This window comes from Cryptomeria japonica, chromosome 1 (assembly GCF_030272615.1).
Source record: "Cryptomeria japonica chromosome 1, Sugi_1.0, whole genome shotgun sequence".
NCBI lineage: Eukaryota > Viridiplantae > Streptophyta > Pinopsida > Cupressales > Cupressaceae > Cryptomeria > Cryptomeria japonica.
Genome location: NC_081405.1, coordinates 80,174,487 through 80,246,575, shown reverse-complemented (window position 1 = coordinate 80,246,575; position 72,089 = coordinate 80,174,487). Strand labels below are relative to the sequence as shown.

At 38.4% G+C, this 72,089-nt stretch overlaps 1 protein-coding gene across 1 annotated transcript; it reads left to right on the top strand.

Moving 5' to 3' along the window:
• Nucleotides 1–12,933: 12,933 nt before the first annotated feature.
• Nucleotides 12,934–71,229, top strand: LOC131041913 (uncharacterized). The gene is made up of 10 exons (XM_057975163.2): nt 12,934–13,480; nt 15,588–15,668; nt 16,092–17,335; nt 54,545–54,633; nt 54,747–54,850; nt 55,046–55,148; nt 55,390–55,465; nt 55,589–55,703; nt 55,802–56,333; nt 70,064–71,229. The coding sequence occupies exons 1-10, from the start codon at nt 13,180–13,182 to the stop codon at nt 70,647–70,649; spliced, it is 3,231 nt and encodes a 1,076-aa protein (XP_057831146.1). The 5' UTR covers nt 12,934–13,179; the 3' UTR covers nt 70,650–71,229.
• Nucleotides 71,230–72,089: the final 860 nt, after the last annotated feature.

The window sequence follows — 72,089 nt, the reverse complement described above, 5'->3', positions numbered from 1 at the left end:
AAAGCTCATTATCTTTATAGATACAAAGAGACTCAATATACCCTAGATCATGAAAGTTGAAAATGCAAAGAGGGTTATTAGTGCAATGGACCTACATCGTGTAGCCCAAAAGGACTCAAACAAGTTGTACTTGGTTACATTGCTTAGTGAATGGGATGAAGAGGATAAATTCAAATCTTTTGACCATGAGGTGGTTCATGATGTCATTAATTCCTATGCAAACATTATGCTCGAGCAATTGCTTAAGGAGATTCTGCCCTGGAGACACATCAACTATAAAATTGAGTTGGAGTCATTTGCATGACCTCCAACTCATGCGCCTGACTGACTCTTAGGCCTCGAGAAGACAGAGTTGAAGAGAGAGTTAGTGGAGCTTACCAAGGTGGGATACCTTAGACCATCATGCTCACCCTATGCGGGCCCTGTACTATTCCATTGGAAGAAGGATGGTTCCCTTAGATTGTGCGTGGATTATAGAGCTCTTAATAAGCTCACAATTAATAACATATACCTATTGCCTTTGATTGAAAATAGTTTCAATTGGCTTTATGAGGCATACTATTTCACTAAGTTGGACTTACATCAAGGTTGCTATCGAATCCAAATCGCATCAGGAGGTAAGAGGAAAATGACCATCACCATTTGGTATGGCTCATTCAAGTTCCTGGTGATGTTGTTCAAACTTGTCAATGTGCCCATGCCATTCTGTAGGATCATGAATAACGTGTTCCACAATCTGCTTAATAGGTACATAGTCATCTATTTGAATGACTTACTCATCTTCAACAAATTGTTGGAGAAGTACAAGGCTCACCTGGTAGAGGTATTTGAGTTGCTAAGTTAGAACAATCTTTTTGTGATGAAAGAGAAATTTTCCTTCATGTAAACAAAAGTGCAATTCCTTGGTCGCGTTGTTGTCCATGACCTATTGAAACCCTGCCCAAACAAGTTGCATGCTATTGAAGAATGAGAGTTGCTTCAAAATATCCACAAGTTGCAACAATTTTTAGGATTGACCAAATTTTACTGGAAGTTCAACCCATATTACTCTAAAATTGCAACATCCTTGACCAATCATCTAAAGAATGACTGCAAATGGAAGTGGGGTATGAAACAACAAGATTCATTTGAGTAGCTCAAGCAAAAGCTAGTTACGGAGCTTGTGTTAGCTCTTTCAAAGTTAAAAAATCCTTTGAGGTTCAAACAAATGTGTCATATTTCATGATTGGAGATGTGTTGATGCAGAATGGGCACATAGTTGCATTCGAGTCCTGGAAAATCAATGTCTAGGAAAGGAATTACTTGGCCCATGAAGAGGAAATGACAACAATAGTTCATTGTTTGAGGGTGTGGCACCATTAACTATTGAGAGTCCCCTTTGGAGCCAAAATTGAGAATGTCAGTTCCACATACTTCGTGACACAAGAAAAGCTCACCCCCAAACATGCATGATGGTAGGACTATCTTGTAAAATTCAACTTCAAACTTGTCTATAATCCCAGATGCCACAATGTGGTGGCAGACCCACTAAGTCACAAGTCTCAACTGACCACAATTCAAGAGAAACCAACCATTGGAGCAAAGAGGTTGGGATAGATGAGAACATCCTCAATTGGATCAAAGAAGAAGTTGAGAAAGAATCAAAAGCACACCAAATCATCTGATAGGTAAAATATGATCACACTTGATGATTCCATTTGCAATGTGGGTTGTTGTGCTTCACTGATAACACACTTTATGTGCCAAGGTGGAATGATAGTTGCTAAAAGATAATTTGAGAATGTTACGAATCATCTTGGACGAGCCATCCCAGCCAGAAAATAACCCTAACCTTACTAAAAGATGCTTCTTCTAGCTGAATATGAGGGACGATGTAGATACCTCCATGTACATTTGTATTACATGTCAACAACACAAAATTGTAACTCAACTTCCAAGTGGCTTCCTGTAGACACCTAAATTTGGCTAATTAATTTAAACAAATTTAAACACCTTTCTTCCAATTAATCCCCCAATCCTATTCGTCTAATTAATTAATCCAATTCATTAATTCCCCAACCCATCTTCCTAATTAATTAATCTAATTAATTAATTATCCTTGTTGTCCATCCCTTTTGATTAATTACTTTAATTAATTAAATATCCCCTTTCCAAGCCCATGGATTAATTAATTAATTTGGTTCAAATCCCATTTGAGCACATGGCTCCTAACTTTTCTCCCTAACCTCTTTCCAATCCTATCCTAACCAACCCACTTCCCTAGCCTAGTCAACCCTCAAACCAACCTTATCCTATCCCTTATAACCTCTCACACATGTGTGGACATCCTAACCACTTTTTCCCCTTTTAAGGAAAATATCCTATTTTGGGTGGCTTTGCCCAAAATGAACACATGTCACTATTGGCATTTGATCATTTGAACTAAACCGGTAATGTGTGTTTGCTTGATGCAACCCGTAGATGTTTATTGTGCACAGAGATTAGATTTATGTATGATGACTATTTTATATGTTTTCATTGATGGCAACTATGTTTCTTTAAGTCATCTAAGTCCTACAGTTCAACCGACAAGGCTTAACCGGTTAGCAGAGACAGTTTCATCAGAACCAGTAATTAGGACTTCAACCGGTAAATGGCAGACAAAGTTACAATCCGACAACCAGTACGGGAAATTAATGAAGGATGAAGTGTTGTGGTTTTGCAGAAGCATTGAAGACTATTAGATGAAGACATGATCATGACCGCACAAGCAGATTAGCTCAGGTGAAAGATTTTTGATTAGTAGAACAGAGGAGTTGATAGAAACTTAACCGGTAGTGATGATAATCACTCAGATCGGTTAATCGGCACAAAATTTGATGTGTTAAGTCAATGCACGACTTGTGAAGGAGTGTATTGCATGTTTGCCCAGATTCATTAAACCTAGGGAATTGTTCCAAGGTTCTAGCCGATTTAATGATGTTTTTATAGTGTGTAGAATAGAAGAGAGTATGAGATTGAATTCATAAGAAATCGATTAGCGATCGTTGTATCTCTGATAGTGTGGTGATCAGAGAAGTTCTAAGATGAAGTCTATGTGATGTTGTAATGTTCTGAAGCAGATCATATTAGATACTGAAGGTTTTATACTGAGATCATTTTTACTTGTTGTCTCCCTAACAGTTGCAACAAAAAAATCCTCTTACAAGGTCATTCCTAACAGGTTGCAATCAGACCCTAACATGTCTGATCATTAAATCCTCTAACCAAGTGACACATTAACTTGTGTTTGCAAATCCTAGTAACTTGGGTAGCTCCTAACAGGGCTGAACCTCACAGGCCTTTTGGTAAAACTCTTAACCGAGCTTAGACACTTCTAACAGGATGTGCCCCTAACCGAGTGTTGTAGACCTTAACCGATCAAATCTCTTTACTACAGATAGTGGATCTTGTGGGTACTAATTCCCACCACGGTTTTTCCCATTACAAACTCTTATGTCATGTGGTTTATGCTTTAAGTGGTGATTGCATACTTGGTGTTATTTCTTACATGCCTATTGAGTTTTAAGTTGGTGAAATTAATAATCAGATTTGTATTATTTTTACTATCACTGATTCACCCCTCCCTCTCAGTGCCTTATAAGTTCATCAATTGGTATCAAAGCCTAACTTCCTTAAGGCTTAACCACTTAGAAGGGATCTCTAATCCTAAGGCAAATATGGGGGGAGGAATGAGCTATAGAGAGATGGCTAGAGAACTTGTTGAAACCAAGGAAGAACTTGAAACCCTAAGAGGCAAATACAAGACATCACTAGCTAAAAGGAAAGAACTAACCGAACAATTGTTGGATATCTCTGACAACAACTCTTCAGATGAGGCGAACATTAATGCACTGGTCGAAGAAGTAGACAAGGTGAATGTTGAAAAGACTAACCTAAGGAGAGAACTTGAAGCATTAATAATCCAGATGAGTGAGGAACTTGAAGCTAAAAGAAAGGTTGAGGATCAAATCCGAGATAAAGAGCATGAAATCTTTAAGATCAAGCAGGAGAATGCAACTTTGTATGAACATTGGCATGAGGAGAAAGAAGAAAAAGAAGTATTACAATTAGATCTTGAAATGACAATGTCTCTTAGAGAGACCCTCGTGAAAATAAATGAAGATCTTACAAAGGAACTTGCCAAGGCTAATGAGAAGCTTGATAAATTCAACAAGAGTTCCTCTATGCTAGATGAACATATCCAATCTCAGAGGATGAAAGGTGATGCATTTGGGTTAGGATACAATACATCGGAGAAGGGAGAACCTTCCAGTACCAAGAGCAACATGCATGAAGGTAAAACTTCTCCTAAGGCTAAGGAGCCTACTGGTAAGAAAGCTTACAAACCTGTTTGTTTTAATTGTCACAAACCAGGACACATTGCTAATGTTTGTAGAAGCAGATCTGATGCTAATACTGGTTATAGACCTAATTCTAGATATGTGCCTAGGAAATTTGAAGGTTACTGTTATACATGCAACATGTATGGGCATAGATCTATTGCATGTAGGTATGAAGCTAATTATCCAACACCTCGTATGAATCCAATAACTGATGGTGATCGGAGAAGGAATTTCATTGACTAGAGAAGCACTAATTGGCAAAGACCCTAAGCTAACCGGTATAGTCCTTATGATATGGAGAAGAGAGTCAATGTGATTTGTTCAATTTGCAACAATTTTGGACATTTGGCAATGAAATGCGTGAGAAGAATAGGTAGAGGCAATGCAGGACCTTGGAGAGCATATGGAATGACATGTTATAATTGCAACAAACCGAGACACATTGCCAAGTTTTGCAGAACACAGAAGAACCAACTAGTGAATCATCATGCAGACCGGAAAGGAAAGCAGAAAGTTAATATTGAAGAAACTAGAGTTGAGTTGAATAGAACCTGGAAGAAGAAGAGTGATGACAAACCATCTGAGGAATCATTTTCTTCACCTAATTTGGAGAATCCATCTCCGACAAACTAAGTTGTTTCTAAAACTTGGGGTGAGCTTATTGTCAAATCTTGAGTTGAACCCCTGGATGATGTACTATAAGTTAAATTTGCATATTCCGAAGCATTTTGATGTGTTTTTGGATCATAACCGGTAAATATTATTGAGTTTTTGCTACCGGTAATATGCTTTTGAGTATTTTAAGGTGTTTTAGGGTTTTGTCGGTAAATGCATTTAATGCGGTAGAGAAAGTGCAAATAAAAAGAATATTCTGAATTTCATTTGTCACTTTGAGATCTTGAGTACATTTGGCAAGTGAGCAGAGCAGAGAAATGTTTGTGCTAGTAGCATTCAAACCATTTACCAACAATCTGAAGCGATCAGAGTGAAGTTTGAATTGGTGATCGAGTATTGAAAGTTTTTTACGGTTGGAAACCCTAGTACCGAAGCAGAAGAGGTATTTATTTGAGAAATTCTACTCTTTGCTTGGTGATTTGCATATTTTAAATGGATACACTTCATCTTGTTGATGTAACTGAGAGGGAAAGACCATAATTTAAATGACATCCATACAAGTCGGAGGAAACTGACCCTGTCGGTGCCCTATTCGGTGTATCGAATGGTGTTTTGCATGTAGAAGATGTAAGATCCTTTAATCATTGCAAACTTGAAGATTTGGGAGTTGGAGTTATTCATGATCAATACAAATCTCTGTGTAATGAACAAGGAAGATTGAAAGAACAATTTAGAAGCGTAGCTGATAAAGGTTTTCATCATGCGATCAATTTCATTGATGATTTTGATGATGAGTTGATAAGATTTGTTTTGAGTCGCATCCATGATCAATTTATGTGGTTGGACAGACCACACAAAATCACTAAGGAAGCAATCCATGTTGTAACCGATTTCTGCTCAACCGGTGAGATACCATTACTTAGGTCTATACCGAAGAATGATGTTGAGAAGTTAACTGGATCAAGATGGGATAGAAGAGCCATAACTGTGAATGATATTAATGATCCCACAGTTAAATTTGCATCAATGGTAATTGGTTATATAATCTTCTATTCAAGCAGAATGAACAGTATATCGACATCAACAATTCACACTACATACCAGATGATTAAGGAAAATGTGGACTATGACTCGACTGAAGCTCCAAGGAAAAATTAGTGGCAAATTTGGAAGCAGTCATGAAGGACAAGAAGATTAGATTCAAGTTTGGACAACTTATCATGGGCTTATTCTTTTATTTCCAAAAAAACTTCCCTGGTATTGATGATGTACAATGGATAACTGGGACACATGCCCTATTGCAAATGAAGAACAACATTAAGATGTTGAATGACAAGTTTGATGATATTTCATGGGGATATTTTACGAAATTTCATAAGAAAATGCATGCTAGGGAACACATACTGACATAGGTAGTCAATCAGTATGAGGATTCTATCTATTTTATGGTAGACATAGATACATGCTTGATGGAAGCTATTATTCCCAGGACCACATGGGTAATGCCCAAGGGTTATGAAGTAGATAAAGATCTACTTGTTGCTTACGCTAATCATTTGTTATCTCAATCGGTCGATACCACTACTAAGAGGTTTGAAACTTACAAGGAGAAGTTGCTAAAAGTGCACTCTGCATTACAACAACTGATGATAGCAAAGAAAGTAAGGAAAGAGGTAGAGGCCTTTGCTGAATAGGCCAGATTCAGAAAAGAACAGATAGCTGCAGCAAGAGCCAAATATGAGGCTGAACAAGGTGGAAATTCTAGTGTACCAACAGGTACCTCCACCGGTAAAACTAGAGCAGCCAAAGTAGATGAAAAGAAGAAGGCAGAAGAACCTAAGGTGAAGCCTATTGAATCCCAAAGAGGGAAGCCTACAAAATGTCAATTTTGGAGGAAAGGTAAACTTGTTGAACCTCCTGTGTGTTCCCGCCCAAACCAAAAAAAGAAAGAAGGATCACAAACCTGTGACAGATGTAGAGACTACAAAATCAGAAGAAGATAAGAGAGCACTAAGGGCAAGTGCTAATAAGCAGAAGACTACTAGGAAAGGTAAAGCAACTAAGAGAATATTGACACTTGAAGATTCTTTTACAATAATGGCTAGGATTATTAAGGATTATGGTGTTTACAAAAGTTTAAACATACTGTTTACTCATTTGTCTGAAAGTCAACAAAGGGAGATTGAAGATGTGGTCATCTTTAGTATGAACAAGTTTAGTAGAGCGCTCATTGAATTACAAGGGCAAATTCTAGATTCTTTATATAATTTGATTGATGCAAGGTGGCAAGGGGAAATTAGCCTAGATAAAGAATTTATTGATTATACACTTAAAACACTTGCAACCGAAAGAAACTAAAGAGGAAATTGAATAGATAAAGGTTAATACAAAAGCATTGTTCAGATCAAAGAAAAGATTAACAAGAATGCTTGTTGGAGAGATCGTATCAGTTCAAAAGGAGACTGACATTTTGATGAAAAAGGCTTTAGGTCTCATCCTCGATGAAGAAGAGGAAAAAGATGAAGAAATTGAGGATAATACCCCTATAAAGCCAAAGTTAGAAGAACTTCCCGAAGGTGTAAAGATCACAGATTTTGAACCGGACAACAAGTATATGTATGATGACCCTGTTGATACTGAACCGATAGATATAACAGATGATGATACCGGTGATGTTGATAATGTTGCTAACATTGTTGACAATGTAGATGTTTTTGAAGTTGATGTACAGATGTTTGAAACTCAACAGGAATAAGAAGAAATCAAAGATGAAAAGAAAGTAGAAGACAAGTGCTCAACTGAGCAACCGGTGAATGCATAGTCAACAAAGACTTAGATTGCACTAGTCAATGTAAGTGCAGATGTAAATGTAAATGTTTATATTGAGGATAATCATAAGGATATAGTTGATAAGGAAGAGGAAGCACCAGTGAAAGAACAAACTATTGAAAATCCGTAATCGGTCAAAGACACCACTAATGAAGAGAAGACAAAAAAAGATAAGGAGGAAGAGAAAAAAATAGAGAAGGTGGAAGAGGAGAGGAGAACGAAAGAAATAAAGACAACTCCTGAGGTACCTCCTGAATCCAAACTGAAGAAAACAATAGTTGATGATGATGATGATGATGACTCTGTGAGAATAAAAGGTCCTATTAATATAGACAATTTGAGTTCTTCAGAGTTAATGGAGATTGCTACTGCAATACAATCTCATGCACAAAAGAAAAGATTGAAGGAACAACAAAGAGAAGAAAAGACTATGAGGATCGTTGTTAATATTTTGTCAAGTCTCCTACCGAAGACTGATATAGGACATTTTGCTACCCCTATTGCCAAACTTGGATAGTTAGTTGTTGATGCCGGTGAACAACTTAAAACCCTTGAAGAAGCTGCATACATTTCTGTTGAAAAGGATTACAAGAAGAAAATGGGAGAACAGTTAATGGTTGAGATAGATAAAGGCAAAGTAGCCCTAACGATGAATAAAGACTTGTTGAAGACCGGATTGGAAATCAGTTGTAATATTTAGGCTACTATCTCCCAATTTTCACTATTTTGTGCTGACTCGAGAAAGAAGGGAGCTGATATTGAGAAGGAGATACAAAAGTTAAGTGAAACATTCACACCGGTACATGACTCAGTAATCACTTTTGGTAAAAAGGTTGTTGATTTACAACACCAGTTAGAACTATATGAACATGAGCAAGTGAAACGGGTCAGATCACTGAAAGAACTCCAGACTCAACTACTTCCAAAAGTAGATATTCTTCAAAGAGCATTCAGAGAGTCAGAGGCAATTTTGGCTACTCTAGAGATGAGTATAGTTGATGATATGGAGGAGTTCGCAACACAGATAATGACACATGTTGAGACTACCGATGCTGTTAGAAATTTGGGATAATGATCTAAATAACACTTTTATCTCTATATATACATGCAGTTTTGATGACAATTTTTGATGTAATGTATGCATTTTACTTCTTTATTTGGCATTGTTGTCAAAGGGGGAGAAGAATTAGTTTAAGAGTCAGTCAAAATTTTGTATGTACTATTAAGGGGGAGTAATGATTTTGTTTTTATTACAACATGAAATTGCTAAGGGGGAGTATATGTCGTGAAGTCAAATTTTGTTTTGCACACTTGGTTGACAAAATTTTCCTAAGTGTTGCCATCAATGCCAAAGGGGGAGATTGTTGGCATTTGATCATTTGAACTAAACCGGTAATGTGTGTTTGCTTGATGCAACTAGTATATGTTTGTTGTGCACAGAGATTAGATTTATGTATGATGACTATTTTGTATGTTGTCATTGATGGCAACTATGTTTCTTTAAGTCATCTAAGTCCTACAGTTCAACCGACAAGGCTTAACTAGTTAGCAGAGACAATTTCATCAGAACCGGTAATTAGGACTTCAACCGGTAAATAGCAGACAGAGTTACAATTTGACAACCGGTACAGGAAATTAATGAAGGATGAAGTGTTGTAGACTATTAGATGAAGACATGATCATGACCGCACAAGCAAATTTGATCAAGTGAAAGAATTTTGATTAGTAGAACATAGGAGTTGATAGAAACTTAACCGATAGTGATGATAATCACTCAAATCAGTTAACCGACACAAAATTTGATGTGTTAAGTCGGTGCATGACTTATGTAAGGAGTGTATTGCATGTTTGTCCAGATTCATTAAACCTAGGAAATTGTTCTAAGGTTCTAGCCGACTTAATGATGTTTTTATAGTGCGTAGAATATAAGGGAGTATGAGCTTGAATCCGTAAGAAATCAATTAGCGATTATTGTATCTTTGATAGTGCGGTGATCAGAGAAGTTTTGAGATGAAGTCTATGTGATGTTGTAATGTTTTGAAGCGGATCTTATCAGACACTGAAGGTGTTATACCGAGATCATTTGTACTTCTTGTCTCCCTAACAGTTGCAACAAGAAAATCCTCTTACAAGGTCACTCCTAACAGGGTGCAGTCAGATCCTAACAAGTCTGTTCATTAAATCCTCTAACCAGGTGACACATTAACTTGTGTTTGCAAATCCCAGTAACATGGGTAGCTCCTAACATGGCTAGTCATCATAGGCCTTTTTGTAAAACTCTTAATCGGGCTTAGACACTTCTAATAGGGTGTGCCCCTAATCGAGTGTTGTAGACCTTAACCAGTCAGATCTCTTTACTGAAGATAGTGGATCTTGTGGGTACTAACTCCCACGGTGGTTTTTCCCATTTGGGTTTTCCACATATAAACTCTTGTGTCATGTGGTTTATGCTTTATGTTGTGATTGCATACTTGGTGTTATTTCTTACATGCCTATTGAGTTTTAAGTTGGTGTTCAAATTAATAATAAGATTTGTATTATTTTTACTATCACTGATTCACCCCCCCTCTCAGTGCCTTATAAGTTCATCAGTCACTCTTCCTATTTTTGGGTGGCTTTGCCCAAAATAGTCATGGACACATGTCATTCATTTTCTTTCTAGTTGAGCCACTTGTACTTGTCCATTTTGGAGGACAAGTGTCTCCTCTCCACCTATCCTTCCCTTCCTCATCTTGCCTATTTAATCCCCCTTATTTTAGACCAAATCATCCACCTTTTTTTAATCATACTATCATAATGCCGAAATAATCCCTCCTGGATCCACTTTTCATACATCATACCGTTACTCTGCTAGAATCATTACTCAACCATATCCATTATCATTTTTATCAAATCCATTTATCATTGCATCAATATCACGGAGCAATATCAAACATCCGAAGACATCATCGAGCATACATAAAAATCAAGGAACTATCAAATCTAAGCGGGGTTTTGGTTTGCATTTGCTATTTCATTTGAATTCCATTTTTATTTTTTTATTCTAATATTGAGGTGTATGATGTATTGTGTTTGTTTGGTTAATTAGCTTTCTTTTTAGCCCTTAGTTTAGCACACACATTTTTCATCGCACACCTCCTATAGCTACTCCCTGTTCCAATGCGTCCTTGGACAAATATTATTATGGATTTCATTACCTAGTGGCCTATAGTTGATGGGTTTTCAAACATTATGGTGGTGGTTGATTGCTTCTCTAAGTACATGATTTTTGTGCCCTACAAGCTACCATGCACTATTGAGGCCACAATAAAGCACTAGTTATAAATTCATAGTGAAATATTGGGGCATGCCCCTCAACATCATTTTTGACTATGACGTAGGTTTACATTTGATTTCTAGGTAAAGTTTTTTCAGCTCGTGGAAGCCAAGCTCCCGATGTCAACAAGTTACCATACCCACAAAGACTTTTTAGCTCACATCATTTCCTTCAAATCTTATCCAAAATGCCATTTCTCTAAAGATATGACATTCAGAAGAACCTTTATAAAGGGAAAATTTATTTAGATACATTTTGTAGTGTGGGGCATTAATTATTAGAAGGTATAATATGGGATAGAGCAAGTATTTATACTAGACATCGTTAGTTTGATGAGCATTTCATGAACTAAAAAAATCAACAATTTAATATAGTTCTAGATTTTCCTATCATAGGTTAATTTGCAAACCGAAAGAGGTTGCTTGATTATAAAGCAACAAACCAATAAGTGGCAAAGTTAAAAAAAATTAGCAGCCAAAGTATACAATCTTTTCCCCCTTGACACAAGTAACTCACAAAGAAAGATAATCTAATACCAACAATTCACAAGGGTAAATGTCCATAATAGGTTTTGAATTTCTTCTTTGCAATTCTATGTTTGAGAATAAATGTGTAGAGTTTGGAGGAAAAATATTAGAAAAATTGAGTAGATTAAAATATTTTAAAAGATGAGATGAATGAGGATTTGATATAGGTTTAATTTGAAAATAGTGCCCAAATTGTGATATAATAACAAATGTTACGTTAGAAAAGGTCATTATGTAATGCTATTTGCTAGCAAAAGGTAGTGCTACTCCAAAAGATTTCAACTGATGCAAATGTCCTAGTCCAAAGTGCACTGACAGAATGAACAATTCATAGGCTATTGTATTTATATGCATTTTAAGAAGTGATAGAGGGCGACGACAACATGGAATGTATAATTGTTAACAACAACCATGCATTAATGCAAACATCTCCTCAAAAGGCATAATGGAGCTGAGAACATAAATGCACAACACTTAAAGGATAATCAAGATATTTTCTCTCGATGCAGATTAAATGGGGAGCAATAATTCTCTCATTAAGAGATTAGATGCGAGAAGTGAGAGGCTTGTGAGTTGGTTGTATTGCAAATTTTCAAAATACATTTCGCACTCGGGATGTATGCAATTTGCCCATTGACATATCTTATATGAATGTATTTGAAAGGACAATTGTATTATCATCAAAAGTCGCTTACCAACAATCCAAATATTCTTTAATAGCTACTCCTGTCCAACATTCACAAACAAAAAGACAACGTGATATAAGTTTTCTAAGTAATTGTAGACTTGCAAGTCCACTTAAGAAACTTATTGGCTAATTAAAGACAATGTATTTTCAAGTGAAAAAAAAAGTGAAAATAAATGAAAAATAAAAATCGTTACTCTCTTTCTCCTCATAATGAATCATAATATTTGATCCGAAACTTCTAGATAAAGAGTTGGTAAAATTGATTTCAAAAACTATGCACATTTAAAATCATGAATTGTGAAAATCATATGACTACAATCTCCCCTATTGTGCTTGCGCCTCAACTACTTTGGTATCATTAGATGCTCTCCACCCATTATAAAAAAAATTAAATCAACCACGTGGGACACCCCAACGTGTCTAGCGACACCCCAACGTGTCTAGCGACACCCCAAAGTTTCTTTTTTAAAGTGGCCAATCATCGACGGCAAGCATTCAATGGCGGCCCCACCACAAATCATCCCAGCCGTCTCTACAGTTCGCTTACGTCAGCCTGTTAAACGCGCTAAACAGCACGCAAGTATATGCAAACGCGAGCACCACGTCCGTCGATTCATAGTTAGGTGCCTCACAGATGCAAGCCAGTTAACGTTGTCTGAGAAGAATTCTATGCACACGGAGTAAAACAGTGGTGGCCGCTAAAACCCTGAAGAGCGATAAAAACCCGAAGCTTTTAATGGCCGCTTAACGCATCGAAGTTCGCTTATCCAGCCGTCAAATGTACTGAAAAATTCTGCTCGGCACTTGTGGAAAGCGAAAAATAAAGAAGTCGCATCAAATATGGCGTATTCTCTGGCCACGGTTTCCCCTAATTCGTGGCAGTTGCAGCGGAAATCGGGATTGGCTCCTTTCGCTACTTTGCCGCATAGAAGCCCTGGATTTCTGTACAGTGGAATTAAGCGGGTGGGGCGCCCCATACGACCGTGCGCGATTTCTGGCAACAGTGAAGAAGAAGGAGAAGGAGGAGAACGAAAGAAGAAACCGCCTAACTTGTCATGGCTGGAGAAGGATTCAGCATCCTCCAATTCGTTTGCTGGCTGGGGCACTTCAGATCAAAAACCGCCGGGCAAAAAATTTACAGGTTAGCCCTTGTTTTTGTCTATTTTGGTCTAGATGTAACATAAATAATGAGTTATTTCATAATTCTTTCCCTCATCCTGATCTGAAACGTTGATGTGAAAAAATTCTATACAGATATTACTAGAAGCATTCCTAAATAATTTCATGGACCGTGGAAATATAATGTCTATTACAAGTAATGCGATTAGCTATTCTTTGTGTTTTTTTGTTTGGATATGAGATAGATGACGAGGTTAGAACACTTTTTGGCTTTAGATGTCCCTTCTGAGGGGTTGCTTTTCTGTCAAATTTTTTATGGATTAAATTTGGCTCTCATTTTTGCCATCCCGTAAGTCTGAGATTACGGCTTTTTTTTGGTTTAGATGCCATGGGCAAGGGATTTCTCTCTGTGAATCGTTTGGCACTGCCTGTTCATATGCTGGCTTTTCATCCTGGCCGCATTAACAGGGAGCAATGTTAATTCGCCTGAGACATGTGCCCGGCTTTCTCAACCTTGTTCATGTGTTTGCTTTTCATAGCCAAATTAATAACACGGGGAGCAATGCTAATTCGCTTGGGACTTATGCCTAGTTTTCTCTGTATGACCTGATGCCTTATCACAGGAGTGCTGCTAATTTGCGTGGGCTTGTACCCAGACTTGTCTGTGTAGCTCTTCTTATAACCCTCACATTAGGGGCAGCAATGGTATAGCACGTGGGTTGCCTCTGTATGATTCAATTTATCACTTACTCATTGTGAGCGGGAACAATGCTAGTGCTAATTTGCACCCAGACTCATCTATATAGCTTTCCTAATCACAGCCACATTAAGGGTGCAGCAGTGGTAAATTGCCTGGGCTACCTTTGTTGGGCTCACTTTCTCAGGGACACATTGTGATGGGGAGCAATGCTAGTGCTAATTCACCCACGCTTACAGCTAGACTTGTTTTAACATCCTCCTTATGACAGCCCCATTAAGGGGTTAGCAATGGTAAATCACATGGGTTGCCTCTGTATGAATCGCTTTATCATGGATGCTTTGTGATTCGGAGCAATGCTAGTGCTGTTTCACCTTTGCTTGTACACAGACTTATCTATATGGCCCTCCCTGTCACATCCATATGAAGTGGGCAGCCATGGTAAATCACCTGGGCTGCCTCCGTAATGCTCACTTTATCATAGACATATTGTAATGGGGACAATGCTAGTGCTGAAGTCACCTGGGCTTGCTCCCACACTCATCAGTATGGCTGCTTTAATAGGGCAGCAATTCATCTGGGCTTTACACCCAACCTTATCCATTTGGTTTGCCTTGTCACATCCACCTAAACTTGGTGAACATACTAATTTGCATGGGGCTTGCAACCAACTGCCTATTTGGTTCTTCTTATCGTGATTGTATCAATGTTGGGAGCTTACTAAGTCACTTTTTTTTTAATTTTCGCTTTCTTCACTTGAACCTGCTTATTTATATCTCATTGCCTTATTTGGTTCTTTTGCTTCATAAGAATGACATGGCAGATTTAATGCTTGTGGTCTCTTTGGTTGGTGTTTCTTTGCCCTAGGAATTTTTTTGCAACCAGCAAGAGCAAGTCACACATATGAAAGTTTTAATGCGTGGCATTATGTTTTTCAAATTAGTATTTTGGTGTCGGTTTTCACCTGAAGAGAAAAATGCCTAAAGCCCTTCTGTAACTTTATTTGTAATCTGTTACTTAAATCAAATCAATAGGCTACAGACATGTCTTGTAAGTGGAGTTCAGTTTAAGTAATAGCAGAGGTAATGAAGCTGGTGTGAAGGGTGCATGTGTGTTGCTTGACAGTCTCCATGGCTATAACCCTATAACAATTTTGGCACTATAGTTTTGAATTTTTTTTTAATGGTTTTGACATCCTCATATTTTTGTAAGAGTACATTTAACCATTTAGAGTACATTACAGAGAAGATCATGAGAACAATGAACTGAAACAATGATTGCGATCTTAGTTTTGACAGAGTACACCATGTTTTATGTGCGATTGGTCTCCACCTTGCCTTCTATTAATGAGTTTTAAAGAAGTGTAATGCTCTATGATGGGCAGTGTGCACAAAGGTGAGGTTGATTTGTTGTCTCTTTTGTGGAGTTGCAGGTTACTTGGCTGCAGGCGCCGCAGGACTTGTTCTTACAATTGGTTTTGCTTTTGCTTCACATTCTTTCTTCTCAAGAAGAGGTAATTTATAATTCTTAACCTTTGATTTAATGTGGTAATAAGTTTATTAAGACTCAGAAGCATGTTATCTCACTTCAGAGTTTAAATGGTCAAGCTAGTGAAATAATTTTTCATTGTGATCCTTCATTCTAAATTAGAATTGATTTCTTTTCTTTTGGTTTATGCACAAATCTTTGTAAGAGATTACAATACCTGCACTGGATGTATATCTATTTGTTGTGCTTTCTCTAGCAAATTGGATATGTTTGCCTGCTATTGAATGTCCATCTAGGCATATTATAATCTTTCTGAACACCATGCAATTTGCTTAGATGGGACAGCAACTTTTGATTCATACATTTTAGTTTATGATTTGTTGGTAAGAAATTGGTGTGTTGCCAAACATTTTTCACAGCTTAATGATGGAATTGTGAATTTATACAGCTCACAAGAACCAAATGATGGTGCCTCTTACTGTTACGCAAGAAACAATATTATCTTCTGATGATTTACACTCAGCAGTTGCTGATCATGACCGGGAACAGGGTAACCTGTTATCAGCTGATGCCTGGCAACAAAAGCAAAATGAGGAAACTGCAGGTAACTTGATAGCAGCTGATGCCCAGCAACAAAAGCAAAATGAGGAAACAGATGGGCGCACAGGAGATTCCAACAATGTGCAGGAAACTGCAGGTACAGACCAGTCTTGCCTCTCGCTTGAGGAAATAAATGGTTTGAGAACTGAAGTTGGAACTGATATAAGTCTTGCTCCTGTGACTAGTTCAACAATAAACGTTGAGCCAAAGGAACCTGAATTTGAGCCAGTGGATTTGGTACCTATTACCAATAGCAAAGATGTTTCATCTTGTCTACTGTCTGATTCCCCAGTAGTTGCCAAATGTGACTGTATAGATAACTTTGCAGCTGTGCCCCAGTCTGAACCAAATTTAGTAGTTACATCCGAGTCCACAAACAATGCACCTTCTCTTGTTGAATCTTATTCTGAAATCAAATCTGTGTACAAAACATCTGATAGTGATGCAGTTACTAGTTTGCTATATTCAGAAACTGGTGCCACAATTCAAATTGAGGATATGGACACCTCTGTTGTTTCACCTGTTACTGGACCAAACTTAATGTACTTGTATACTGATTCCCAGGGCGAGGAACCAAATTCAGAAGAGAGAGATGGTTCTATGGAAAGAAATCTAGATGTTTCAAGTGATTTTGATTACACTTTTCCTAGTGATAGTGCAATACCAGAACCCACAACTTCTACAGAACTTGGTATTTATCAAAACACTTCAGCTACTCCGTCTCATGTTCCAGAAACAGTGGAGATAAAACAATTTATTAATAATAATGAAACTCCCTTAGCATCTGAAACAGTACCAGTTATTGTGGTTACAGACTTTAGTGGATCTTTTTTAGTTCAAGAAACTAGTGCAAGTGGGCGTAATGAAAAAGATGAAGCTGTTGGTTTGGCTGACATAGAAAATATTGATTTCAATGCAACAAGAACCTCTACATTTCAACCTCTATCTTCAGAATCTGAATGTTCCTTTCCATCTCCGGGCATACCTGCTCCATCTCGTCCAGCCCTACATGTTGCTCCTGGTAAAGTGGTGGTTCCTCCAGTTGTTGACCATTTACAAGGACAAGCTTTTGCAGCTCTTCAAGCTCTAAAGGTAGTTTCCGCTTCCCAATTATTTTACCATTAACTATCTCTGAAGCTGATCAATAAACTATTATAAAAAATATATATTTTTGTAGAGATGGGTGAAATAGTTTCTTCTTACTAATTTTGTAAATAGACGTGTCATGTTGGGTTCCATGGATGATTATTTAAAAGCAACTTAGTAATCTTGTTTTCTAGTGACTCATTTTGCATACTATTGCCAAATCAAGATACAATGTGGGGATCTTTTATAATAAGGAAATTAGCACCATAACTTGTAAGTAGTAGCCTTGTAGTCTTTTTTCGCTTTTCTTTCCCAAGATTGTATGAGTGTCTTTCATTATATTGGAAGGTTAAATAAGGTTAGGAAATTGGGTAGCAATTGGAAGTATTCTAGGAAGCAATATTTTAAACAAAATTTGCTTGTAATTGAAATTACTAAACAATAGAAATTTATTGCAAATGTGTAGTATGCTAAGAGGGTGATCTTTGAGGGCAAGATGAATGTCTTGAACTCAAGTTCTTCATTTGAGTCTTCCTATTTTATATCTATACAATGTAGAAACTTAAAAATTGCAAAATAAGTAAATGGAGGGAGGGCTTTGAGATTCGAAGACTCTCACCCATGGGGGTGGTGTGTTTCTCTTAGAAGTGGAAATGAATTGTTGGTAAAGACAATTAGTGTGGGCAAAAAAAGATAAAATGGACTATTGCTTTGAAAAGATGGGGCAATGAACAAGCTAGAGGATGTTAAGATTTGAGGTAAATTTTTTCTGTTTAAATAGCCTTAAAAATGCAAAATTAGAATGTGTATAAAATATAAAAAATGCTGGTTTTTTGTAATTCTCAAAATTTGGTTGAAAAATATCACTTAAATAACCTTAAAATATCATGTGGATTAGTTGCACCTTGAGAAGCAATTGTTCCAATTGCATTAAGCCTAGGAACTGATGTGAAAATGTGTTATGCAAAAATCAATATGTGTTTGTAATATCTCTTGAACCACTTAGTTTTTTTCCCCAAGAATTCAAGGCACGAGAGGAGGGAGAGACATAAGGTAATCTTTTTTCTTCACATAAATTGAGTGGTGAGTGATATATTTTGCAAAAACCACTTGAGTTTTTTTGCCCAAAAAAGATTGAGGGAGACACATAAAGTTCTTTTTTTTCTTTACTTAAAATTGAGGTAGTGGTCAATACTTTTTTGTGAATTATGACCAACTAATCGAGGTTTAAGCTCTTTTGATAAAGGAGATTTTTCTAGCTGATCTCTTTTACTTTGCAAAAATTTGAGAGGTGATTGATATATTTCACAAATCACGACAAAAAAATAAAAATCAAGGCATAGGCTTTTTTGACAAAGGAGCTTTTTAAAGCTGGCCTTTCCTAAACATTTCCTTGTTGAGTAAGTTAACTCGTTTTGATAATATTGTATATCAGCAAAGAACTGTTATGTGCACTTGGTTCCCAAAATCTGATATTTTAATACTTGAGAGGTAACCTCTCATTATTGAGGGTAGGGTTTTGATTCTTGAATGCCTAATATGCAATAGCTAAATGGCACAATCCTCTTAGGAGTTGGTGTGACATGATTAAAAGAAGGAATCATTCCAAGAATCCAGTATCTCTTACTGCTTGTCGATATGATGATACTTTGAGGTTAGGTTATATATACACATTGGAGACTATTGAGGCATAAATTCTCAAGAATTAGTGTTACATGACAAAAATCAATTGGTATTGCATTGAAGACTTTTTATCTTTGAAAGGATGTGTAGCATACGATAATTGAAATTGGTGGGTGATGGGTATAGCTTTGGTGTTGCAAGAACCTAAGTCACAGGATACAGCGATTTTCATGGATGAGGTTCGAATTTAATCGAATTTCAAACTTCTAAAGAAAAATCGAATTTAATTGAATTTCCTCTATAAAGCACTGCTATCTGCCTCTAAACACAACTCAACTGGTCGTGGGTATTCTTTGTATATACTTTGTATCTATTCGGTCATGGGTGTCTGCAACTGCTGGGTTGCCCTCGGATTTTCTCCAACAAGGGTCGCTATTCTGATAATTTATTAGAAGTATACATATATTTAAAAATAAACAAAATTATAGAAGGCGAATTTTATCTGAATTTTTTTTCGAATTTTTCCCTTGTCGAATTTCATCCGAATTTCATGGCTGTCAAATTCGAATTTGAATTCGAACCTTGTGACTTAGGTGCCAAGAACTATCCCATCTCCTTAAGACTAAGGATGAGGCATGACTGGTAAATTCAATAGCTCAATGGTTGTTAGAGATGAGGTTCTTTAGGCAACCTTGGTTAATCAAAACATCCTAACCCTTGCCTTGCACCCATATTTACCAATGAAGTAGGCATTTTGCTTCATCTTTAGGATCAAATTCTCTTAGTGTAGCTTTTGTGGTGATGATGCAATCATTCAGATTGTATTAAGTAATTCCATCAAAATACTTGGCTTTGGTGTTGATGTTGTCAGGAACATACTAGATTTCTTAAGTTTACTTATGTAGTTAGTTTATTTTAATGTGCTTTTCTTGATTGTTTATAGAGGGATTTTGTTTATCCTAACAATTGAAATATATTTGTCTCCCTACTTTAATTAGGAAATTTGAAAAAGAAGCAACTGAGCAATGGGATTTAACCTTGTAATCTAGCTCATGGAAATTGATGTGATATGGGCAATAGGATCATTTTAGAAATGAGTGAGGTAGTGTTATTCTTGTCAAAATATAGTCTAGCATTCTTTTCATATTTATTTGAAGTTTTTGAATTATAGTACTCGGTTCGTATTTACGATGATTTCTCCAATAAGATATGATTTTGGTTGTTTTCAAAAGGTTATGACTATGAGTTTTTTTCATTGCTTTTCTCATTGTAATAGTTAAGATGTTTTTTATCCTTTCAACCTAGGGGGATATAATCGGGCCTGCTCTTAAAGATTGTAGGGTAGGTCTGGTGTGATAGAAGTTCATACCCCCCACAGATGACTTTTTGTGTGAATTTTTTTGTAGTTGATTTTTGCGACTATAAACATCACATGGTGCTTCCATCTTGGGACTTTTTGGGTGGTGTTTTTTTGAAAATGCAAAATTTATCAAGGATTCAATTTTTTTTTTGATTGAGAAAACTCAATCTAAGGGGGCTGGACTTGTATATTGATATTAAAAAAAGCTACATCAGTTACACCTGGAAATGCCAGCATAGACCTAAAAAGAGGCTAGACTTCATATTTTACACCGATTTACATATTGGATATGCTACGATCCCTACCAACCTGTATCCAGTCAACAGTACATGCTATTAACAAGCTCTACTATAAACTATTAACAATTCTTGTCCCTACATCCAAAATGGAACTTTGGCTGTTACAGCCTAACTAACTGACCTATAGAAAACCCAAGAAAGACAAATTTTTGTTCTTCAAACAGAAGCAGCTTACAAATTACCATCCCTCATAACCACCCTACCAGAAGGCTGCACATTCTCTAGTTGGTGCTTCTTACCGGTCTTCCATGGGCAATTTGGTCCACATTCGCTATGGTTTGTGGCAACTAACAATTGTTCAATGCTCTTGTCGGCCTTCAACTTTTTGTTGCCATTTTCAACTCACTCTTGTTCGTGCCCTCCAGGTTCTTCTCTTTGATGAATGCCTAGAGCCATCCCAACCCCTACTCCGGAGCTAAACCCATAATTCTCTTTAGAAATAAGACACCTTTTGCTGCTGTTGTTCTAAATTTTGGTAGCTTTGATGGATCCTTCAGGAAGATGAGTGGGAATTTGTCCACCTCATGGCCATGTCTTCGTATGACATAACCTCGGTAGAGGAATTCCAATCTTGACCTCTACATTATTCAAAACATCCTCCATCTCCCCTAAGAATTTCTTCCATATCTGTTTTTAACATAGGGCCATAGTCGTCTCCATAGACTCATTTGCATTGAGCACAAAGGCCAAGAACATGGCCGATATATAATAATTTACTTTGTATCTATGGGTTGTCTTAAGAAACTCCTCCCCCAAAATCATCTTAACAGCATGGATTACCAGCCCATGGCTCATTTTAAACGCACTATGCATCCTCTTCTCTAATAGCATGCCAAGGAACGCCATCTGCCTCTTGCCGCTAACAATTCTTACTGGTGTATCCATTGTGCCCAATTCGCCAGATGGCTTTGTGAAATGTGGCAAATGTTGGGACCCTTCAAATAGCAGCTGATAATAACTCCACATGCTTCCATCTCGAATCACACGATGCCTCCAATGCAACTTCATAAAGGCTTTTGTCATGTTGAAGGCAAAGCACTGTTTCCCACAATGTACTTTCCATCCTACATCTGCCATGCGATACGAATCTATCTCCATCCCAATGATTTCAATCATTAAACTAGTTGCCCCTGCACATCACTTACCTTTGAGGCTTTCTTTGCCAACTCATTTGCCAGCCCATTTACCTCCTCCTTGTACACGTGGCTTATTCTAAACTCCCTAAACTCATTCAGTAATTTCATGGTGGGCGGGAGTCACTTTTCCAATCTCCAATTTGGGTTCACCCTTGTTTGCTCGCATTGATGGAGAGGAGGGAATCCACCTCAAGGTGTATACTCCTCACTTTCTCCTCTCGAGCACATTGTAGACCTAGTAAAGCTGCTTGGAATTCGACTTCATTGTTCGTCCCTTTGCCGTATTTAGATTTTGTAGCTAAAATTCTGCCTTGATGATCCCTCAATACACAATCAGTGCCACACTCCCTTGGATTACCTTTGGAGGTCCTTGTTGTTACCTATTCACACATCACCCCATTCCAAATGGGGACCCCCTACATTTTTTATCCACGTGGTCTTTTGGTTGTGAGTTTTTGGGTAGACTGGCAGCAATTTTTCCATTTTCCTTAAGTCCCCAAGCGTTTTGGTAAATTTTGGCCAAGTCTTGAAGCAATCATTGTCTATTTTAGGGTTTCTATTCTACAAACTTAGAAAAGAAGTCAGTAACCTTGGGCAAAGTGAAATTTTGACTGTGTAGAAAAGAGAATCCTTCAAAGGGCCTACCAGTGAAATTTGAGCGTTTTTCAATAACTTACTATTTTTAGTTTTCACTGAGGCCCCGATTGGCCTAATTTTGAGTTTGGACAAACTTACTATTTTTAGCAGTATCTATTTTTAGATAGTTACACTGTGTCCTCATTTGCCCTAATTTTGTGTTTGGAAGAACTATTTTTAGAAGGTCTATCCTTGGCAACAGGTGAAGCATTGATTGCAGAATGGTCCTCAACATCCAGTTCTAAATTTGGAAAAGCAAATGAGCAATCAGGTGATGAAATTTTAGCTAAGTCTAGAAATCCTCCTTGGAAGCACTGGGCCCAACAAAATCTATTCTTGGGCACAAATCCCAAGACAAGGAGGAATTATCCTTTTGTGCAAGAATCTTTCTCCATGCTCCAAGTGTGCCTAGATTGACTCCTTGGGTGCAAATCCCAAGGAGAGGAGGAATTTTCCTCTTGTTCAAAAATCCTTCTTTGCTCCTCAAATGTGCTCGAGATGCCTCCTTGGGTGCAAATCCCGAGGAAGGGAGGAATTGTCCTTGAGTCCAAAAATCCTCCTCTCGCTCTCACATGTGCACAGGTCATGGAAATTCTGAATTTGACTAAGGCATTAAAGAATTCTGGTGCGCTAGGAGCCTCTGCATGGGTGCAAATTCCAAGGAGAGGAGGAATGTTCCTTCTATCCAAAACTCCTTCCCACCTCAAACACGCCAAGGATACCTCCTTGGGCACAAATCCCAAGGCAGGGAGGATAATCCTTGCGTGTAGAATTCCTCCTCTGGGTCCAAGATGTGCCCAAGCATGCCAGGAGTCTTGGAAAGTGTGAAAATGGCTAAGTATTGGGAAATTCTTCCTATCCCTCTAGAATGTGCCTAGGTTTGAAGGAAGTCTTGGAGATGATGAAAAATGGTTAAGTATTAAAAAATCCTCCTTCCTATCCAAAATGCGTCCAAGTTTCAGAGGGGCATTAAGAGTGGTTATGTGTTTAGAAATTCCTCCATCTCCAATACGTGCCCAATTTCATAATGGCAAGAAAGGATGAAATTTCACTATGGGAAAATTCCTTCTCCACGCTCCAAATACGACTAGCTCCAGGAAGGGAAGAAATGACAAAATTTGGTTAAGTGTTGATAGAATTTCTCCTTGCCATTCCAAATGTACCCAAGCTAGGAGAGTCTTTTGTCAAAATGGAATTGGCGCCAAAACCTCAAAAAATCCTCTTTCCTATCTAGTATTCACCCAGGATAGAGAAGCATGAAGAGCAAGTTTGAAATGGAATATTCTTCATTAATAAGGCGTAACTCAAGACATAATGGAAATTTCTATTTTTGAAGCCAAGTATGACGAGTGGGGTCCACCGGAATGACAAATCATCTCCCTCTCACAATGGAAACACGAAATGTGTTTGGGAAAGAATTGATGTAGTTGCTAAATTTAGCCTAGTGCTAACTTGGCAACTTGATGGGCGAATTTCCTATTTAAACAAGACATGAGATTTCATTCTTCACAACACACTTTGGAGAATCTAAGTTAGAAGCAAGGCATAAAAAGTGACTAAGACGTGGTTTTTCTTCATTCAAGAATTCTAATCTTTGGAGGTTTTATTTATTCTCCATTTGGAACATGTAGCATGAAATTCTTCCCTTGGTGGATTTTAGGATTTCCTTAGCATGAATTTAATTTTAGTTATTTTATTTTGTAGGAAATCAAATGGCATAATCAAGCAAGGTGGCGAGCACTTCTAGGCAGACGCAAATAAAAAATGAGCAAAAAGGGTTCCTCAAGTCAAAGATCATTTCAAAATGAAGGGAAGTCAGTGACACCAACTTAGGAATGTTCAAGTTGGAATAATTCAGGAAAATAATATTTGGTCACGATGGACATCCCCCGTCAGCTATAGCCAAGAAGATAGCTAGAAGTGGAATTGTGGTGGTAGTTGGTTTCCCTCCTACCATACAGTGCCCAGAGGCTGATCATCGAATGTGAAAAACACTACAACTCTCAGAGAAGAGCAATTGTGACTCCCGATGGCAGAGTCTTGGCAAACCTCATAGCTCAGGCAATTGCTGGGGCCTTTGGAATCCCCACATGTCAATCCATGTTGTACAAGACAAAGGAAAGGACGACCATGCTCTATGACTCTGGAGTGGATGGATGCCCACAGGTCATGACAAAGAATAGGCTCATTGTTGAAAGAAGATACAAAAAGAAGAGAGAAGCAAGAAAAAGAAGAAGCTTGCTAGAAAAGAAGGGAGTTTTGAATGAATCAAAGATGAAGTTGAAGAGATTGTTGGATAGTTGAAGGTATAGCTTGAGGGGTTAGAAGGTTTCTCAAGAAAATCCTAAAGAGTTTGTTGTAGAAGAGGGTTTTGTAATTGCAGAGGGCTTGAGCTCCAAAGAAGTTTGTTGAAAGGGACTTCTAACAAAGTGATCTGGTTGACAAAGATTAAGAACAAAGTTTTATTTTTTGTATCCTTCGCTTTTGCGCTTTGTGGGACATGAAGTAAGATTAATACTTTGTACTTGTCAGCACCACTGGCTGTTTCGGCCCTGCTGCCTCGCCTCTGCATTTCCAATGGGCGCTCCTATAACACCCGTCGACCCGCTGCTTCCATCCTCCGTCCAGCGGCGTTGCATTCACCGCCTGCTGGTCCTTGCCGGCCATACTCGCTCCGCCACCTGTGGTGACTCCGTCTGCCTCCGTCGGCAGTGTCGTTTCTCCTGGCCCGCCATTGCGACAGTTCCATAGTGTCGCCGACTAGCCCTACGTGGATCTTCAATTCCTGAACAGACACGTGGCACATTTTCACTTGCTACGTATTGTACATTCCAAACTGCCACACAATCTGCCAACCAGGTTTGTCGTATTGACATGTATACTGCCCAGTCAGCAGTTCGTACAGGACACGTCTTCCGATCGTATAGTTACGTGTTGTCTTTTGATTCGGCCATGTCATCAGTCAGTACTGTACGGAAGTCCACATGGGAGGGGGGGGGGGGAGTTTTTTCGATGGCTAGACGACTGCCAAATTTGAGCTCAAGGTTTGCTGATGTCATCATTTTAATTTTTTTTTCAGGTTCCTCTCCGTTGAGCAGTTTTGATTTTTTGCCCAACTTTGAAGGCCCATATCTTGCTCGTTTTGGCTCCTTTTTTAGTGCAATTTTTTTTGATTTGGGCTAATTTTTCGTGTACTTTCACGTGGTGGTGTTTTTTTTTGATTTGGGTGGACAAATTTTTCAGAAATTTCAGTTTTTGGTGACTGTACCTGTCCAATCCTCGTTTCTACAACTTTCGGGCTCATACGAGCTCCTTTTCAGGTCCTGTTTTTTTTGAAAGTGCATGATCTTTCGTCTACTTTCATAATCAGTTGTCCATTTGTAGTGATTTTGAGTCGAAATTGTACTTTTAGCATATGGTCCTTTTTGGCCAATTTGTCACTTGTATTGCATAGATCTATCATTTTGGTCTTTTGCATTGTAGTTCTTAGCCTATTGGGGCAAGTTCTAAAACAAAATCAGAAGTCCACTTTGCCATTGTTTGCAAGTGGCCTATTGTACATGCACTACATATAAAGTGCCAAAATCATCTTTTTGGGGGGGGGGGGTACTTTGATTGAGTGAATTTGGGGGGGGGGTGTCTCTTGTGCTCTTTCTCTCTTGTGTTCTTTCCTTTTGCTGCTATGGGTTCTCCTAAGTTTCCTCTCTTAACTCCATATAATTATGCCACTTGGAAAATTGATGCATGGAGTAAACTAATGGAAAAAGGATTAACTCAGTACATTGATGGAACTTCCTAAGGCTGATCCCAATGGTCACTTGGATTGGCTCACTAAGAACATAATGGCAATTGGTACCTTAAGAAAGTATGTATCAAAAGATCTCATCTTTCATATTGAGAAATGTACTTTAATTAAGGATGCTTGGTAAAAGTTTCAAGACTTGTATAAGTTGATGAGATTAGGGGATATCAAATTGATAGTGATCTCACTATGTTAGATCCCAAGAACTTTGATACAATACAAGATTATGTCACTAAAGCAAAAGAGTTGAGGGCACAACTCAAGGATTGTGGCATTGATAAAAAGGATACTCAATCGATCTTCAATTTGATGGGCAAGCTTCCGCAAGAATATGCAACATTTGTTTCTAGTTTCCAAACCCATAGGATGACAATGGGTTCAAGCTACACAATGCCTACATTTGATGCTTGCACTGACATGTTGATGATGGAACAAACTAAGTTGATAAGCATGGGCATTCTTCTTCTAAGTCTCAAGCATATGTGGCAACTCAAGGGAACAAAGAAAATCAAGGAAAGGACAACTTGTTGACGTGTATTTTGTACACAATCATACACAGAATAAAATACCATTAGGCATCTTATCCTCTCTTGAGAAAATAGTCTCTAACTGCTGAAGATCTGCAAAAAGGATCAGTTAGGTGGACTCCAAGGTTCTTTTAGTGGGGTCTCCACGTGTGGACAAGCTTTTTTAGTGGTATGATGTGATTTGCTGTTTCCTTCAAGGCTTCTTACGGATTCAATAGTTCGAAGGTTTCACTAATCTAAAAGGAACTTTCAAAAAAAATGGAAAAAGATAGGGCTTAAGAGGTCTAATCTAGCCTAACCCTATGAACGACTTAGCATGGATGAGATTTGGCAAGACTCAACCAATTTCAATTTCGCCATAAGGCAACAACTCAACTGAAATTAGTGCGATCTTCTAAGGTAATAATGATGTTCAATGCATCAAAGACCAAGGACACTACTACGAAGGTACATATCCTAGATACGAAAATGCTTGAAGGTTAAGGACTCAAGGTGTTTTCCAGTCGACCACACAAGGCGTTCCTACAATCAGCAAGAAGCTAGTGGTTTGGATTGCGAATCCTACCAAATATCAAATCTCACACTTAGTCTTTCAAATTAACAAACTACTTTGATTGAGCGTGATTCAAGTACATCCAACAACCATGAAGATAACTCAAGAAACTTGCAACAAAACACCATAACTTCAATATTTTATTGATTTCCAAGTCATCATATACAACAATTGCTTGAACTTCTCTCTTCAAGACTCAATCTTGCTACAACATAAAAATTGCTTACAACTCTATTCTCTATTTCTCTATTGACTATTCTGTTGAAATGAAAATGGGGGTATAAATAGCATCCCCAATTACAATGAAAGGTCCAGATTGAAAGTAAATCAACGGACAAGATCATGACACCTAAACCCTAATTAGGGTTTGTTACAAATGACCTCCTTTTTACTGAACAATATTAAATACATAGCCAAATATTAAATTTGGCACAAAAATCTAGGAGGTATCAACCAATGAGAAATAAGATGTCATGTCATCTGTAACAACCTTTCATCTAGAATCTTATTCCCTTTCCAATTTTCCTTCTTAGCATATGCAATGAATTTTGTCACAATTCCTTCGATTTCTGTGATTGGAATCTCGGGAAGATTCTTGATACTCTCTTCTAAGTGGATAACCTGATCAAATGCATCTAGAAGAGCTGTGTCCCAAGTAGGTTCAAGTTCCTTTGTTCTATCAATCAGGAGCATGGTGGCATACATCTGATCATACTGCTCATCTGTAACATCTGCGTCCTTGCGAAAGATGATCTTGATTCTATCTTCAAATTCTTGTAAATCCACATCTGTCTCGACCTCGATCCTTCTGCCAAGAATGGTACGAAGTACCTCAAATACTCTGTCCTGGATCGGATTGATCACCTCCTCAACTTGACCACATCTAACACTGATGTCCTCAAAGAGAACACTCTTTATATGGAGTAAGGTTGACCACTGAAACAAACTGTGAGAATCACCTTCTAAGATCCTCTCTTGTGCTAAAATTTTTTTGGATGTATGTCTTATAACTCTCAAGACAGGGATGACAACGTCCTTGGTATGGGCAAATGCAGCTACTGTTGCCATCAATCTGTGGATTATCTCAAGAACTTGGATAGCCTGATGGGTGATCTTCGACATCCTTGTAATAAACTCAATGGCCACCGTGTGAGATCTATCCATCCAATTACATGTACGCTGGACCATATTCCTGAATCTCTCTGCTTCATTGATTGATTGAAGGGGCAATGCCTGCAATGGCGATCTAACTGGATCCTGACGTCCCAAAGGTTCATTGATGTGACTGAAATATGTTCTCCATGCACCGACCTCTTTCTCAAGCTTTCTATTCTTTTCTACTTCTTCTCTGAACTTGTCCTTCAATGCCTCAAATGTGTCGGTGGCATCATCTAAAGTCTGCTCTGCTGTGGATGGTCCTAACTCAATGGTCTGTATATGATAGTCCTCTGCTAGGATCTCACCCTCATATTTGTCTGCTGCCGGTGTAGCTATCTGCAGTTTTCTAGATCCAGTCTCATCTCGAATCATCTTGGACATCTTTGTAGCCTTCTTCTTCTCTGTTGTCATATGTGAGCGTCCAACAAGGCTCTCTAGATCGATTGCACTGTCCTCGTCCTCAATTACGATCACCTTAGTCAATCTTTCCTTCAACCAATCTGGGATATTTGATCTTGTCTCTTGAACTTGAATTTCTTTGTGTACTATTTCTTCTTGTCTGGGAGGAGATGTTACTTCATTATCATTATCTAAATCATAGTCTTGGAGAGATCCATCGGATGAAACATGCTGTGCCTGTTCTTCCTCCTGTCTGTCATTCTGTACCATCGATTCCATGGATTCTTCCACTCGAACTGTTCTATCTTCTGGCCTGGAAGAAGTACCTGGTGTTTGGTCTTTGTTAGCACCTTGCTTTTTCTTGGAAGGCTCTTTCTTTTCTGATCTTTCCTTTCTCTTTGAACCTCTCGGATGGAGATTGCCCTCACTGGCACATCGAAGGTTACCTTCACCTGAATTCCTAGGATTAGGATTGCCTTCACTAACACTGGCTCCACCTTCGGCTGGCTTTTCTTCCAAAGTAAAAGACATGGCTATGCCTTGTTCTCTCAACTTCTGATGTTGAATGTCTACCCTTCTGCGAGTACAAGACAAGACTGGTGCCATCAAATCATCTAAATCCACGGCTTCGGGCTCATTCCAATTCAAACTTATTGCTTTACTCTCTCTATCATATGAAGATTGGATGTGCCTGCCGTTGTCCTGAGCTTGGTCGGCTACTCTGTAAATCTTACATTTCCTGATGAAATCCAAAGGCAATCTAGAATGTATCTTGCGTTTCACTTCAAGATCATCTAGGAGATTCATCATAAAATCTTCAATTTGGTATTCATGTCTAAATCTTCTATCGACTGTCTCTTCTAAATGTCCATGAGGATCAAAACTATTCCTCCAAGCAAAAGATGAAAAAGGATACAAGGCTAACTCCCTCTCTGCATCATCCATGGCTGAGACATTGGGACATACCTCAACTGAATTACCCAAAATAATAGGTACCTGAACTCCATTCTGATGTCTGTGTCTGAATGCCTTCACATATGCTGCCAACTGCCTTGTTACTTCAAGTAACACAATTCTATCTGTCGGGTACCTCGGCAACATATATGGAGGTAAAGGACATCCATACACTCTAATGTAAGTGAACTTGGGAAACTGAATGAACCAAGCACCGTACCTTTTGATTAACTCCTGGGCATCCTGAGATAATCTGTTGTGAATCCCTCCTTGCAACGTCCTGGTGATGTTCATTGTGAAAGTATCATTGATTAACTTGTAGTTCTTCCCTGGTGGATGATGCAAGTAGGTATAGGATTCACAAACTCTGACCTCGCCGGGTCCTCTTCCAATCACTCCTCTGTGAGGTAGTCCTGCGTACTCAACGCTCCTGATTAAGGCATAAATGACGTATGAACTCATGTGGAAGGACTTAGTAGCCCTGAGTCTTCTCAACTGTACGTCTAAGCAATGGCTAATTATCCTAGCCCAATGTATTGTACCCTTCCCTTGAACAATCACCTGGATGAAATAAAACATCCATTTCTCAAAATAGAAGGCATGAGGTGCTCCTGTAACTCTGTTGAGCATGGTGATCAAATCTCTGTACTCCTCTTGGAAATCGATCCGGTGTGGTGTGTTCGGTACTTTGCTCAGACGGGGACGACTCTTGAGTAGCCAGTTCTTGTTGATTATGCTTAGACAAGCATCTGGATCATCATCGTACACTGATCTGGCTCCTTCAATGCTCTTGTATATCATGTCCCTGTGCTCTGGAAGATGGAAGGCTTCACTTATGGCCTCCTCTGAAAGGTACGCCAAAATGTTTCCCTCATTGGACACAATTGTCCTGGACTGTGGATTGTAATGACGGGCACACTCGATCATCAACTCGTGACACTGAATGGCTGGAAGAAAACCGGCCGCCTTAATGATGCCACTTTCTATTATTCTCCGGGCGACAGGTGATGGCTTGCCGATATAAGGGACCTCTCGGAACTTCTTCGTGCTAAAATTTCCCAAGTTTGTATCTCCAATGTTGTTCCACTTGGACACGATCTTGGTCTCCACCTCTTCAGTCTTCTGATCTTCTTTCATGAGAGCCGAGCGACTGGTGGATGCTCCCGCCTTTGGGGTCGCCATACCTACACAACATTTCATTATAAGAAATAGATTTTGCAATAAATAACGTAGATAAGAGAGATAGATTTTAGGAAACCTCATGATAAGTCCCTAGAGTTATCATTTCCTAAAATACAACGATTGAGCTGAGAGAAATTCAAGAATCAAAATTTGAAATATGACGATGAATGAATAAAACAATAATAATTAAATCGCCATACCTCGACAGAGAGCTAACTCTAGAATGCAAAAACAAAATTTGCCTAGGCAAAATTTGAGGTATAAGATAATCTTCAATATGATTCCCTCAAAATATACTTCGCCACCTCTGGAGAGAATCGTGATCTTCAAGTAATGCCTTAGACGTGGTCTTAAATGATCTCCAAATTCGCCTTTGGTGTGGTCTTAGATGGATCTCCAAGTTCGCCCTTGGTGTGGTCTTAGATGGATCTCCAAGTTCGCCCTTGGTGTGGTCTTCAAATTCGCACCACCTTTGGCCTTCAACGCAATTCGCACTCCACACAAGATGATACTAGCGCCACCTTTGGTTTGAAATCGCACCACCTTTGAACACACTTCGCACTATATTCGCCTCTTCTTGATTCGCATGAAGAAAGGTAAAAATGATTATGTGAAAATGAACATTTCACTCCCCTTATAAATAGCGCTCATACCCTTTCACCCCTTAGGCCGACTTGACAAATAAAACCATTCTTTAAATGATTTGCAATAAAATAACAAGGCCGACTTGCCTAATTGGGCGCTTCAAATCGATTTTTATATTAATTAAATAATTAATTATTAATGCCTTGCGTTTTTTAAATGAGAATTTCGATTTTTAATAAAGGCAAAAAATAATTAATAAAAGATAACGCCATATTAAATGCTAAATAAAAATGGATTTTCAATTTTTTAATCGATTTAGCATTTAAGGAAATTTAAATTTGTTTATTTGGCGCCAAAATTGGAAAACAAAGGGACGTACCTCATCGCTCTGGTCCCTTGGAGAGGGACAGGAGCGATTCACCATTTTGTCTTGACTTTTGCATTTCTTACGTCCAACTCCTTCATCTCCACGTTAAAAATCGATCACCTTGATGGTCCTTCGAATTTGATCGCCTTGTGTGCGCATATGGGTGTCCTTTAAGTGCATATCGCCCTGGTCCTTGTCCAAAGGACAGGAGCGATCTTCTTGTTTTCATGTCCATCTTGCATCTTTTAACTTCGATTTTTTATTGTGGGCGAATAGCATCCTTTGTTCGTGTCTTTTGCGCCTATTCCATTTGCTCGCATGAAGTTTTGAGTGTATTAAAGGGATCATCGCCCTTGTCCCTTGGAGAGGGACAGGAGCGATCCATGTCCTTTCCTTGACCTTGTCAACTTTGCACTTCGATCTTCATTGTAACGTCCTTCAAACGTCGTCCTTCACCTTACCTAACCTTGCTTCGCTTTGATCTTGAAGGAACGTGCATGCTTTTGATGATATCGCCTTGGTCCTTGTCCAAAGGACAGGAGCGATGTGAGGCTTTTACATTATTTGGTGATGTTTGGACGTTCAAAACCCTTGCGAATTATCTTCAAACGACGCCTTGGACCACATGCTACCTTAGGACGTCTTGACTTAGCCTGAACTTGAAACAAACAAGGAATCCAAAGCAAATCGCCCTGGTCCCTTGGAGAGGGACAGGAGCGATATGGTTCCTAGATCCATTTTGGTGATTATTTAACGTTCAAAACTCTTGTTTATCATCTTGTTGTCGTACCATGGACCCTCTAAAACATTGTAATGTCTTATCCTTACGTAAATTTTGCATGAAATGGCCAATGCATCTAACATCGCCCTGGTCCCTTCCTGAGGGACAGGAGCGATCTATGTTATAGGGTGTCAATTTCTTCATTTTAACGTCCTTTAAGTGTTTACGCATGATGAAAGCGCCTTGAAATGTCCTCGCCACCTTTTGTCCTGGCTTGGATCGGTCTTGAACCTTGGAGGGACGACCTTGAACTTGAGAGGGACGTATCTTCACCATTGTATCGCCCTGGTCCCTTGGAGAGGGACAGGAGCGATTTTTTCCTTGTGGCTTTCATCTTACTTTGCCATGCTCTAAGTTTATATTCAACGGATTCGTCCTTCTTCACTCTATCCGTCCATGCCTTGACATTGTTTGGAATTTTCCAAAAAGAGGTAATTATATCAAAATCGCTCTGGTCCCTTCCTGAGGGACAGGAGCGAACTAGGCATTTAGCACTGTTATGGGCGTCCCAAAAATCTTCAATTTATATTCAATGCGTTCATCTCATGTTTTCCCTTGTTTTTGAACGTAAACTTGCCTTGACCCTTGTTTGGAATTTTGCAAAATGGAGGAAATCGCTCTGGTCCCTGGGAGAGGGACGAGAGCTACAAGGTACCTCGCCCTGGTCCCTTGGAGAGGGACAGGAGCGATTTAGTCAATATAGGTCATTTTCCTTCATTTTTTGCATCTCAAATTATATTCATTTGGCAAAGCATCTTCCCTTGGACGTCCTCCAATTGCTGAGTCATCAAAATCTTGCATGGACATGGCGAAATTTGAATTGTAGCTCCGGTCCTTCACTGAGGGACAGGAGCGATTTTCTTCCTGGAGGCCTTTCTGTGCTCATGAAAATCTTCAATTTATATTCAATGGAAAGATCTTGTCGTTCTCCATCACTTCAAACGTAAACTTCGTCTGGACTCTGCAAGGACAATGAGATATTTGAAATTGAGCTCCCGTCCTTCACTGAGGGACAGGAGCGATTTTGCTCCTACAGGCCAAAATAACAAGATTTTTCACATTTTAACACTTCACGAGGCGAAAACAAATCAATTCCAATGCCCAGGATCAAACTTCAAAAAAGTCAAAATTTGGTCAAAATATTCAATCAGACAAAAATTCACATTGACGGTCATCATTTAGACAAGTTTAAGCTTTGCATGAACATTCCAATTGAAAAAATTAGACCATTTTGGCGAAATCATTGCATTCAAAATTTGCATTCTAGAAAAGAAAGCTCAAAAGCTCTCAAAAGTGACTGGATTCTGGCTCGAAAAGGCAAGATTTAAAACCCTAAGGCTTGGCCCTAAATCCAGACGACTAACTAACTAACAAAACCCTAAAAACGAAAGCGAAAACGAACAAAAAACAAGCAAAAAGAGGGGGTCCCCATTTGCGATGGGGCGATGTGTGAAATGGTCACAACACAACTCAACGAAGAAGAAAGGGCAATCAAAGCCTTAGGACAAAGCACCACCTTCTCCACAACAAGGAGATTCATCCTCTTCCAAAAAGGACAATTCACCAAAGAAGGAGAGACCAACTTGTGCCTATTGTAAAAAGGTTGGTCATGAGGAGCATCGTTGCCATTCTAAGAAGATTGATGGGCTCCTCCATATCCTCAAAAAGAACAACATTGATTTGCCTAATGCCTACAAGAAGGAGGATTCGTCACCTTCCACTTCCTCACAATCAAAGGGGAAAGGACAAACATTTATGGCAGCAACAAGTGGGGAGACTCACTCTTTTGGGACAAGAAAAGGACAAGCTCTTTGTGCTACTACAAGTCGTGATTCAGGGAGATGGCTTCTAGATTCAAGGGCTTCTCATCATATGACATCTTCGCAGTCTATGTTCTCTTCATTTGAGCCTTGCACCATGCCACAGATTTTGATGGGCAATCATACATACATGGATGTGATTGGGAAAGGATCTATTGCGATTGGGGATAACTCCTTCAATGATGTGTTGTGTGTACCCCATTTGACAAACAATCTTCTTTCCATCTATCAAATCACACATGGGGCAACAAAGAAAACTATGGAGTTTACACCTGAGTCAGTTATCACTAGAGACTTGGAGAGTAGAGCTATCATTGTGACTGGGGTGGTGGATCATGCATCTCGGTTATATTCTTTTTTAGATTTTGTTCCTATTGATGAGGATGATTTTACATATGATGATCACACTTCTTGTGATGATTCAGATTTTGAGGAGAACTTTGGGTACTTGAACTTGGGGATTCTCACATGTGACCTCGTTCTTGAGCCTTGCATTTCATCTCTTCCTCTTGATATCACATCGCCTATTGTACCTGATGATGCATATGATGTGGCAGTTTTGCCTTCTCGTGATTCAGTGCAGTAGGGCATATCTTGTCTTCCAACTTTAGTTTATTGGGATGACTACTTGATAGACATTGCAGGTTTGTTTGTGGAGTCCTACATTGCAGATTTGGGAGACATCATTGATGATTTTCATCTTCTCTTTGATAAAGATGATCCTTCTTCGATTGTTGTGAGGGAACACTCTGACCCTCTTGTTCATTCTCTACATTATCATTCTTTCGAGGTTGACATGATTGTGGATTCTTATGACCCATCTTGCATTGCTTAGTTGCATTGTAGACTTAAGTGCATTCCCCTAAGTTTCACTTAAGGGGGGGTGTTGGTGTAGTTATTTATTCATGCTGGATATAATTACACTTTATTTAAGTTTACTTAGGTACATGCATAACATTGTAGTTTGCATATGAGACACTTAGGGAGATGTGCATACATTGGGAGTGTGTATGTAGGAGAATTTCCACCTTTTATGGTGTGATCTTGTTGTTACTTTATCATATCCACTTATTGTGGAGTGATAATTCCACTTTTGGTGGGTAATCCACCTCATGTGGAATATTTTACTATTTCTCCTACCTACCCCTACCTACCCTTGCATCTCATTGAGCCACATGTCATCATTGTGTGCTCTCTTGTCTCGTAGCCTTGCCTTTATAAGTAGGCTCATCATACATTGTATGTGATTAATGATGATCCAGTTGATCTCTTTTGCATCTTGATAGGAATACAATTTATTCTTGTCATATTTTATCTCTCGTCATTGTGCTATCTATTGGTCTCTTTGATCTTGGTTGCTTCAAGCATAAAAATTTTATATTGTTTATTGCAGTGTCACTATGAGTTCTCATTGCATGAGTGAGGATGAGGTTGAGGTTCAAAGTGAAAGTAAATCTTGGTTGCATGAGTTGATCTCTTTTGCATCTTGGTTGCTTCAAGCATAATCTCACAATATACCTAAAAATTTTATATTGTTTATTGCAGTGTCACTATGAGTTCTCATTGCATGAGTGAGGATGAGGTTGAGGTTCAAAGTGAAAGTAAATCTTATTATGCACCTAAGGTTGATACAAATGTAGAAGCAAAGAGGGGTGACCATGAAACTCAAACCATGAGTTCCATGGTGAGTGCAACTGCAAACATGAATTCACCCCTCCGCAATATTGGTAGATTTTGCTAAGGGTCCCTTTAATCCTAAGTCTACTTTGAAACAATTTGCAACAAAATTATAGAGCAGATTCAAGGCAATTGGGAGCACAAGGTTGTGGAAGTGCCACTTATGTAACTTTGAATTTTAGGGCAACATTACCAGATATGATGACCACATCCTCCATATCTAAGGAAAAAGGTGTAGATGTATGTGAGGAGTTGGGTAGAGACTTGAAATTTAGGGCTGAGATATGTAGGCTATGAGGTGGTGAAGAAAATGCAATTGAACACACATCTTCTTATTTGTCTCATAGGCTGAGTGGTCATCAAAGCTAGCCTCGTAGTTATATGCCGATTTCTTCTATTTCAAGGGCTCATGCAATAGAGGCTAGGGGGTAACAAAAGTTGACAAGTGATGCTTCTAACCGACTCGTAGAATTATTCAATGTGCAGATGATGCTATTGGCAAACTCTTCTTTGCCAATGGCATTCCATTGCATGTGGCTTGATCTCCTTATTATAAGAAGGCAGTGACAAAGGTAGCAAGGGCATGCCATCATATATGCCACCAAGGAAGACAAAATTGAGGACCGCAATCTTGGATAAGAACTATTCCAAGAAAAATGTGTTAACGGAGAAAATTAAGAAATGTTGGGTGACAAGTGGATGCAGTATAATCATGGATGGATGAACAAACATTAGGCATCATCCACTCATCAATATTGTTGATATATGTTTTGAGGGCCCATTTTTTCTTAAGGTAGTTGATTGCTTAGGGCATCACAAGGATGCATGTTTTTAGTTTCAGATCCTCAAGGATGATATTGAGGAGGTTGGACCACAAAATGTGGTCCAAGGAGTGGCAAATGTGGTCCATGTGTGCAAAGTTTTTGGGAAGTTAATCCAGGCAACTTATAGGCTTTTTTGGTGGATTCCTTCTTGTGTGTATGCCATGAATAATGCTTTCAAGGACATGGGAAAGATTGATTGGATAAGTGGCGATTGATGATTCTAGAGATGTGCAAATGTTCCAACACACTTTACATGCACTCTTCAAGACCTTTTTTAAGAAGGAATTCTTGAAACCTGTTGAGATCAGAAATACATCCTATATCATTCTCTTGGAGAGAACGCTTGAGTTGCAAGAGGCATTGCAACTAATGGTTATGATAGTAGAATGGAATTAGTGGCCCTAGTCCAAGATAGAGTAGGGGAAGAGGATGAAGGATGTCGGGAAGAGTAGACAAAATCCGCCACTGTTGGGGGCTATTTTAAGGAGGGCAAGATGGATAGGGCATCTGTGGCACAAGTTGATCCAATTTTGTGGTGGACTATTGATGTTGGATGAAAAACTCCTAATTTAGCCACCAACATTCCAAACTAGAAATTATCATGAACTAAAATGCTGCAAATCAGCAAATAACTTGAAATAATAAGTTTCCAATAACTTATGTTCAAATTCAAGGAAATGACCTCAAATCAGCCTTACATAAAAATGGGTTTTAAGAACCACAATCTACAGCAACATGGGCTGCATTACATCAATTATTTTTGCACTTTTGGAGATGACAAACATGAAGTTTAATAGCAGCTTCACCTACAAACAAAACTTGAGGTGTTCCCCTACCCTGCAGCTGCAACTTCAACACTTCTTCTCTTCATCATCCTGAAACCTGCAATCTTCTTTTTCTTCTTCTTCATCTTCAAACTTCCCAAAAACCTGAAAATGGGAATCAAATTAATATTAAACCTTGCCTTTTAAGGCAAGTTGTGACTCCCATATCCCACACCCAAAAAGGAATATTCCAAATTTGATGAATAATATTCCAAATTCAATTTTGAATCTAATGTTCACCAAGGATGCGCCTGCATCAACTATGCATGGACCAAATTCTTTAACTAACTCTCTAGTGAATTCATTTGCTACCTCAAGTTTCTAGTTCTTTTGCTACTGAGAGGAATTGGCTTTATAATAGCTTCATCTACTTCTCTTAAAAGTAGCAAGCTTACTGCTAGGAGATCAAAGAAGCTTGTGGCTTTATAGAGTCCCTTGCATCTCATTTATTGCAATACACTTTTGTACAAAGAGAGTCCAACATTGTGGTGGGATGTAGAGCCAGATGAGCCAACACAAATTGACGAGGATGCTGCAATTACATAGGCAAGGTTGGTTGCTATTTGTTTGGAGGAGCTTGACCATGTGGAGTCTCGCAGTTCTAGTGATGAGGAGTATGGAGATGATTAGAAACCTCACTTCACTCCATTTTGTTATTTTGAACATTTATAATCTACATCGTACTTATTGTAATCATCATTATGAAATGTTGAATATAATATAAATTTTTGATTTCGACATTTTCATTATTCAATTTTAAATTGTTAATATTTACTTCAAAGTTTAGTAGTTTTTAAGTTTTACTAATTTGCCAAAGTTTCATTTGTAATTCTTATACATCTTTCTATAATTATTTTTTCAAGTACTATATGTATTATGTATATCAGCACTGGCCCCTCACCCCCACCATAGCTCTGTTGCTTTCCCCCAGCTGTCCCCAAACTTAGGCCATTGGTCCCTCCATCCTTGAAACCTGTCCCCGTCCTAGTGTTCCCCTGTCTTTAGTTTTTTCACAGCTGCTCTGATCACCTTGCCAGAAGACTCTCAAATAACATAACCAGTGCTGGATTAGATTGGGTTACTTCATGATATTCTAATCAGTTGCCATGTTCCTGCATGAGGTGGGGTCCTTTTGATATGCGTCCATTTGATATGCAATGGAACAACCATGGGATGCGTAGAATTAGACTTGCATGAATGGGAGAATTATTAAAATGGATTTACTTAGAACTATAAATACAAGTGACAAATACAAAGTGGTGATGTAACTGTAAATTCAGAACTGCAAATATAACTACAAAATTATTAATAAATTTGTCAGCACAAAACTGTAAATACAATTGTCAAATACAATGCTTAGGATTAGGTTCTATTGAGGTGAGGACCTTGGTGGGCTCGCATTTTAGTATGAAGATATTATTTTTGCTTTTCTAGTAACTTTTTTTCTCCTGTTGATGTTTTAAAATTTTTTGTTATTAATGTGCATTGCATTTGGAAATGCCCTACTGACCTTTGGATAGTTGAGAGATGTTTTGATGATGTCTAGGGTATCCTGAGATTTTCTCTAAAAAACTGACATCCCCATTGATGGAGATATCTGAGGGACATTTTTTTTGTTTTCATGTGATTGAGATGTTTTGTCCTTGTCTTCCTATCCATGAGTGTTTTAGGTGTTTGGGATGTTACTTGAACTCTTAGGGACACATTCCAGTGGAATATTGTCCTTGATGGAAGATTGTATGTTTTGAAGGGCATGCAAGTAGATGAAGGCAATATTGTGCTAAGTTTTGATGTGGTTTTCTTGTTGACAAAGGTTTCAGTTTGGGAAGCTATCGAAATAGAGAATTTGTGGTCAAGGATAGTATGCTTGTTGAACTTTGTCATAGATCTAGAACCTCATTTGTAGAATTTTATGAACGATTAGAAGTTGCTACAAGTTCTCCTCATTCAATGGTCATTAATCTTTTAATGGAGCATTTTGAAGAAAATCCACTCAGCTCTTCACTTGCTGCCAAATTGTTGGAAGAGACATGGATTACACCAATTTGAATTGGTCATATAGAAGAGAGTGCCTTGAAGTGTTACATATTCTTGTTAAAACTTAATTGCATTTTTGAAAGCATAAAATTTATGGAGTTAGAAATGTATGGTCATCATATGTTTTCTACGTTTTGTTTAATGTAAATTTTAGTACTTTGAGATTGAATAAAACTCAGAAAATCAGAATTAGTTTAAACTAGGTTAATTAATCTATTGTTTTCCAGATTTAAGCATAGTAAAGGAAATGAAATGCAAAAAGGACAAAGCACAGTTACCCTGGGAAAACCTCCTAGGAGGAAAAACCCAGCCAAAAGATCCTCAGATCTGGTTATGATTTTGAATTCAACTGAACATTACACACTTATCTGGAGTATAGATGTTGCAGTCACAAGGAAGATGAGATAGAAGTCTTCACAATTAGTTTGCTAATGAAGATTATGATTTGCAGACCTCCTCATCAGATTTTCTGTGTGTTACAAGGGTAGCAGCACCTTTCAAGTAGTTCACAGTCCTTCAATGGAGTTCTCTATCTTTTGGAGATGGTCTGCTGCCTTTGATGAAGTTCGCTGTCTCCAATTAATGATCTGCTGCCCTTTAATGAAGTTCGCTGTCTCCTATTAGTGATCTGCTGCCATCTAATGAAGTTCGCTGTTGCCAACTGCCTTAATATGAATTTCGCTTCCTTAGAATATATTTTGCATCTGCTTAAAACTGAATGAATGAAAATGAGAAGTATATGCTATATTTATAGGAGTCACATTACTTCTCAATCATGTCGGCCTTATTTGCAAATAAACATTTTAATTATTTTAATTCCTTTTAAGTGAATTGGATAGGGTCTGCCCTATCATGGAGGCGAGTTGGGTTTGGATGTAGCGTGCAAGCCTTTTAGGTGTGAGCCGAGAGGTACTAGGCCTGGCCCTATATGATGGAGGCAGATTCCAATGTTGCCCAAGGCAATTGGAATCTGAACATTGGAATCTGCCAGCCCTAATTACAAACAACACTCCCTCTTAATTAGGGAAGAGAATCATAACCATAATCTTCCAGCTTGCACACAAGCATAGACTGGATCCACTTTGCATTGCCCGCAGAGGGTGGAGAGGATCTTTTTCTACCATCTTACATTGCCCGCAGAGGATGTTCAAAAGTTACAATACCATCTTACATTGCCCGCAGAGGATGGTTTAACAATTACACTTCTCCTTGAGAAGTTTTACAATACCATCTTACATTGCCCGTAGAGGATGGTCAAAAGTTACAATACCATCTTACATTGCCCGCAGAGGATGGTTTAACAATTACACTTCTCCTTGAGAAGTTTTACAATACCATCTTACATTGCCCGTAGAGGATCGTTAATAATTACACTTCTCCCTGAGAAGTTTACAATACCACCTTACATTGCCCGCAGAGGGTGGTTAACATTTACAATACCATCTTACATTGCCCGTAGAGGATGGTTAAGAATTATACTTCTCCTTGAGAAGTTTACAATACCACCTTACATTGCTCGCAGAGGGTGGTTTTATACAATACAAAGTATCATTGAAATTGAGACTCCCTCTCAATTGGAGTTTCATTTTCCACAATACCAAGTCTATCCCTGAAGTACACAAACTTCACTTTGGATAGAGGCTTGGTAAGAATATCTGCAACTTGCTCATCAGTGCTGACATACTTCAGCTGAATAGCACCTCTTTGCACCATATCTCGAATAAAATGATAATGGGTTTCCACATGTTTTGACCTGTCATGAAACACTGGATTGATAGACATGTTAATACAACTTTGGTTATCACCGTGAATAACTGTAGGATCCCATGGCTGACCAAACAGCCCAGCAAGAAGCTTACGAAGCCACACTGCTTCTTTGGAAGCTATAGTTGCTGCAATATACTCAGCTTCAGCAGTACTCAATGCCACTGAGGATTGTTTTCTGCAAGCCCAAGAGATCACTGCAGAACCCAAGCTAAAACAAATACCGGAGGTGCTTTTCCTGTCTTTGATGCTTCCAGCCCAGTCTGCATCAGAATAACCTTCCAAGGTTATTGGAGTGTTAAGTGGATACTTCAGCCCAAAACCAACTGTGCCTCACAAGTATCTTAGGATATGCTTGGCTGCAACAAGGTGAACATGCTTGGGCAAACTCATGAACTGACTGAGAGCATTCACAGCAAAACATATGTCTGGTCTAGTGTTAACTAGATACATCAGTGATCCAATCAACTGTCGGTACTCGGATGGATCTGCAAATTCAGAGTTAGCTGTAGAAACACTTAACTTCTTTAAGTTAGATTCCATAGGAGTAGACATTGGTTTACAATCCATCATTCTAAATCTTTTCAAAATGTCAATAGTATACTTTCCTTGACTTAGAAAGATTTCGTTAGATCTTTGCCATACTTCTAGACCTAGGAAATAATGCATTAGACCTAAATCTTTCATTTCAAATTTTGAAGCTAGTTCTTTCTTGCATCTAATAATAAGTTCATCTTTACCAGTAAGAAATAAGTCATCCACATAAAGAACTAGAATTAGCATTTCATCATTGGCTACTTTAAAGTAAATGTTAATGTCAGCATCATTTTTACAAAAGCCTAGACTTAGCAAATATTTATCAATTCTTTCATACCAAGCACGAGGAGCTTGTTTAAGACCATACAGAGCTTTCTTTAACCTGCACACATGGGTTAATCTATCCTGAATCTCATATCCCTCAGGTTGCTCAATATAGACTTCTTCCTCAATGACACCATTGAGAAAGGCAGTCTTAACATCCATCTGATGTAGTTTCCAACCCTTAGCAGCAGCAATAACAATTATTGTTCTAATGGAAGTATATCTAGCAACAGGAGCAAATGTTTCTTCATAGTCTATGCCTTCTTTTTGGGAAAAACCACGCGCTACAAATCTAGCCTTATATTTTTCAATACTACCATCGGCATTATGTTTAATTTTTAATAACCATTTAGAGGAAACAACAGATTTACCTTTGGGTCTGGGCACAAGGTCCCATACATTATTCTTGATGATTGACTGATATTCTTCATCCATAGCAAGCTTCCAGGCATGATGACTTAAGGTTTCTTCAACATTGCAAGGTTCAGTTTCAATGAGATTACACATTAAAGAAACGTAGTTGGAAAATACCTGAGGTCTCTTAGTTTCACGGAAGGTGCCACTTGGAGCAGCAAATCTTTCAGCTTCTTGAATGGTGTTTCTTACCCAAAGTGGCCTCTTTTTGGTAATGACAATGTCACTAGGAATATCAGTGGGATTCATGGGTTCTGGAGGATCATCATGATCATCTTGAGGTGGAGGTTCAACTTGCTCCCTCTGAATCTCAGGGTTAGTATCAATGTTTATATTTTGATTATCATTAGATTCATCAATAACACAAGAACCTTTCGATTTCTTAAAAGCAATGTCTTCTTCAAATGTAACATCCCTACTTACCTCAACATACCTTTGACCTGAGATGTAAATCTTGAATGCCTTGGAGGATTCACTGTATTCGACTAGCATGCCTTTCTTTCTAGAGGGTTCCAACTTTGATCGCTTTTCCTTGGGCACATGAACATAGACGGGACTTCCAAAGATTCTGAGGTGACTAATGTCTGGTTTGGATCCCGTGAAGGCTTCTTCCAGGGTCATGTTCTTTAGAGCACGATGAGGACATCTATTCTGGATATATACTGCTGCTCTGGAAGCCTCAGCCCATAGAAAGGTCTGCAAGTCTTGATCATGGATCATAGCCTTTGTAGCCTCCACAATGGTCCTATTCTTTCTTTCAGCAACACCATTTTGTTGAGGATTGTATGGAACACAAAACTCCCTCTTAATTCCTAACTCAACACAAAAATCATAAAAGCTACCGGAGGTGTACTCACCTCCATTGTCAGATCTTAAACATTTAATTCTTTTACCAGAGAAGTTTTCAGTTAATGCTTTAAACTCCTTAAATTTACTTAAGACTTCATCAAATTCTTTAGATTTCAAGAAGTAGATCCAAGTTTTCCTGGAGAAATCATCTATGAAGATTACATAATAAAGAAATCCACTAGGAGATGCTATAGACATAGGACCACATAAATCAGAGCGAACAAGTTCTAGTTTGTCTTTAGCTCTATTTTCACTTTTATGAAATGGACTCTTAACATTCTTACCAATAGCACAACCTTTACAAGTGTTATCATGAACTTGACTGAGTTTAGGCATACCTTTGACTAACCTTTCAAGGGATGGAAGAGCTTGATAATGTAGATGTCCAAGTCTTCTATGCCATAACTCACAGGATTCCAGAGCCTCATTAATGAGGGCTTGAATAGGGTTAGTAGAGAGCTTATAAAGACTATCATATCTATGACCAATTATACGAGCAGATTTAAAACTAGCTTTCTTAGACCAAGCAAAAACTTTTCCCTCAGAAAATGCAATTTGATAACCTTTATCTTCTAGAGCAGAAATGGAAATTAGGTTTCTTTTAATTCTAGGAACAAACAATATATCACTGAGATGCAAGGAAATACCAGAATCTAAATTTAGAGAAGTAGAGCCAGAACCTCTTACCGAATAACGAACGTCATCACCAATTACCACGTGAAGGCTGGTATCCTTTTCTACTAGGCCTGAAAGGTGATCACAGTAACCTGTGATGTGTCTGGAGGCACCACTGTCAATCAACCATGTATTGCTATCTGAGGGAACACTGCTAGATAGAGTGGAGATGAATAAGAAGTCATCATTTTGTTCTGAGACTTCATTTAGGTTTGCTTCACTTTGGTTAGGGTTAAACTGACATTCCTTAGCATAGTGACCGAATTTGTCACATCTAAAACATCGCACACGCGAAGTATCTCTTGGTTTGTTCCAAGGGTGTTGGGAACTAAATGATCTGGATTCCCTATTTCTTTTAGGATAAGGTTGCTTCCAATTTCCTTTTTTCTTGCATTGAGCTGCAAGCATGTGATGATCATCTACATGGGGGCTCTTGGTTTGTCCTCTTGTGATGAGGCGAGACTCTTCTTGGATGCAATCATTCTTAAGGCGATCAAGTGTAGGTAACTCAGACCGACCACTTATGGTTTGGATAAATGACTCCCATGAGTGAGGTAGACCATTAAGGGCAATCATGACAAGGTCTTTGCCTTCCATGTTATGGCCAATTAAACCTAGTTGATTCTTTAGTTTTGAAATTCTCATAAAGTAGGAAATAACAAAATCTTCTTTAGCCATTTTGATATTAAGTAGTTGTTGTCTTAACGTAATTGCCCTACTGAGATTGTTAACTTCATATGTACCTTGTAGATGATTGAACATTTCCCTTGCAGTGGTAAATGAGGCAATAGAGGTGACAAGGTGGTCTTTGACTGAATCAATGAGAATCTTCCTGGCCTTGACAACATCCTTTTTGAATTGTTTTAACTTAGCTGCATCCGAAGGCTCAATTAGCTCTTTCGTTTCTATGAATTGGAGAAGATCTTCTTCCTCAAGAGCCAACTTGATTCGAACTTTCCATGCAGTAAAATTTAGATTCCCATCAAGCCTATCTTCAACTTTCAGCCCCATTGACCTGATCTGCAAAAGCTACAGCAATCTGAAAATAAAGGTGTATTGAATTTTAAATCTGAAGATTGATCTAACCTATAGCTCTGGTACCATGTTAATTTTAGTACTTTCAGATTGAATAAAAACTCAGAAAATCAGAATTAGTTTAAACTAGGTTAATTAATTTATTGTTTTCCAGATTTAAGTATAGTAAAGGAAATGAAATGCAAAAAAGACAAAGCACAGTTACCCTGGGAAAACCTCCTAGGAGGAAAAACCCAGCCAAAAGATCCTCAGATCTGATTATGATTTTGAATTCAACTGAACATTACACACTTATCTGGAGTATAGATGTTGTAGTCACAAGGAAGATGAGATAGAAGTCTTCACAATTAGTTTGCTAATGAAGATTATGATTTGCAGTCCTCCTCATCAGATTTTCTGTGTGTTACAAGGGTAGCAGTACCTTTCAAGTAGTTCACAGTCCTTCAATGGTGTTTTCTATCTTTTGGAGATGGTCTGTTGCCTTTGATGAAGTTCGCTGTCTCCAATTAATGATCTGCTGCCCTTTAATGAAGTTCGCTGTCTCCTATTAGTGATCTGCTGCCATCTAATGAAGTTCGCTGTTGCCAACTGCCTTAATATGAATTTCGCTTCCTCAGAATATATTTTGCATCTGCTTAAAACTGAATGAATGAAAATGAGAAGTATATGCTATATTTATAGGAGTCATATTACTTCTCAATCATGTCGGCCTTCTTTGCAAATAAACATTTTAATTATTTTTAATTCCTTTTAAGTGAATTGGATAGGGTCGGCCCTATCATGGAGGCGAGTTGGGTTTGGATGTAGTGTGGAAGCCTTTTAGGTGTGAGCCGAGAGGTATTGGGCCTGCCCCTATATGATGGAGGTGGATTCCAATGTTGCCCAAGGCAATTGGAATCCGCCAGCCCTAATTACAAACAACAGAAATGTATGGTCATCATATGTTTTCTACGTTTTGCTTAAAAACACGATTTGTGGTTTTTGTAAGTGAGTGAAATACAAGATTGACACTTAAACAAACTTGTATTTGAATGCAAACTCTAATCATCACTCAAATTAAAAGGAAGATATCCTCTTAACTCTTAATACAAGTGTAATGTACCTTTTTGTAGAGTAAGTGCACAAGAACTTCTTAGCCTATTTAGTTCCCATACGCTGTAGCTGGGAAAAAGGGAATTAATTAATTAAATTATTTACTATTATTTGTCTAAAGTCTATTATAAGGATAATATTATTTAATTCATTTAATAAGTGTATAAATTGACTTTAAAGGTTATTTATGTAAAGATTTTTAATAAAGTCACTTTATTATTCCTTGGGTTTAAGTAAAAAATAAAAGAGAGGGAAAATTTGAAAAGTGTTCTAGAAGCTTCGCAGTTGGTTATAAAGGAGTAGTGTGGGACTCATTTAAGATATGCTTGGTTATTTTTTCACATTGATTTGGAGGGCTTCTTGGAGCTTGGAACCTGTTGTGACGTATTCACACATCGCCCCATTGCAAATGGGGACCCCTACTTTTTTTGTTGTTTGGGGTTTGCTTTCTAGGTGTTTAGGGTTTGTCTGTTAGCCTTTGCATTTTGAGTGTCGCCAGTGGATAATAGGATGGTAGGCTTTGCTTGAGCTAGGGGAGTCAACAGGTGCTCCAGGTTAGGGTTTCTTTGAGAGTCTTCCTTAGGGCCTGGTTTTGCTCTTGTTGCTAATTGTGTCTTGCTTTGTGAGTGGGTATCATTCTTGAAGGTCCGAGCTAGGTCGAGTTGGTGAGTGATGAAGTCTGGAATGTCATCCTGATCTTCAAATGCCCTGAAATTTGGCTAAGTCTGGAATGTCCTGATCCTGAAATTTGGCTAAGTCTAGAATGTCCTGATCCTGAAATTTGAATAAGTCTGGAAAACTGAAGAATCCTCCAGAAACTAGATTTTGCAATATAACTCATGGAGGTCCGAAACCACTCTCAAACATCCTGAAAGTATATATGGAATATAACTTAAAGTATAAGTGACATTTTTCTTATACTTAAATGTTATATTCCATAAAATGATCCTGACGGGGAGTCCAAAATGTCAAATTTCGCTCCTGACCCTTCCGAAGGGTCCAAAGCGAATTTCGCTCCTGACCCTTCCAAAGGATCCAGAGCGAAATTCTCCATAAGACATTCTACTTTGACCAAAACCTAGAACTAACGCATTCCCAGGCTTGAATGAAGGTAAAAGCGTTTGTTTGAATGAAGAAATGTGAAAATGAAGTCAGGATCTTGGCCAAGAATAGGGATTTCGCTCCTGGCCCTTCCGAATGGTCCAGAGCGAAAATCTTTGTAGCTCTCATTTCCTTTCAAATTTTGACTAAGTGTTGGTTTCTCGGGCATGTTGGGGGATGAACTGGTATGTTCTTGCCTTGACATGGAGTTGATTGATTTTGAAGAACAAGATTTGGGCTTAAAGGAGAATTTCGCTCCTGACCCTTCCAAAGGGTCCAGAGCGAAATTCATCATAAACTTCATTTGCTACCTTGTTTGACCTTGAAACCTTCTTCCTCAGGTGGAAAATGATCTAAGTTTGCTTCTTGAAGTGGTTTGAAGTTTGAAAAGTGAGTAATCTAGCCTAGAATGAGATTTTCGCTCCTGACCCTTCCAAAGTGTCTAGAGCGAAAATCTTCCTAAAGCTCATTTCTTCCCTAGTTTGACCAAATTTTGATTTGCAGAGCATCTTGAAAGGAAGGATGGACGTGTTTGGACTTTGGAAATGTGTGAGAGCTTTGAAAAAATGAAGGATTCTAGCCAAGAAGGTGAATTTCGTTCTTGACCCTTCTAAAGGGTCCAGAGCAAAATTCCTTATAAGCTTACCTTTTGACCTTTCTTGGACATGAAACCTTGTTCCTAGGGCAATGAAAGATGAAATTCTACCTTGCAAAGAAGTTTCAAGTTGAAAAAATGATGATTTTTGGTCAAGAATGAGAATTTCGCTCCTGACCCTTCCAAAGGGTCCAGAGCGAATTTTCTCAAAACCTCTCTTTGCTATCAATTTTTTGCTAGATCAAGTGTGGGATAAGGTAAAATCAAGGAGAAGTTGCCCCTAAGAGTGACTTTAAGTTGCTAGAACCATGAAAGATGAAGGAATTGAGCCTAAAAGTGATTTTCGCTCTTGACCCTTCCAAAGGTCCAGAGCGAAAATCCTAAAAACCGTCTTTTCTTCCAAAATTTGAGCAAAGTTAAACTTGGACAAGGGTGAGAGAAGTCATTTGGATTGCCTTAGAATGGATTTTGGTTGCCAAGAATGTAAATTTTGAAGCCAAATGAGAATTTCGCTCCTGACCCTTCCAAAGGGTCCAGAGCGAAATTCTTAAGATCATCCCTTTTTCCTTGCAAATCAAGGTAAAATTTTGATTTTTATGGCCTAGAGAGGAGTGAGGCAAGTTGTTCTAAGTCTTGGAGGTAATTTGAAGTTGAAAGGATGGAGAAATAGCCCTAAAACAAGATTTTCGCTCCTGACCCTTCCAAAGGGTCCAGAGTGAAAATCCCAAAATCTACCTATTCCTTTCAAATTTTTGCTAAGCTATGCCTAGACCAAGGTAAAAGATGCCCTTGTGATTGCCCTTGAGTTGATGGTTGTCTCCAGAAATGATGATTTTAGGTCAGAGGAGGAAAATTGCTCCTGACCCTTCCAAAGGGTCCAGGGCGAAAATCCTTCAATCATCTATTTTGCCTTGCAAAATCAAGTTAAACTTAGGTTGGATGAAAGAAGAGAAGTATTTCCTTGCCTTGTGAGGTGGATTGAAGTTGAAATGATGAAGAAGTGAACTACAAGCAAGAAATTCGCTCCTGACCCTTCCAAAGGGTCCAGAGCGAAAAACACTAAAACCATCCATTTCTCCAAATTTTGTGCTAAGTCAGGCCTATACTAGGGTGGGAGAAGCTATTTAGAATGCCTTGGAAAGATGTTTCACCGTCAAAAATGTGAATTTTGAGCTAAAATTGGAATTTCGCTCCTAACCCTTCCAAAGGGTCTAGAGTGAAATTCATCAAAATCCCTATTTTCTCCTTGTGTCAAGTCAAGAATTTGAGTCCTAAGGCGTAGTTGAGGTTGAAATGATGTTTCTTTGCCCTGTAGGATGAATTGAAGTGAAGGAGATGAGGAATTAAGACCTAAAGCTTGAATTTCGCTCCTGACCCTTCCAAAGGGTATAGAGCGAAATTCTTAAAACCTCCATTTTTGCCTCAAATTTGCATCAAGCTTCGTGTTTGTTCTGAATGAGGATGTCCTTGGGCATGTATCTAAGCAAGTACGGTTGCAAAGTGAGAACAATTTGAGCCAGGAATGCAAATTTCGCTCCTGACCCTTCCAGAGGGTCCAGGGCGAAATCCTTATAGGGCCTGTCCCTGGGGAGAATATTGAGCAAGCTTCATTTTAACATCTTCTTGTTGATGATTTAAGGTATAAAATGCTATGTTAGAATAAATATATTATGTGTCCTTAATCATCTTTTGGTTTGTCTTGCAGATGAAAGAAGACCAGGCCAGGGCAAGGACAACCTCCTCCAGTCCAACATCATCAAGGACAACCTCCTCCAGTCCAACATCATCAAGGACAACCTCTTCCAGTCCAACATCATCAAGGATGACCTCCTCCAGTCCAGCATCAACAAGGATGACCTTCTCCAGTCTAGCATCATCAGGGACGACATCTTCCAGTCCAGCATTCCAAGGAAAGGTACACCATCCCTCCTACACATCAAAGACAAAGGAGGTCAGAGCAAGGGTCCGTTGGAGAAGCAGACAGTTTCAAAAGAGTTAACTAAAGTTAGCTTCCCAGCATCATCAAATTGAATATCTACCAAGCTGGTGTCCAATCATCACTCCTCCAGTCGGATTGGTCCACCTCAGCGTGTCCAGATTCAATGTACCTGACTCATCAAAGATGGCACAAACTTTGATGTACCTACCCTAGTTATCCATTGGTCGATTATTCCAGAGAAGACATGTGTCCAAATAATGCAATTATTTCATTAGTCAGAATTAAGTTTGTTGTAACAAACCCTAATTAGGGTTTTCATTGTAAAATCTCGACCATTGATCTCAAATTGATCTAAGCCATTGAATTGTATTGTGGGCACTATATAAGCCCTGGCTCGTCATTTGTAAAAGCTAATAGTTAGTCAGTAGTTAGAAGGTGAATACTTAGAAATAGTGAATAGTTAGTTGATAGAATAGCAATTAGAGTAGAATAGAGAGAGAAGGTAAAGATTGTTGCCAAGATGTTGTTGTAAAAGACTTGTAAAACTTCATTGAAGAAATGGTGAAATCTATGGGTCGATTCAACAATTTGCATGGTCTCTATACTTCTCAGATTTGATTTCATTTTATTAGATGAGTGGAAGAAATGTGTTTGATTGATGGTGAAATTCGTATATCCATACTACTAGCAGTTTGTTGATTGCAGACTTGCCTTGTGTAGTCAACTGGAATCATTCAGCTTAAGCTTAACTTCAATTGTCGTTTCTTCACTGATATGCATCAGCGTGATGGTGTCTATGCCTGTAGCGATGATCTGAACATCATAAAGTTTTCCTCCGAAGATCGCACTAACCTTGTTGAGATGGTCCTGGGATGTCAAAACAAGATTTAGTTAGAATTTCATCAAAAGTCATTCATTGCTCCTACATTCTTAGTATCAGAATTAGATCCTTCCCTCGCCCTCATCCTTTTTCCTTTTTTCAAAAAATCTAGGCTAGTGAAATCTTGTGATTCCAGCAAATCAGACGTTTAGGTCGTCAAGTGTAAGTCCCCTTGTGATTCCAGGAAAATCACATCATACCACAAAGAGCTTATCCACACGTAGAGATCCTACATAACAGAACCTTGGAGTTACTCTGACTGATCCTTCGGCGAGATCTTCAGCAGTCAGGAACTTTGCTCAAGAGAGGATAAGGTACCTTTTTAGGTATTTTATTCTGTGTTTGGTCATGTACAAAAAACACATCAACAAAACCCTAGGATGAAAACCCTAAGGGAATGTTGGTTTCGGTAGTGAGACTATTTACCCTAGCTGGTTGTTGGAGATATCATTCAGGTATTTCAGAGTGCATTTACAATTGAGATTATCAAATTTGTGTTGACTCTTTTAGAGAGAAATTTGTAGGGCTCGATATATATTGCAAATAAATTGTGAAAGGTGCATAGAGACGCCATGTTTGACATTATTTGTTAGGCAACCCATCTGGAGTTTGCAGCAAATATAACATTGATAGCTTGTTGGTGTGAGAGCTTGGATAGTTGGCCTTTCACTTTATTACTGTTTTGGTGTGGCTTGTTTTTTGGTGTGAGTTTTCATTGCACTGGCGTGAGCATTCTCCTTGGCGTGAGCCCTTACATAATGGAATGAGCTTCATTTGGCTAGGCGAGGTTATCCCTTCCATGGCGTGAGCCTCTAACATTGGCATAGGAATCTATCTTTGGCATTAGTGCTATCCTCTGGTGTGGTCTGCTTCCTCCTGGTTTGAACTCTCTTGCTTGGCGTTAGCCATTTCCCAAGGCGAGGCTCCCAATGTTTCTTATTGGGACGTGGCTTTTAATCTGCAATATCTTCTTGATATTATAAATACTTGGAGGCTGCTGTACAGTTAGTTATGAAATGCTGTCATATCATTTTCAGACTTTCTTGTATTTCAGATTAATATATATTCATTTTCAGACTGAGATTTGCAATGAAAGGTCAGAAGTTTATTTCCATTCTGAATCTGTTCTATTCTGATATTATTTGAAGTGTGATTCTTTCACAAAAACATGCTATTTTTCTATGTTCATATACATTGAGTAGAAACATCATGCTTTATGCTAAATTCTTCAAATAATAAAAAACAATCATACCGGCAAACTAAGATTTAAACAGCAGTACAGACCTTCAGAATACAAGAAGAGTGTAGTGGGAAAAATTTGAAAGTTATGGAAGGGAATTTTACAACAGGGGTGCTTGATTGATGAACGGTTTTAGCAAGTGGAGCATGTGTCCAAGGTGTTCAGAAGAATGGCTACCACAATGAACAATTTGCAAGGGCCTTTGGGATTGCAGGGAAAAAATGTAAATCTTGATGGGAAGGAGAGGCTGCTTTAAACAGCAGTTCAGAGACTTATCCTTCAGAATACAAGGAGTGTAGTGGAAAAATAAAAAAATGGAAAAATTTGAAAGGGAATTTACAACAAGGGTCTTTAGAAGCTTGATTGATAAACGGTTTTAGCAAGAAACTCAGATATAAACAGCAGTACAGAGATTTATCATTTTGAAAGGGAATTTTACAACAAGGGTCTTTAGAATCTTGATTGATAAACAGTTTTAGCAGGAGGAGCATGTATCCAAGGTGTTCAGACTTCAGAAGAATGGCTACCACAATGAACAAATTGCAAGGGCCTTTAGAATGCAGGGAGATGGGAAGGAGAGGCTGATTGGATAACCAATAAGCCTCTTTTACCTTACATCAAAGGAATCTCCAACCTTGAAGAAAATGTGTAGATCCGAAAGGTACACAATTTATTTGAAGCAAAATAATGGGGTTTATAACAATGGCAAGATGGGAAGATCTATCAAGAAAAAAACATCAAGGTAAAGACAGTATCAGTCTTGACCACAACAGTTTTGGCAAATCTTCTCTTGTTTAATCACTATATTTCCTCTTTGCTTCAGATGTATTGAAGAGTAGAAGGTGGTTGTAATGGAGCATGACTATCTTAAGTTATCGGTGGTGATGGAAATTGGAAAACGCCCAAACAATTTGAATAAGGGCAATGACACAAGCTTACGTCATTCTTGGAGGCTTATAATCCATGAATGCTTTTGAGGAATGCCATTGTTAAACTAACCAGTAATTCAAACTAGACTAGAGGATTTCTCTCTTCTGATAGACTAAAAGTATTAACTGGTATGAATGCTATTGATTACTTTGCAACAACTAGTTTGTTACTGGCTAGTTTATATTTTTCTAGTTTCCAGTGGCTAGCCTGTAACAGCTAGATTGTATGGTTTGTTGTAACAGCTAGTTTGTACTGTTTGGTTAGTTATTGTTTCCCTCTTGGATTAGGTCCCCAAGATATCATGTGCTTACAACAAGTACTAGATGATGCAATCTAATCAATTTATACTAACGATGGTTTGCGCAGTGTGATCAGAAATGTCAAATTTCAAAGTTGTCTGCATAATCTTTTCCTTGCAAGATCAAACTTGAAAGTTGAGTCTTTGCAGCAAGCTAAATTTTAGGGTTTGGTACTTTTCATGTAATTAAAAAACATGCTAAATTGAGATGCAAAGAGAGCATCGGCATTTAACTGCAAACCAAATTATTAGAGTACAGAAATATCATTATGATTAAATCTCTACAAAACAAATTCACTTCTCTAAGGCCTAGCCCTTGTGCTCAGGTATATTAGGTGGTTTCAATTGAATACAGTGATGTCATAAATGACATGCTCAGGTATATTAGATGGTTTCAATTGAACATAGTTATGTCATAAATGACATACAAGATGATTAATAGTACACAAAAGACTTCCAAATCAAAATGCCACATGGCATGTTATTTCATATTATGGCTACAACTGGTACGAATGTATAACATCTAGATATATTTTATATTCTAATTAACTTTACATCCATCAGTTTTGACATTCCAGAATTCAATTTTAGAATTCAAGGTGCTTGCAGATGCCTGTAACATATCAGCATCATCAACATTTAACTTCCCTATTCTAAACAGTATATGAACATTGCAAACATGACACTCCCAAATAACAATACCAATTGAACACAACCAGCTTAAAAAAATGATGGCATCAGTGCAGTTTAGCGTAATTGCCTTAATTTTGAGTTTTGGGGTTGTATACTGCAAATGTCTTTTTTTTTCCTTTTACTAATCTCCTAATGAAATGTGTAATTCATCAATGCATGCTCAGATTGAATTTTGGATTGCTATAATACATACATTCCATTGATAGAATTAGTTATTAAGACAACATAAGAATGTTGTGGCTTTATAATCCTGACTTCTGAGCATTTTCATCACTTATTATTTTTACTCTTTGTTTGCATTTCAGGTTGTAGAAGCTGGCATTGAACCTAATGGCTTGTGTGCACGCCGAGATTATGCTCGTTGGCTGATTTCTGCAAGTGCCATTTTTGCAAGGTTCAATATCCCTTCTAGTTTCTTTTTAGTTATGCTGTCTTTGGCTGTTTGTATACATGAGGAATACATCGCCTCTATTAAGCTGTTAACTAATAATGGATTTCGGTTGTTAGAAATCCGGTATCAAAGGTTTTTCCAGCAATGTTTATTGAGAACATCACAGAACTTGCATTTGATGATGTTACACCTGATGATCCAGATTTCCCTTCAATTCAAGGTCAGCATAAGTACTAATTAAAGTAGAGTGTTATCTATCTTAACGTTTTTGTTGATTAAAGTACAACTGGCTATGCATTCATTGTAGAAACCATTCGGGTATTATATTTACATTGTGTTAGCTAAATCGTCTTCCAGTATTGCAGGATTTTTTTTTATTTTGTCTGCCACTGAATGAATAAAATTGGCGAAACAGGATTAGCAGAGGCTGGATTGATTTCTAGCAAGCTATCGTATAATGATGAATTTGGTTCTGTGGAAGCAGGGAATTCAAGTAGTTGTTTATTCTCACCTGATAGGTGAGGGCCAAATTCTTAGTTCTATATGAAAGACTTGGCTATCCCTAATGGTTGTTAAGTTATACTCCTCTACAAGGTTCATTTTAGCAGTTGCATTTTTGAGTTTTGAGCTTTAGTATATCTTTCAAGGCTCATTGTATATAGTTGAGGTTTGTTGATTGTGGAATTTTAACTGTTGCACTTTACATATCATGCATGTTTTTATTGCTGCACTTTTGGGGATATTATCTGACTGCAATAGTCCACTTTCACGTCAAGACCTCGTCAGTTGGAAAATTGCTTTAGAAAAAAGGCACTTACCGGAAGTTAACAAGAAGGTAATGTTGGATGATTTTCTTAACTATGATGCTTTTTATTTCCCAATGGCAATCATGGAAAAGCTAAACTGATTATGTTGGCATTGGTATAAATGTGAAATCTTACTTTTTGTCTTATTACAGATGTTGTGGAAAATGTCTGGATTTATAGATATTGACAAAATAAGTCAAGATGCTTGGCCTGCTATCTTAGCAGACCTGACCTCAGGAGAACAAAGCATTATTAGTGTCGCCTTTGGTATATTTTCGTAATTAGTTTGTACAAATTATGTTCACTTAAAGATATCATTTCAACTTGTGATTCCATGTCACGATTATCCTTTTCTGTCTGAACAGGTCACACTAGGTTGTTTCAACCTGACAAACCAGTTACAAAAGCTCAGGCTGCTGTTGCTCTTGCAACTGGAGAAGCAGCAGAACTTGTTACAGAGGAGCTTGCTCGTCTTGAAGCAGAGTCATTGGCTGATGCTGCAGTTGCAGCACATGCTGCCCTCGAAGCTCAAGTCCAAAAGGACCTCAATGATTCCTTTAAAAGGGAGCTTGAATTAGAGAGGGAGAAAATAAAAGAGACAGAAACATTAGCTGAGGAAGCAAGATTGGAACTAGAAAAAATAAAAGCTCAAAGAGATGAAGAGAAGTACTCACTTCTGAAGAAGGAAGCTGCAGTTGATGCTGAAGTTGAGTTTCTTAGAACACTTAAAGATGAACTAGAGAAACAATATCAGACCATTTCAACTAAAAGGGCGGAAATGTCTTTGAAAAAGAATGAGATAGATAAACTTAGAGATGAAGCAGAAGATATAAAGATTGCCTTGGATATGGCAAAAGCAGAAGTGGAGATTGAGAAGGAGGCACTAGCATTGGCCAGGTAATCATCTAATTGTGATGTTAGATTTGTTCACTTAATCTGGTCTGTTATAATAATGAGCTGATGATTAAGTGGCTTTAGGGATAAATCAGGTAGTTCAAATCATTGTTTAAAAACTTGGACCTGGCAATTACTTGGCTAACCCAAAATTTTTAAAACTTGGAATTTGGCAAAAACTTTGGGAAATTCAATAACTCAGTAAATGTATCAAACATTAAAAGATATAGTATATTTCAAAAATATTTTTTAAAAACTTGCATAGTAATGACTTTATGAAACACATTATTGATTTTATTTATATATATAGGTCAAAGCAAGAGTTCAATACCAATATTTAGATTTTATTTAGGTTGAAGCAAGAGTTGAATACCAATGTTTAAACACTAAATTATATTGTTCTACAATGAATGTGAATTATCTCTTGGCTGCACCACTTCCAAATTGAGCATTGGTGGATGCCTCAACAAGTATATACAATGATGACAGATAAACATGTTGATTAGTAATCTCTCTCAGAGCATGTGAAAATTACCTTGTTTGTTCAAGAAAGCACTATGTTGCCAGTTTTGGTTTGGATTTTGATTCAGGTTTGTGGATTTGATCCATGGATCTGGTGATTTTTTTGGCGTTGAGTTTGTCCATGCAAAAAACTTTTAAAAATCATATATATATATACAAAAATATAATAATCCATAAATATTAGTAATATAATGTATCATTAATAATCTATAAATATTATAATACACAAAAAATAATAATATATTGGACCATTGATAATTGATAAATATTAAAAATTATTTTATATGTTAATAATAGTATATAAAAATTATAATATATTAGTAATATAATATTATAATATATAAAAACGAGTAGTATAAATATTATGATATATTATATAATGAATAATAAATATATTATTATTGTTGATTATTTTCTCATTGATGTCAAAGGTTTTTTGTAAAGAGAATTGGAATGAAATACTAGCTGAGTTGCCGATTATTCATCAGATTTTCATGAGCTACTTGGTTGCGTGCTTGAGCTGCTTGGGTGTCTGCTTGAGCTGGCTGCGTGTCCACTTCATCTGCTTAGTCAGCTTATCTGCTACGTCATCCTTTGAATGTTGACTCTTCCAAATATGTTAATTTAAAAGAAAGGCATGATTATCTTATTATGGGCTGCGATTCTTTTGAACATGGCGGTTATATTTAGTATGCCTTCATCTGGACGAAGTAAGAAATTAATTTATTCTTATTTTTAGTGCGACGGCATAAGAGAGTGGAGCTGCTTCAAGTCTTTGTAATGCCTTCCTGCCTTGATGAATTGAACAGAGATTCCTTTTTGGAATATATGTTTTTTTGTGTATGATTGGGTTCTTGCCACGGTGGTGATAGGATAAATATCTTTTTGCCTATCGCGTTTTTCTATCGTGGATATTATGTTTTTTTTATTATTGTTTTCTTATATCGATTGGAGAATATGTGAGACTATTAGTGCAAGTTTTCTTTTTTGTCACAGGAGACTATTAAACTTGCCGTGGAGCCTTATTCTGCCAGTGTGGGCTTTCATTATTGACGCAGTTCTATTTTTGCCTTGTGTGAGCATTCCATAGCCTGTGGGGCTCTCTCTTTGTGCGACTTTAATCTCAGGCATGGGTCCTTTGTTTTGTGTTAAGAGTTTGAAGAAGGCAGAGATTCATATTTGTTGTTCGGCATTGATTATCTTTTATGTCTAGCGTGAGGATTTTTGAATCAATAATTCAACCTCATCACTCCTGTTGGCTGTATGCTCTGCTGTTGGAGAATGCAACCTAGTTTGGGGTTGATATGTTGACGTGGCCCTGCTGAGGATAATATATTCAGAGGTTGAAGACTCCAAAAATAAGGAGTTAGCACATATTGGGGCTCTCTGGATGGATGTATGGAGTTATAGCAGCTATTTCATACATATAGCTAATAGCAGTGATATAGTAGTTGCAGCAGCACTGAGAAAGTGATTACAGACCCTGCACAGAATTTTGGAAGGCAAAGATAAGCTACAACAATGCTCAGAATATGATACATCAGTTCGACAGTGCTGAGGTTTAAAAAGGATAGTATCACGGTGCATTGTCAAAAGGTCTTGCTTTTGAGTTAATACTAAACTGAAGTTGGTGCTTCAGCTAGACGGAGTTGGTGCTTCTAGGAGGGTTGGTGCTCTCAGTGAGTTCGTGCTCACTTGTGGAATCTGGATTGGTGCCCATTTTGTTAATGAAAGCTATTGTGTGCCGTGGTTTTTTACCCGAAAGGGTTTTCCACATGAAATTTGGTGTTTGCATCTTGATTTTTGCGCTCTCTATGTTTTATGTGGTTTCTTGTACTTAAAACTTAAAAGTTTAAAAATGCTGATTCACCCCTCCCCCCCTCCCCCCTCAGTATTTTCACTATTTTCTGTGTGCTTTTCTAGTTTGTTTTGTAGAGTATTTGGGAAGGCACCATTCTAGTTTGTTTTGTAGCATTGTTGTGCAAAATTACATGATAAAAGTAGATGGTCTGTTGATTCCTCTTGTATTCCGCACATTAGACAGTTGAAAGGATTTGCTATGCCCAATTTAATTAATCTTTCAGAAGAGACGATACAGTTATTGATGGCTAGCCAGCCAAAAGCGCCTGCATTTGGTAATACTGCTTCATTCTAAAATAGTTTATGAGGCCAGATTTCTGCTGAATCTGAGTTGGATTTGTGAATTATGGAGGCATAGCCTGATTTGACGTTGCATTTACATGTTTTTGACAGGGCCCAGATCAGGGAGTTTGGTTGCTGTGGTAAGAATATTTTCCTTTGATTGAATAATTGAGAAAGAAGAGATTTTTGGCAATCTGGGATGTTATAGTCCTCTAGACTTCTGAGCTGAGCTTTAGGAAGGATATGATCAGACTTTTGTAGGTAATCTTTGACCCTAGAGCCCCAATGATTAAGATAACTTCTTGCCTTTTTGAAGTCCATTTTTTTCGAGGGGGTGAAGGCCTTTTCACCATTGTTTATGATCCTGGTCAAGTGAGGTGTTATTATATCTTTGCAAGTTGCTATGAAGTACCACATTTTTGAGCCTTTAGGAAGATTGGACGTTGTAAATATTCTTTCCAGGGCTAACGAGTCCATATATTTTGCTTGTAACATTCGAGCCCATTTGGATGACTTTTCATACATGTTCCAGGCTAGTTTAGCTCCTAGAGCTAAATTCCTCACCTCCAAATGGTGCATACCTACCCCCCAAGTTTCTTATCCTCACATAATTTTTCCCAGGAGATTAATGGGATTTTACTTTTTTTTTGAGATCCTGGTTGTCTTGCCACGAGTTTTTTGATTTCCTGTTCAATACTTTGTTGAACTGTTGAAGGGAGTTTTAGCACTGATGTGATATAATTCGGAATGGCTGATAATACTGCTTTTATCATAGTCATTTTGCTTGCTAGTGTTAGCCATTTGCCTTTCCATGAGCTGACTCTATTTCGATTTATAATTTTGCTCTATAATTGCACTTTGTTGGGGCCTGAAAAGAAGGGAATACCTAGATATTGGCTGGGAAGATGGCCCTGATTGAATGTCAAGGATTAACTCAATTTGTGTTGAGATTCTTGAAGCTGTATTGAGGAAGAAAATTCTGGCCTGTTGCCAAAGAATAATCATTTAGCACTGGTTTGATAATTTTTGCTTTTGAGATTGAAGATTTCCCAAAGAGTAAAGTGTCATCCATGAAGAGAGAGTGAGTCATAGTAATTCTCGTATTTGGGATTTGAATACCTTGCCACTTTTCCGTATAATGATTGCCTAGAATGGATCTGCTTAGAGATTCAGCCATTAAGATGAATAAGAATGGAGATATTGGGTCTCCTTGTCTTACTCCTTGAGATGAACCAAAAAACCCTTGTGGAGAGCCATTCACTAAAAAGAAAAACTGATTTGGAATATGTAGGATTTCAAATCACTAGGACCTTCCATACGCTGCTGGAGTGCTCTACCACTGAGCTACTGGCCCTTCTTGGACCAGTCCATCGTTGGTCCGGGTGTGGCTTATTCCAACACCAACACCCCCCCTTAAGCCACACCTCTCGTGTGCTTGGGGCTCCTAGCCTGGACCTGGCTTTGATACCATGTTGAGACATGGACCACCTAGGACTCGAACCTAGGACCTTCCATACGCTGCTGGAGTGCTCTACCACTGAGCTACTGGCCCCTCTTGGACCAGTCCATCATCGGTCTGGGTGTGGCTTATTTCCAACACCAACACCCCCCTTAAGCCACACCTCTCTTGTGCTTGGGGCTCCTAGCTTGGACCTGGCTCTGATACCATGTTGAGATATGGACCAGCTAGGACTCAAACCTAGGACCTTCCATACGCTGCTGGAGTGCTCTACCACTGAGCTACTGGCCTCTCTTGGACCAGTCCATCGTTGGTCCGGGTGTGGCTTATTCCAACACCAACAAATCCATTTGCAAGACTTTTGTGCAACCCTAGCTTGAGAAGAATTTTGATCAGAAATTGCCAATTCAGCCTATCATAGGCCTTCATCATATCCAGTTTGATGACCATTGCCGGGATTTTATTTTCATTGATGGAGTGAATGGTTTCATGTGCTAGAATGGCTGCTAAAGTTTCTTTCCTTGGGACAAAACCTCCTTGTTCTTTAGAGACAATCTCGGGAATTACCTTTGCCAATCTTAATGCAACTGCTTTTGAGAAGATTTTGTATATGGTGTTGTATAATGATATAGGTTTGAAATTTGCAAATGTAGTAGGGATTTGCTTCTTGGGAATGAAAGCAATAAAGGAGTTATTTAGTTCTTTGAGGATATTGGCATTTCTTCTTGATTCTTCTGGTGCTAGCGATATGTCTCTACCCATGAAATCCCAACCTTTCTGAAGGAAAATTGCAGTGCATCCATCAGGTCTTGGGGCTTTATCCGGTGGCATGGAGAAGACCACCTGTTTTACCTCTTCAAGTGTATAAGGATGGAGAAGATGATTATTATCTTCCTGCGAGAGCAATGGAGGGATATGCTCAAAGAGTTTTATCTGAAGCCACATCTTGACTCGGGTGATGGTGTTGACATTTAAGAAGATTCAAAAAAAGTTGACTGCCTCTTGTCTGATTTGCTATTCTTGTTAGAGATTCTTGTTGTCATTTTATTACACCCTTCGTCCATCAGCGAGAACTGATCAGAGATATGTTCCATGGACTAGCGCGGCCCTAGTTGATCAAGGAGAGAAGAATCATGAAGTATGAAGTGTTGCCTTGTCCGGAGGAAGTTCCTCCCTTGGCCTTTTCTTCTTCCCCGGAACTCCGGAACCCCGAGGTTCCGAAGTTCTTTGCCTTAGCCGCTTTCTTTCCTTCTCCTGAACTCCGGAACCTCAAGGTTCCGAAGTTCCCTTCCTTCCCTTAGCTTTTCTCTAGTGTCTTCGGAACTCCGGAACCCCGAGGTTCCAAAGTTCTTTCCCCAGCTTAGCCCCTCCTCTCCTTAGCCTTTCTCTCTTTTTCCTCAGAACTTCGAAACCCTGAGGTTCCGAAGTTACTAGCCTTCCTTTCCTTCGCCTCTTCTCTTAAGCATCTCCTTTGCCCGGAACTTCGAAACCCCGAGGTTCTGAAGTTCCCCTTCTCTCTTTAGCCCTTTCCCTTTTCGGAACTCCCGAACCCCGAGGTTTTGAAGTACCTTTGTGCAGTTCCTCGGAACTCCGGAACCCCGAGGTTTCGAAGTTCCCTTCCCTTGCCTTTCCCAGAACCCCGGAACCCCGAGGTTCCGTGGTTCCCTCCTCCCCCTTCTTCCTTCTTCTCCCTGGAACTCCGGAACCTCGAGGTTCCGAAGGTCTTTTCCTTCTCTTCTTCTCTCTATCCCAGAACTTCGAAGTTCTTCCGTTGTCTTCCTCACTTCGGGAGTCCGAGCTTCCGAAGTCTCGAGCTTCCTTCTGATTGGCAACACTTCCGGATGGCGTGATCGACACTCAAGGCCTTTAATGCTCCGATAGTTTGGGTGACATTTTGTGGAGCCACAAGGGTGTATTAAGTGTTTTTGGCAGGATTTCCATCAAGGGAGGTACGGGGCCATGCTTGGTGACTTATGTCATGTTTGACTTTGGAAGGTTAGTAAGTCCACCTTCTCAGGATTGCCTTTGGTGGTATGGCTAGGTTGCTTGCATGTACAAGCCAAGTGCATGCACTTCTCTGCACTTCCAGACTGACATGCAGGGGTCATGGTCACCATTATAACCCATTTCTCTATATAAGGCTGTTAAACCTCATTGTAAAGGGTTCTCTCCCTGCTGCCTTGAGCTTTCTTATGCTCTTCTCTTCTCTTGAAGATTTGTAATTATTTTTGCATTTCTGCAACTGTAAGATTGGCTTTTGGCCTTATGATTAATTGAAAATCTCCATTCTTGCCTTCCTTCAACTTATGTATGATGTGTATGTGTTAATACCTCCATTATAAGTGTATGTTTGTGGTTTCCTTTCACATGTATGCTGTGTTAACTTGTTTTCTGAGTGTGACTTTGTGGGGATCCTTTTCCCCTCTTGACACTTAGAAAATTCTAACCTCCACACATGCGTTTGGGTCACTCATGCAATTGAAGTTTGTGCATCTCTTGGGCTTTTCAGTTGATTCCTTGTGCCATTTTGGGTGGGGAGAGGAACAATCTCTTCTTGGTGCATCACCTCCTTTTTTTTCAAGCCATTCTCTCTTCCCTTTACCTCTGCAAGTTGTTAGGATAGGCTTAGGAGTTAGTTTTTAAGTGTTGAGTTGGTTCAACACCTGCACCTAGATTGAGAAGGAAGCCGGCCTTCTCCGGAGATTCAACCCCCTTGCGCAAGGTCCCACACTTCGGGGTTGTTTCAATGTTTCACAAGGTTGCCGAGTTGATAGCTCGGCAAGGGTGCGAGCTTTTGTGATAACAATTCTCTCTAGCTGCTGTTTTTGGTTGAGAGGTGGTTTTTTTTTGTATTTTTATCACCTTGGAACCATAGTTCTCTTGATTTTTGTCTCCAAAAGATTTCTTCCCTTGAAAGAACCTCCATTTTTTTTCTTTTGAAGATTAGATTGTAAGACAAATGTGGAGCTATTCATACCTGATTTAATGATCTGGTTATTAATTTCATCAAGTTTGGACTGAATATCTGCCTTTTGAAGAAAGATATTTTTAAAATGAGTCACATTCCATTGTTTGATTTGATGTTTCCTGAATATGCTATTTTCTTTTCCCACCAAACTTTAAGCTGAGGCAAAAACTTCAGGTCCCTATACCACATTTCTTGAAATTTGAATGATGATTTGGGGTGGAAGGGCTGCTTATTGAATTCCAATTGAATAGGAAAGTGGTCTAATCTTGACAAGGCTCAGATTTTAGATTGAAAATGAAGTAGGCTGATGGAGCGGAAACAAAGTGCGTTCTCCAGGTGGCCCCCAATGAGCAATTTTCAAAAATCTATGGTCAGAGATTTGCAGAGTTCTTGGACTGCTATTAGAGCTAGGTTAGGAGGACTAGGCATTCTAGGTGTGGGTCCCCACAGTGGTAATGTAGCTCCTTTTACATTCTTGAACACAATTACTTTATGGAGATGAGAGCCTCTTCCTCTAAACCCTTCCACTTACCCCAACAATATCTCTATCAATAGATCTCCCTTCAATCCAAACCATGATCCTCAATCGCTTGAACAATGCCCTCAGTTTAGGTGCTTCAAATCAAAATGGGGCTCTTCTCAGTTCTACTATAATAGGTTGGCAAGAAACAAGAAATAGACGAGGAATGGCAGATCTTGCCCTTGCCTTCATCCCATTCACACAACTGCCATTAAAAGATGGATGCGGAAAAAGCTGGAGGAACCCTTAGTCTTTGAAGAAGCTCGAACACCAGCCAATAGAGGTAAGCAAGCATCTTTAGCCTCCATAAAAGTTTCTTTCCTTGCAAATGCATTGAATGAGAAAATTGACGATCTTAGACATGCGATGCTAGTTGGTATGTTTTGGAACTTTGTCCCTGAAGAAGCAAAGCTATTGAAATGGATAGATAATCATTGGTATGGTGTTAAGGTAGCTTTCTTTTTAGATCATGGAAATGGTTTTTTTGTTGCAATTTTTTCCAACAAAACAACCAAAGACGAGGTACATAAGATTAAATCCTGGTTTCTTGATGGGGCGGGCCTTTACACTCAGATCTGGAACCCAAACTTTAACCCTATGTCAGCAATCATTAAGTTCATTCCTGTTTGGGTCCAACTCTCTTCATTGCCCCTCAAATACAGAGAAACAAATGTTATTGATACCTTCGATAATCAAGTGGGCATCTTTCTCCATCTTGATTTCTCTTTCTTTGATAATGCAGCATTGCCAGTCCATATGTGTATCCTCTTGGATACCACCAAGAACTTCCCAAATTCTTTTAAGATTCATTCGACATACGGTACTGGGGATCAACAAATCCTTATTGAATCCCCAGGGACAACTTGTCTCAAGTGTTATTCACAAGACCACCCCACAAATATGTCAAACTATCGATGCTTTTGGGAATTTGAATCATAAATGGTCTCCCATCCTCACTCCCTATGAGAAAACCTTAGAGGTGGACGATTTGGGTTGTTTCTCAAAAATGTCCTAGTGGATCTATACCCATATGATCCCTTAATGGGACAAATTTCATCAAAAATTGATCAGGGAGATTTTCTTCATGTTGATCAAGAAGGTTTGGCTCTCACCAATTCTCAAAACCCCCCAAAAGAGAATGGAAGATCACCCCCCCTTGTCTAGTGCTCCAATATGGTCCATGAACTTGAAAAGCAAAATCAAAGTGTAGAGCAGAACCAAATAGTATATCAAATCAAGACCAAGTGTCTTGAAAGTAGTCTCTCTCAGTAGGTAAGCTCCCACCAAGGATGGAAGAGCTTGTTGTTAACCACATCTCCTCTCAGGAGTTAGCTCATGTAAAACAAAATTTAGACATTGAGGCTCAAATAGTACTTTGTGAGGAAGCTCCTTACATCAAGGTAATAACTTGATACAACACCAAATCTGGGTGTCCGAACCTTGCCCAAGTGGCTCTTATTTGGTTCATTCGACACTTATTAATTGGCCTTTGCCCCAAGCTTAGAATTGGCTCTCATTCCAAAATGGCTTAATACTCACTCTAGTAAGCACCAAACATATTCAGCTGCCATGTTTCCCTCGACACCTTTCTGGTAAAATAAAATCTTGAGGACATCAACAATTCCAGTAGAAGTTGTTGGAATCACCGCTGTCGTTACGCCAAAAGCTCGAGCTGTCAACGAACAGGAGAGCGACTAGAGACAAGGATCCACGGGAGGTTGGAGGAAGCACATGTCGCGAATCCTGAAGGAGGTGCTGACCAAGTCAACAATCTCCCCCTCAGCATCGATTGAGGGTTCCACATCGACGGAATGAAGGAGGCCTCCTAGGATTCGAACCTGTAACCCAACGCTTTGATACCAATTGTTGGAATCACCGCTGCCATTACGCCAAAAGATCGAGCTGTCAACGAACGAGAGAGCGGCCGGAGACAAGGATCCACGGGAGGCGGGAGGAAGCACATGTTGCAGATCTCGAAGGAGGTGCTGACCAAGTCAATAGAAGTAGCCAAGGTTCGGAGCATCAATCAAAAGAGAAATCAGATACGATTCCAAAAAAGAACATTTCGAGTTCAAAGTTTACTCGAGCTATAAAGATTTTTTAGCGGAGTCGTCCTCTTTTGAAAATATGGTTGGAGATCTAATCAAAGTTGGGGAAGAAAGGTTTTAGGAAATTGTAGAGGAGGAACTATCTGAAGCCCACCTTTTCACCCTTTGTATAAGCATAATCTTTATCCAAATGAGGTGGATAAAGAGAACACCCCCCATGATAAGGCATTACAATCAATGCTTGATGTTCCCTTCATTGAGATAGCCCTTGATTCGTAGGAACCTATGACAGAGACTGGCATCATCAACCCCTTTATTCATTCCTCACCTCCTCTTCTTTGCCAAGATTCTCCCAATTCTTGCAAAGCCAATTCTCCTGTTGAAACAAATCCGATTGGAGGTCAAGAATACATGTTAGACACTCAAATGGCGGAAATGGTGGACCATTCAGTACTTCAAGAGGGCTCCAAAATTTGTGACTAGTTAGCAAATAAGGCATTACAATCAATGCTTGATGTTCCCTTCATTGAGATAGCCCTTTATTTATTCCTCACCTCCTCTTCTTTGCCAAGCTTCTCCCAATTCTTGCAAAGCCAATTCTCCTATTGAAACAAATCCAATTGGAGGTCGAGAATATATGTCAGACACTTAGATGGTGGAAATGGTGGACCATTTAGTACTTAAAGAGGGCTCCAAAATTTGTGACTAGTTAGTAGATGAGGATTGTAATAGAAACTTGGAATATGATCTCTCCCAAATCCTCTCAATCTCCCAAACTGAGGATTTTCAAGTCAACTCCTCCCCATCAAAAAGAGGTAGACCCCCTAATAGCAAAAGGACTCAAGTAGAAATAGTAGTCGACATTTAGATGACATTGGAAAAAGCGTTTAAATCCAAAAAGGTAGTAAAAGTTCTTGAAGTAAAATCTAGACCGACAAGACCATGTTGCTCTTCTCGGGGACAATGAAAGTTCTCTTATAGAATTTTAGGGGTATAATCTCCCCTAACAAAAGACACTTTAATTAAGCGCCAAATAGAATCAAGAGACTCATCCATTATTTTATTACAAGAAACTAAGTTCTCCTTGGAACCGGCTAAAGAGGTTTTTGACAAATGGAAGAAATGGCAATTCCTTAAATCCCCAACTCAAGGTTCGTCAAGGGGTTTAGCTGCCCTATGGAATAATACAGAGTCTCAGGTGGAATTGATCACAACATCCCAAAATTGGATATTAACCAAAGTCTCTTCTTTTGATCTATCCTTTTGGTTGATTAATGTCTATGCTCCAACGGTAGATAAGAAAATGCTTTGGGACACACCATTGCAACAGTTCTATGGCTCTTAAAAGAGGAAAAGGTTCTCTTAGGGGGAGACTTTAATGCAATTTTAAACCCAAGTGAGAAGCGTGGAGGTATTGTTTCCCCCCACTAAAGTTTTGGAAGACTTAAAATTTTGTATCAGACAGCGACCTTTTGGACTGCCCCCTTCGAAATGATCTTTATACTTGGACCAACAAGTGCAGTGATTTCTGCCAGATAGCAGAAAGACTCGATAGATTTCTCGTATCTGCTGATTGGTTTGCTCAAATTGCTCCTTTTCTTGTGACTTGTGGATTTGCATTTTCACATTCTTTAGTATTTGTCCCCTTTGTTTTTTTTTTGAAAAATAAAAGTTAATTATGTAACGCACATTCACTTTTTGAAAGTCATAAGTTACCGTTTGTTGCATTTTCACTTTTCAAAAGTTACAAGGTGTTTTTCAGTTTCAAAAGTCACAAGTTCACTTGTGAAAACCCATAATTTAATGCAAAATTTGTATTTCTTTGTATAGAAATTTTGCCGATTTTATTTTCTTTTGCCTCTGCCAGAGATTTTGACATAACTTTAGACCAGCTGCATATTTTTCTTTGAAAATTGGCCAATTTGCAAGGAATACATCAATGACCAGAACCCATCATTATGACAACTTGAAAATTAAGAAAATTTTAAATTTAATTGTTTCTTTGCAAAAAATTGCCAAAAAATCAGAAGTTTAAAATTTTGAAAAACAGTATTTGAATTGTTATGAAAATTGGCCGCATTGAATAAAAATGCTAATTTAGGTATCCTTCAATAAATTGATGCAGGAAAATTGATCTTGGGTGTAAATTGGATGATGGATAAGAGGTTGTCAACCTAGCACTTGGAAAGAAATTTGAAGTTGCCAACTTTATCTAAGAGCATATGCCCTTGATACCTTGAAAAATGTTTCGAAGAACTATAATGACATGATGTGGTTCAATTAGCACATGATCAGCAAATGACAAGGTTTTCAGATGACCATATCAACCATGCATATATATACATTTGGTCAAAGACAGTTGACATATAATCATCATTGATCGACCTAAAGTTGGACTTGAGATGAAGTTTAAAAATTAGGTTAAAGGTGGGGGTAACAAAACCACAATACATTTTTATAGAAGTCTATGCACTCCTTAAATCCCTTCACTAGCACATCTTTATTACCCAATAAAATTTCTAAAATGATAGTGGTAAATATGTCTATGATACATTTTACCATGATAGTAAACTTACTACCATGCTTGATACTTCCCTCCTTGAAGCACTCTCTGGACAATCTCTCTCGTATGTTCCTGCAAATCATATAGTATATTAGGTCTGTAGCTAGTAATGCACTATCTTAGGGCAACTTGCACCAAAGACTCTTGAGGCCTTCGATAATGGTACAAGAATGATTTGTGCAAAATAATGGACAGTGAGAATAGTCACTACAAACTTCATGACAACATGTACACATTTTGGAGACGAGCTAGTTTTACCTCAACATTGCTGAAAAACATAGTAGTAGGTTCATACTTTATCTTAACTTGGAAAATGTTTGATTTCAGCTTCATGAACTATGCATACACACACACACGATTTTTTATATATTTTTTCTAAGTTACCGGGTTCTTCCCTGTAGGCTTGGGTTCTGGTCCTGATTCGGCCTGGGTATTGGTTTGGTCCTGGTACCTGACAGGCTACTGCCTAGGAGCCTGGGTTCTCTGTGGGTTCACAAGAAAAATGAAAAACTTGCCTATTTACGATATTAAAGGAAGGATCATAAAACAACATAAAAAGTGCATGTCCCACGAGACTACAAAACAAGCTATATTCAACTTTGTCATCAATTTGAAGTACAAGACCTAGTTATTTCTATGAACGTCATAAATCTTCTGATTAAGGCTGACTGTTTCTAAAATTGTCTTCTGCGCTGCCTGCGGCATCCCCAAAAGAAGTTCATTGTGTGTGCATCTACACCATGATCCCAGGTTCAATTGTATCCAATATTGTATCACTATCTAGTATTAAGAAACTATAAGAAGCTCATTGTGTCTGCATCTACACCATGATCCCAGGTTCTATTGTATCCAATATTGTATCACTATCTAGTTTTAAGAAACTATCTATATTATGCAAGTTGCCAGAAATGCATTTGAAAAGCTAATTTCATTCTGGGCATAGGAGCAGGTACCAAAGTAGTATAATGTTCATGATGTCAGTCCTTGGAGTCTTTAACAGTCCATAGTTTACTGAAACCTCTAATGATGATGGATCTGAAAGTTTAGTTAAAAATGTAATTGGAAATTGGCAACAAGTACTAGGGATTTTATTGTCTTTGGAAGTCCAGTAATATGAGAGATCTAGTCCGGCAATATTTTAATAACAAGTGTCGTTTTCCTATTAATAAAAGCTGTAGAAAACTTGCATCTGCATCCGATTAAAGTGATTGCGGTGTAGTCAATTCTTGATTTTCTACTCAAATCTATTCCTTCTGGGAAGGGAGAGGGGATAGAGCTAAGTATATTTTAGTAGTTCATTATTTTTCTGGATTGTATTTAAACTGAATGTTATATATAAAGAAATTGTGTATATGGTAAGAAATTCCAAGTTATGTTAAATGAAATCTATACAATTATTTCAAACATTTAACAATAATCATGCAAAATGTTAGCACTTTATGTTTTTAAATGCATTTTCTCATTAATAGTTTGTTCTTTCAGAAATTGACTCTTTAATTTCTTTCTAACAGGGCTTGGGCAGAGGAAGAAGCCAGAAATGCTAGGGCATATGCTAAAGAGCTGCAAGAAGCTAGAGAGAAATGGGAAAGGCAAGGAATTCAAATCCAGGTTGATAAGGAGCTTGATGAGAATAACACTGCAGTGTTAACATGGCAGTACAGTCCAAAGGTTCAGAAGGATTTGGGAGAGGCACAGAAGGATTTGGGTGAGGTTCAGAAAGATTTGGGCGAGGTTCAGAAAGATTTGGGAGAGTCACCTTTCCATGAGATTATTGTTAGAGCCGAAGAAATAAGAGGGAAACTTGGGCATTTATCTAATGATTTGAGGGTCAAAATTTTAGCTGTGATAGAGAAGTTAATACATGCCATTGGGCTTCTAATAACTAGTTTACGGCAGAAAGCATCCCAAACAGGGGAAAGAGTTCAAGAATTTGAACGGGAGGCTCTTGCAGTGGCATCTAAAGCTGCTCAGGATGTACAACAGAGGACAGCATCATCAGTGGCGGGAGTGACATCCTCTATTACAAAAGGCACCAAGAGGCTTGTTGATGAGTGCAGGGAAGGGGCAGAGAAAATTTCTCAGAAATTTAAAACATAGATCACTCGCACCTACGTCCAATTTTTCCTGTACAATGATCTATATCTCAAAAAAAGATGATAGTGCGCTAACTTATGCTTGTGCTTCTGCAAATAATCTTGCAATTATTGCCCATTAAATGAATAAAGGATTTCAAGAAGATTTCTGAATTTTTTGCAAAGCTGCAATGCGGGCATGATTCATAATCACTTTGATCCTCTTAAATGCTAGTAATGGTCCATTTGTCGCTATGTTTGGCAATGAAATTCAATATTGTTGATAGTGGCCAGACTATAGGGAATTATCGGGACATCACTGGCACATTGCTTTTTGTAATGGAATTTTAGCACACAAAAGAATGATCTTATTACATTTTTTTTGAAGAGTTATAATGCTGGTTTATTTGGAGAGAAGTTTGTATTTGGTTTCTACATATGATGGACAACTTAATGCAGCATTCCACCTCCCATTCACGGAATGATGATCCTTGGAATTGAACACAGTGAGAGCACAAAGCTGTCCTTTCTAACAAATGTTTTGTAAGTCCAGCTCTTCTTGTATATGTATTGCTATTTGCTATGACCGAATGGTCATTAGAGGATATATGGTTGTTTTAGATAGTTGAGTTGATGTCAAAATAGTTAGAACAATGCAGCCTTTGTAGCATGGTGCGAAGGATGAAAAGTTTGCATATGTTTTTGTGACCTCTCTTTTTGGTCTGATCGACTGTTTTAACTGATTTCTGGAGGTTGGATAACATTTGAATCATCTCTTAATCATGTAAAGTCTTTTGCAACTAATTTTTCCATGTAGTTCTTACACATTTGTATGTACCTAGGCATAACTATATATGATGTATATATCTAATTGCCAACTTGAACAGTTAACATTTTAAATCATATAAGTAATAGTTGTCGATTGAATATAACTAACTCAAGATCATCCTTGTTACACTTGAATTACTTTTTATCCCTCTATCACCACATTATCATATGCCAGTGATTGAATGATCTTCTCTAGACACTATCTTCATCTTGCATATTCACTCAAATTCCTTTTCGCGGTCTAAAATCAATTGGTATAACTTCACACATGCTACGTTATATCATTTCTGTGTATCTGAATAACTGTAAGAAAGTAAGGGTTCAACTTGCCAGCTATCCATTGGTTTACCATTCACGTAGTTTTGTAGTTTATAGCCTAAAAGCGATAATGTGGTCCTATCCAACCACCCAACCACCCCTAAGTAGATATCCAAGAAAGGGGTGAAGATTTCTCTGCACTTTTTGGGCAAGCATCTGGAAAGGCTTGTTTACTCTGTATAGGAGACTTTTTTAATCTAGATGGGGGTATGTGAACTTTGTTAACTATGTGATAGAAATGGAAAAAAATACTTTTGTTGGCTTTCATAAGCGATATCACATACAACAAATTGGTATTCTTGATTGGCACCGACAAAAA

What these genes read in the sequence shown, in the direction of transcription:
- LOC131041913 (XM_057975163.2), top strand. Translation starts at nt 13,180, where the DNA reads ATGGCGTATTCTCTGGCCACGGTTTCCCCTAATTCGTGGCAGTTGCAG. An exon ending in AGATTTCCCTTCAATTCAAG is followed by an intron (nt 54,851 to 55,045) that starts GTCAGCATAAGT and finishes TTGGCGAAACAG; the next exon opens with GATTAGCAGAGGCTGGATTG. An exon ending in TACCGGAAGTTAACAAGAAG is followed by an intron (nt 55,466 to 55,588) that starts GTAATGTTGGAT and finishes GTCTTATTACAG; the next exon opens with ATGTTGTGGAAAATGTCTGG.